The sequence below is a fragment of the Triturus cristatus genome, chromosome 6 (genome assembly GCF_964204655.1).
Source record: "Triturus cristatus chromosome 6, aTriCri1.1, whole genome shotgun sequence".
Lineage (NCBI taxonomy): Eukaryota > Metazoa > Chordata > Amphibia > Caudata > Salamandridae > Triturus > Triturus cristatus.
This window is the reverse complement of record NC_140589.1, coordinates 704,736,496-704,808,584: the sequence shown is the minus strand read 5'-3', so window position 1 is coordinate 704,808,584 and position 72,089 is coordinate 704,736,496. Positions and strand designations below refer to the sequence as shown.

Sequence of the window (72,089 nt, the reverse complement as noted above, 5' to 3'; positions counted from 1 at the left end):
ATGGCCTCAGGTGCACCATTCCAGGACTGGGGCTCTGAAGTCCGACATCTCTCGAGGTCTGTGGGGTCTGGGCTTGCTCCCCCATCACAGTAGCGCAGGAAGGTGTCACCCGGTCTGGGGAGGTCTACCAGAGGACTCTACAGCCCAGCCACGGATCCCTCTGGGCTACACGCAATCTTGAGCAGGAGGTCCTCATCGTGCTGCATGTCCTAGCTCTCTCTTAGGGGAACCTCTCCCAATGACCAAGCCTTCGCTCCCGGCCTAGCTGGAGCCCTAACATGACGCTGTGACTGTCAGGCTTGATCTTCGCCCCTGCACTGACCTAAGGGAAGGTGGCGTCTCCGGGAATCCCTGCCACAACGTCCCGACGTCTCACAGCAGGTACATAAATGCATCACTGACTATTTGACGATTAATGACTCCCCTGGTGTATCCATGACTGCACTATGGCGAGCCCTTAAACAGTAGTGAGAGGGGAACTAATAGCCATTTACGCCGCAGACAACAAGAGCCGCAAAGAGAAGAGGGAGGAGTTGGCGGCCAAAGTGGCGGAACTCGAGAGAGTACACTGTCGTACTGGGGCCCAGCGAATGTGGAGGCAGCTGAAATCGGCCAGGGCCCAACTGGCTAGCCTGGACCTTGATAGGGCAGAGTACTCCGCCTTACGACTTAAACACTCCTGCTATATTGGGGGAGATAAAACGGGGAAGCTCCTGGCGAGCAAACACCGAGCCAGGGCTCAATGCTCCAAAATTGCGGCCCTTCACACTTTGTCCGGTGAGCTGGTCGAAGGCGATGAGCAGATCGCAGACGCCCTTCGTGACTTTTACTCCACTTTGTATAGTAGGGACCCTACAGTCGACGGCTCGGGGGAGGCTTATCTCAGCCAGGTGCTACAGCGTTAGACGTGCCAATTAGAGTGGAGGAAGTCATAGGCGCGATCTCCCGCCTCAAACCGCTGAAATCACCGCGGGCCGGCTGGGTTCTCAGCGGGTTTTTACAAAGCCTTCTGCCAGCCCCTAGCCCCGATTTTGACTCGCCTGTTCAACTCCTTTGAGGGACCGGGTTCTATCCCGGCGGATATGCTGGAAGCCGATATAGTGGTCATTCCCAAACCTGGGAAGGATCCCACTCAGTGCGCAGCATACCGTCCAATCTCCCTACTTAATCTTGACCTAAAGTTATTTGAGGGTGTCTTGGCTGCCAGACTGGCCCCCCGCTTGCCGGGCATTATCGAACCCGACCAATCGGGTTTCATACCCAATAGGCAAAGCAGTGACAATACCAAGCAGTTGATGCACTTAATAGACAATGCCCACTATATGGGGCTGGACGCCTTATTACTTTCAGTCGACGCTGAGAAAGCGTTTGACAGGGTGGACTGTTTTTTTTTGGATAAGACGCTAGTGCACTTTGGCATAGGGAATCGTTTTAGGGCCTGGGTTGCGAGCTGCTATGATCGACCCACGGCGACGTGTCAATGGGATCAGTTCACAGCCGTTTGACATCAGGCGAGGCACCAGACAGGGGTGTCCTCTTTCACCTCTGCTCTTTGCGCTATACATCGAACCCCTAGCGCAACGGATTAGGGACAACCCCAACATCTCTGGTATTTCCTTCGGGGGGGAATGCCACATTGTTAATTTATATGCGGACAACATCCTGGTGACTCTTGATACTCCCAGCCGTTCTGTCCCAGCGTTTTTAAAGGAGCTGACTGACTTTGGAAAAGTATCGGGTTTTAAAGTCAACGTGGGGAAATCAATTCTGCTGCCGCTGGGCCTCAATGAAAATGCCTCTGAGAGCACCTTTCTAGGGTTCAGGGAACTGCGACCGCAATCTGAAATCCCCTACCTGGGGATAACTCTGACTCCATCCACTGACCAAACAATTGCTCGAAATTATTCCAACCTCCACTCCCAAATCTCTCAAGATCTTTGCAAATGGCAGACTCATCCCCTGTCGCTGTTGGGCCATGTGGCAGCGGTTAAAATGTCAATTTTGCCTAAAATATTATACACATTTCAGACTATCCCGGTTGGACCCCCATGCGTTATATTCACTCATTGCAACACAAGATACACCATTTTATCTGGGCAGGGAAATGCCCGAGGGTACGTAGAGATATTGCCTACCGATCCCCGGATGAAGGAGGTTTGGGGATTCCCCACCTATTGACCTACTACAGAGCGACGCAACTCTGCTATCTCGTAGAATGGAGTAGACCTGAGTCAGAGAAAAGGTGGCTGTTCCAAGACAGAGCGATGGCAGGCCTCTACTTGTGGAAGGTACCATTCCTGAAACCCTCGGATAGACCAAAGTATCTCAATAGATCTCCCATCACTCGCTCAGTAGTACAGGTGTGGGACGCGGTGGCGACCCAGCAACACCTTACCTCCTTCCCCTCACCACTCACACCCTTATTCGACAACCCAGATTTCCCTCCAGGAGTTGACACGCGGGCGTGTCCAGAATGGCAAATCTCGGCCTGTAAATCTGCAGGACACTTATTTGATATTTACGGGTTCCTCCCATATGCTGAGTTGACTAACTGGCACAGCATTAAAAACCCTAAAAGATTTCAATACTTCCAACTTCGCCATTGGTTACTTCATCCTGACAGGTGCCCCCTGGTTAGTTGACACCTTACGACCTATGAGAAGTGGCTTTTATCGAAGCACTCTGACCGCCATTTGATTTCTGAACTATACCTTCAGTTGCGTCCCCCGGCCCCCTTGGAGCATTCGGCTTGGCAGCGACGGTGGGAGACAGAGTTAGGCAGGAGCCTTTCATTAAAGGAATGGCAACAGATCTACTGCAGATCAAACCACAACGCCAGGAACACAGCAAGCAGGGAAGCAGCGGTTAAAGTTGCCCTTTACTGGTACCTGACCCCGGCCCGACTTAATAAAATTAACCCAGATCGAAGCCCCACCTGTTGGAGGGGCTGTGATGAGGAGGGCACATTGACGCACATCCTCTAGGACTGTAGGGAAGTGACCGGTTACTGGACAGCAGTCCTTAATGATTTAGGGGCATATGTATGAAAGGAAAAATTAGTCGCAAACGCTGCGAATCGCTAAAAACAGCGTTTGCGACTGATTTTCCGCAATTTCATATGTATGACACACTTCCACACAGAAAACTAATAAATCGCTAAATTAGCGATTTCTTAGGCTGCGAAACAAGTAAACTGTGATTTTCCTTGCGAATACTTAATTTACAATTTCTTAGCTTAGCGAAAATCGCTAACAAGAAATCGCAAACTAAGAAAACGCAAGCACATGTATGAAAAAGTCGCAAATTGCGATTTTACAAAATTCGCAATTTAAGAAATCGCTATTAACCACAAATGCTTGCAGGTGGTAAACTGGTGCAAGGTACTTAAACCACCCCACAATGCAACAGACCCACCCACAATGGCAGCAGTGTTTGTGATAGCCAGGAGGCTGCGTATTCGGGCCCTTGCTCAGAGGAAAATGAGACAGGAACGTATATTCAGGCTGCGCATCACTCTGTTCCAGCACACTGAAGAGGACATCTATGACAGGTACAGACTGCACCCACAGACCATAATGGACCTGATTGAGGAGCTGAAACCCTACTTGGAGCACCCTACACGCAGGACACAAACAATTCCCACACATGTGCAGGTCCTGTGCTCCCTGCACCTCCTGGCGTCAGGGAATTTTCAACGGGTAATAGCGGAGGTTGGTGGGGTGTCACAGAGTGCACTTTCGCGTTTCTTCCATGCCTTCCTAGATACAATGCTACAGAGGCTCTCACATCACATTTACTTCCCAACCACCCAACAGGCATTACAGCAAACAAAACTGGACTTCTACCAGATTTCACGTTTGCCCCACGTCATTGGCTGCATCGCCGCACCCATGTGGCCATCACACCCCCAGCAGCAACTGAATATGTCTACAGGAATCGGAAATGCTACCATTCCCTCAATATACAGATTGTGTGCAACGCAAAGTATCTCATCACAGACATCGTACCCAAATACCCCGGCAGTACACATGACTCTTTCATCTTCAGACACAGTGGAATACACAGACGTCTGAGTGCTGGAGAGTTTGGGGAGGGGTACCTGCTAGGTAAATACATGGCACACATCAATACATCCACTACATCACTTGAGGGGGGAAACATTGACTTACCTATTGTGTTTGTCCAGCAGGTGACAGTGCCTATGCAGTGCGCGACTTCATCCTGACCCCATATCTGGATCCTGCAAATGCAAGTGAGAGGAGCTACAACAGGGCAAACAGATCTACACGCTGCGTCATTGAGCGTACCTTTGGAATCCTGAAGAGCCACTTCAGGTGCCTGCATAAAAGTGGAGGCGCACTGCAATACAGCCCTGAGACCTGCTATAAAATCGTGGCAAGCTGTGCAATGCTGCATAACATGGCAATGAGGAAAGGCACGACAATTGATGTGACCGATACGGACACATCGGATGACGAGTGCCCTGCTCCCCCTGCCAGACCTGCAGCAGGAGTTGGGGCAGCTGCTGGACGCCAGAGACGGACAGAGATCACACAAAACTACTTCTAGGTGAGTAATGATGAAATGAGACAACAAAGCTTGATGATGTGTGAAGTATTTATTCACACTTCACATTAAAGAAATAGTAGCTGTCCCAAGCACATGTTGTGCACACAGTGCAGGTAAGGCACAAGTAATTGTGCAAACAGCATTTTCGGGTTCATGCACCCGTGTTGCAGTGAGTGTCCCCGCACATGTTCACCTCCTTCGGTGACGTCCAGGCTGAGTGCCCCCCATGGTGTTCCCTTGGCCTGCACCCTGTCTGGCACTGCGGCGTCTTTCCCCTGGCAAGGTGGGAGTGAGGCTGCTCCGACTTGAGGTGTCCTCACTCTCGGCAGAGGCCATGAGTGCACTGCCACCAGCATTGGCTGTCTGCAGCTGCTCCACAGCAGTGGTTACCTGCGCAAGCCCTCGGGCAATATCCTGGCAGCAGTGTGCCATCTCGACCTGCATTGTTACACTTCTGCGTGTGAGGGTGCTGGTGGTGGTGCAGAGGCGGTTTGCGGCCTTTGTGTAATTGTGTAGGCGTGCATTGGCACGTCGGCCAGCCCTGTCATTGGCGGCTTGGGTGTGCCTCAAAGTGTCACAGAGCTCATGGATCGCCCCTGCCATGGCCACGAAGCCCTCCCCCATGTTCTTCTCGTCCTTGTGTATGCGGAATAGCTGCCGATTAATTGACCGCAGTGCTTTGCTTTGCAGGCGCTGTTCCTGCAGCATGCTCTGTTCCAGGCCTGAGAACACGGACACTTCTGCTTCAGTCGCAGTGCTGCTCCTGGGCCTTGATCTGGATGTCTCCTGTGGTCTACTCCTTGGCATTTGTGTGTCATGAATGGGCATGTGTGACACACCCTGACTCCCCTCTCTCCTGTCGGTGTCATCCCCTGTGGCATGTAATTCGTCCTCAAATGGAGGCAGTGGGGGCACATGTGCGCGCTTCCTGCGCTGGATTGGCTGCTGCTCAGTGTCATCGCTGGAGTCCGCAGGGTGTGCAGGCTCCTCTCCCTCTGCGCTGTCTTCTTGTGCCCTGCCATGTGCTGTGGATGTAAAGGGGACTACATGAGTTTGTGTTATTGTCTGCATGTGGCAATCAATAAAGTTCCTACAGTTTTTTTGGCTAACCTCTGACACCGTATCATTCCCTTATCCCAACCCACATGTTGCATTTAATTTCCTTAGTCTCATGGACACACAGTCAGACACAGTACTACGAGTCCCATGATGCATTGCTGGGTGTGCTGTAAGACCTGGCCTGGATTGACATTTTGGAAGTTTACTATGCGCATTTGGGGAAGTGTGCATGGGCTGGGGAGGAGTGCAGATTGATTTTGTATGCATCTTACCTTGACTGCTGGATGCAGGGTCGGAGCTGTCTATGTCAGCCACACCACCAACGCTCTCAGGCAGGAGAGTAGACTGCACAAGCTCCTCATGGGGGGTTGGCTGCTCTGCAGTGGATGGTCCTCCTCCAGTCTGATTTGCGTCCTTCAGTCTGGCTGCCACCCTCTCCTTGGACCTCTGGCGCATGTCGTGCCACCGCTTGCGCAGCTCTTTGATGGTACGTGTGGTGACTCCCACTGCATTCACCTTATTCTGTATATCTAGCCAGATTTTCCTCTTCCTCACCTCTGGGTCACGCAGTGCCTTCTTGCCGAAGAGGAGCTCATGGCTGCAGACCATCTCCTCAATGAGGACCTCCTGCTCCTTTTCAGAGAACTTATGTTTTCTCTTCCTTTTCTCTGCATCCTTACCCTGCTGTTGTTTAGTGGAATCCATTGCTGGTTGCACTCTCCTGGGATGCCTCCTCACACTCCCCAAGCAGCCTCTGGGTGTGGCTCAGGTGAGCAGGTGCAGGAAATCACTCCAGTGTCCTGTTTGTGATGTTATCAGGCTGCACCTGGCTAGCATATTCCGGTTTTTGCGATTTCTTAATTAGCGAATTTCGCTATTAAGAAATCGCAAAACGGGTGTCTGAGAATTATTTGCTATTTTTAAGAAAACGCAATCGATTTGCGATTAATTTTTTACATCCCGTTTAGCGAATCTGAATTTGCGAATCGCTAAATATCGCAAATTAGGATTCGCTAAACGGGAGTTTGATACATATGCCCCTTAGACACTTACTTTGAAACGGAAATACCCCACTTTCCTGCCTATACTCTTTTAAGGTTGCCTAATGCAGTCACCTTCCCATTGAAATCCATCCGGGGGAAACAAATGGAGCTAGCGATGGGTGCAGCAGTACACCACATCTTATCGCTATGGGGTACGCAAACCCGCCCGAAGCTTACTGGGTGGCTACACAAGTTGTGGTACATTGTCGGGAGGGAACGAATACACACTACCCTGACCCACTCTTCAGATTCCTTCCGTACTATCTAGCGCCCCATCCTGGCGTTGTTGGCACATGAATTTAACGAAGTCACATGCCCCAAATACCTCCGCTTGCTCAGACTTACTGACGCCCCCAGTCTAAGGATACAGATTAGGGGATATTTCATCTTTGTGCTCACGTGGCGCAGCAGCACACCGGTACTGGGGTGGGAGGGGGGAGTTGGGAGAGTTGGGGTAGGGAGGGAGGGAGGGGGAAAGTGGCGGGTGGGTTTGGCCAGGGAGTGGATTTAGGTACTGCCTTTAAAGTATGAAAAAAGTTTTGGGCCTAATGTTGGACATTCCCCTTTTTCGCATGGACTTTAGTCACCAGCTTCGGATATGTAAGCTTGGGATACGCCGCCTAAAACTAGTAATGGGGTATGTAGGGCTACGATTGGGCAGTGACGGGTCTGTTTAAATGTCAGTTTGCCTGCTTGAAACCAATAAATAAAGTTATTTAAAAAAAAAAAGTGTGTTCACGTTGCGTTTTGAGTTGTTTCCTGTCACAGGCACCAGGCCTACCCACACAAGTGAGCTACCATTTTTATCGGGAGACTTAGGGTAACACTGAATTGTAGGGTAACTGTTATTACCTATTGACTTTCGATGCATTTCTGCCTTCCAAATGAAAGACAATGTGTAAAAAAGAAGTCACTTTGAAAAATGTCTTATAATTCTCATGCTTGTATGGGTACTCACAATTTCAGAAATGTGCAAAAAGCTACTGTTTCTAAACTTTATATTTTGTTACAATATCAGAAATACATAGATGTCTTTCATTCCGATTTTTCACTGTATATATTTTCTCAAATTAATTGGTATATACCGGGTACATAATAAAAAAAACATTGCAAGAAGCTGCTCAGTTATGGGCTCTGGGTTCGTCAGGTTCTTGGTGAACCTACAAGTCTTATATATCGCCACAACCAGAAAGGTTCAGCGGATGTAACTCTATATTGCTTTCAAACATCTGTCACAATTAGGAGAAGTTACAGATGAAAATGTTGGCACAAATGGCTGTTTTTTTCAACTCATTTTTAATTTTTCATATTTTCAACTGTAAGTTTCTGTAAAGAAACCTTGAAGGATTTACAAATATGACCCCTTGCTGCATTTAGAATTTTGTCTACTTTTCTAAAATGTATAGTCTTCCTGGATCGATTATTACTTGCATACCCATTTCTACCATTAACTGGAAGAAGGTTGAAAGCACAAAAAATAGCACAAATAGGCTATGTCCCAGTAAAATGCCAAAACTGTGTAAAAAATGTTGGTTCTGACAAATGTCTGTCAGTCCCTGAAAGCTGGGAAAATTGTGATTTCAGCCCCACATACTCTTTGTTGATACCATTATCAGGGGAAAAAAACAGATGCTTTCATTTGCAGCACTTTTTCCCATTTTTCCCAAAAAAAACGAAATTTAGCTATATTCATGCTAATTTCTGGGTCCCCTGCAGGGTAATCCACAAACCCTGGGTACCTTTAGAATCCCCCTGATGTTGGAAGAAAAGAAGGCAAATTTGGCGTGGATACCTTATGTGGTCTACAAGTTACAGGGGCCTAAGTGTGAACTACTCCAAATAGCCAAAAAAGGCATAGCACGGGGGTTAGGCCTGGCAGCAAAGGGGTTTAGTACAAAGGCGTCATCGCCGATTGCATTTCTATCCGCAAACTAGAGGGCGTGTAAATAAGACATCCCTGGTTTACGAATTGTAACGGTTCATGGGTCCCAAAGTCACAGCTCCCTGTCTGCATTAAACCTTAGATCCATACGAAAAGGCGCTGCCCAGGCAGGTCACTGCCCCCTATGCCATACTAATGACAGAAGTGTCTCATACAAACATCAAGTAAGACATTATAAAGACATTTTATGTTGCACAATAGGTTCATCCAGGCCCACAAAGAAGCTCCCTTTTCCCACGCAAATCTGTCTTAATTGGTCAATTGCAATAAATAATTTTGGATAGCTCGGAATCTCATTATTACTTTTTTTTTTTTAAGTAAGTGCAAACCAGAATGAGAACGGAAAATCGACCATAGCAGAAAACGTGCAGTGCAATCTCGAGTCAGGAAGCACAATGGTTTTTCAATACACGTATTAGATACAGCGCAGTGCAAGTTTTCTAATAGATGGCAATCTGTGGGAAAGAGCAGAACTAAAAATATGGTGCTTATGAATGAGAACAGAGAGGTTTTGTATTATGCAGTTCTTTTTACATTGTCCTTTTCAGTAAATTGGTTACTGAGCACACCCCTTAAAAGCCTTAGGCCTTTGACGATGACAACTGTTAGGAGAGAGTTCATTTCTGTCAGACGTTATTACAGGGTGGCGATATACCTGGATTCGAGTTCTACTGACCTCGTTCTGCACTTAAAAACATTTTCTTTAAATACAAAGTACAACATGTACTGGTGGTTAAGGGACAAGAAAGCATTGAAAAACTACTCAAATTGTGTTTTTGAATTTTTTTTTGAGTGTATCAGTGATGGTTCCTTCTTGTAATACATGTAGAATGCAACATAAAGCATTTTAATGTGAGTGTTGCTTTATCAAAAGCAGTTATATTCAGAAACAGCAATTATTAAATGTAGGAGCAGATACAAAAAAAATAGAACAAAGCTGTGCAGTAGCCAAAGTTGCATCGCTGCATTATGCTAGGATGAGAAAGCAGCACAGAGCCATAGTTAATAAATCCAGCCTGCTGCTCCTCTTTTTTCCTACAATGGTGCTCTTTAAGGCTGGCTAGTGTCACACATACACATTGTGCACCATAGTACAAAGGTGGGTGTGTGCTGTCTACAATATTGTGTTTCTGGAAGGGTCCCTTTCTAGTACACAACCCTATGACTAGACATTTTTTCTACACATTTCATGCATTTGATGTGTGCTGTAGAGTGAATCACATATGCAATGAGTGAAATGTAAGGAGGAATAAATACATTTCTCCTACTGTGCATCTGCCTCAAGGAGGAGGATTTTTATGCACAGCCTGGTCTAACAATTTTAGTATACATTGCTTTTTATCAAAACCCATGGGTGATTTGTTCTGCAGTGTCCAACTAGCACCCATGTAAAGCCCCCTTGAGGCAAAGCTGCCCACAGAGCTAATTGCATTGAAAAAAGGCACTTTCCCTCATAAAAATGTAAATGCCATATCAAGACCTTGAACTGTTTGCGTCACCTTGTTTGATTTTATGTGATTTTGCAGATACATAAAGTCTTGATAAATCTGAACCCATATATTTGCATGAGTCGTAAAAGCAAGGTACGAAAATTGTAATTCTCACATTTACATTATGTCTGGTATAGAATTTCAGCCAGAGTATGGAGTTGGTGAATATTCAGCTGCTCTCATAAAATACTATCAGTGAATGTGAAAGGTGAACACATATATGATTTCCTAATAAGGACAAGAATCTGTTTTATATAGCATTTATTACTGCATTGTTTGCCCTCACTCAGTGCTATGAATAGCACCACTTATAGTTATATTCTGGGTTGGAGATGATGGGGTTAACCCTAAAAAAAACTTAGAGATATCTGGATAGATAGAAATTGCTGGATGGAGTTTTCTGCCTTCACTGCCCTGGCTCCAAGCTGGCTGCAGTGACAATGTGGAGGTGATAAGCCCTTTGTGTGAAGGCAGAGTACAGCCTATTCCTTTGCAAGTTAGGCTGTGCTCAACTCCACCCCCCAACCTTCCAGCAGATGACACATTCAGACACACTAATCTCCCTATTGTATGACTGTCTCTGAGAAATTCTCAAGTAGACCCAGTTATGTGACATATGGGAGCCTGCATACAAAGGCTTAGAGCAGAGAAATGCCCACTTTCTAAAAGTGGCATTTTGAAAATTGCAATGAAAAATTCCGACTTTAGCATTAAAAAGTATTTGTCATTATAATTTAATAGATACATTTAGCACTTTTTAATGTAATATGTCAAACTGATGTTATCCTATGCGACAGGTAGGCCTCACAGTAGAAACAAACAAATGTAAGAGTTTTTTAATACCAGGACATGTAAAACTGTAAAATTATATGTCCAATATTTTAATTACAATGGACTATGCCCCATGGGCTTCCTTGAGCCCACCTTAGGGGTTACGTATGTGGAATAAAAGGGGAGTTTAAAGCTTGGCAAGGGGGTTATATTGCCATGTTGAATTAGCAGTATAAAACTGCAGTCAGGCTGCAGTGGCAGGTCTGGGACATGATTTAATGTGCTACTTAAGTGGGGGGCACAATAAGTGCTACAGGGCCACTAGTAGCAATTAATTTACAGGCCCTGGGGGTATGCTATACCACTGTACAAGGGACTTATAAGTACATTAAATATGCCAATGAGTTGTAAGTCAATGAAACCACGTTTAGGGGAGAGAGCACAAGTACTTTAACACTGGTTAACAGTGGTAAAGTGCATGAGTCGTAAGGCCAATAAAAACTATTCAGCATAAAAGTGGAGAGTACGGCAAAATATTTGGGGGTGTTCCTGCAGAGAGCCAGGCCCAACACTGACTTAATGGAACTTGGGTGCTTGAAGGGGGTGTGTTCTGAGTGAACAGCTCTGCTCTGGACAAAGGCTGCACATAGTAGGGAATTCACTACCTCATGTGGTCTGCATTTATGAAGGGATCAGTCGGTCCATGTGTCAAGGCTGTGTGTAGTTGGAGCTTGTGCACTTAATGGGTTTGGATGTCTGATGGTAGTGGGCTCTCTGTAAAAATGTATCCACATTGCAAAGCACGTAAGTAGGTAGGGTTTGGCCACCTAATAAGGCGTGCATGTCTAGATGCACTGGGCTACTGTGTGATTATTTCATATAAGCTCATATTCTTATGAAATGTACGCTTTACATGATTCTGTGCTGTCTAGTACTTATTTACATATTTCAAAGGCTGTACGTTAGTACAATAAACTGAACAGCAGTAAAGTAGATGATATCATCAGTGACTTTATGACCAGGGGCACACACATATTTTTCATATGTTGATTTCTTTACCTTTTTTTTTTAAACCTCAGGGACTGAGTCCCTTAGTCCTAAAATAGCTGCCAAACATCTTTGTTGATGTGGGAAGCCAAACAGATCTTCTCTTTTGATCTGCCTTAACCACATAACTACTGCATCTCCACATATACATATAGTTTGAACCTTAATTCCTTAGGAATTACTGAACCGATACACACCAAATCACAAAAGGCACATGTTCTGGGTAATGCTCTACCTTTCTGCTAAATTTGTTGTAATTCAGTCCAGCAGTTTTTGCTGTGATGCTGTTCAATTTCGCTATAGAAAATTGAATAGGTAAAACGTGTTTTGAGACCTCCCCATGCTTTTTCTCAGCCCCGCTTGGCAGATCACCCTGAAACTTTCCCGGAAGGAGCTGAGTTGGAGGAACCTTTTTTGGGAAAGTTTTGTGAAGATTCATCAAACTGCACAAAAGTTATTAGCAAACAAAAAAAATCAATGTCCAATGTAAACCGGTTCTAAAATGAACTACACAATGGCCATTGCCACTGTGTAATATATACACATATCACCTTCTGGAGATATTCTAAAATAAGTGGTGATTAACAATCCTTTACCTTCTGAGTGTAGTGGTCTTGCAGAGTCAGCCAACTCGGAGTCTACATGATCACCACTGCCACTTTATCCTGAAGCTCCTGACACTGGCTGTAGATTTCAGTATGTGAGGTGGCCAAGAGAAACAAACCCAATAACGAGAATGGGAAGGAACACAACCTGTGGTAGACACACCCTATTACTGCCTCTCTCCAGCTATTGCGTGTCTTATGGTGAAGATTTGCGAGTAGCAATGACAGCAACCCTATAGAAGGGAGTGTGAAAGTTAACTTAGTAAACATACAGTATATCTTGTGAGGTTGTTCCATCTTATCCCTACACTCACTTGGTGTCTTTAGCACCTCCCTGTCATTCCCTCTGACATCTAATTAACTTCCACACAGATCAAAGATGTCATTATTTGCCTAAATCACTAGCTTGTCCTACTCAATGTTGTGTTTCTAGCATGGAAGGTAGGCATGAGCAACATTTACATTATGCTGGTGTAATCCACATCATTTTGGAAATTACACAGTAATCTTTATTAATTGATAAAACAGGAAAAATTAGACAAACCTGTAGTGAAAATACTATGGCTTCTAAGAAAAATGTCTCAATGAAACATCACAGGTGAACAAAATTAAGGAAGGATAGAACTATTAAAACAACAATACCATCAGAAGAATGTAGGCCAGCCTCCTCCTCAGGGGATTCTATTGCAATTAAAATATTTTCCAAACCATCTGCAATAGACACCCCCATAATCGTACGTATTATGCCCTGCTTTGATGAGGAAGGTCTCAACCCAGATTCTCTGACAACGGCATGAATGTGACTGCTGTTGAAAAAACAAAACTGAAATCCCCATGATCTAACTAATTAAGACCAAGAGCTATTGTTTCTTGTAATGTTAAAGTTATACAAAAAGTAGTGATGAAACTGGAATGGGCTCGTATAGATGAAAATGTCCATCTTCTTGATTGTCATTCACGTTTCCTACACATGCCATCGAAACTGCCTTGAGAAATGTCTTATGGCAACATTTTCTTAATGGTACTATTGGGTTTATGCACACTTAACACTTATTGGGTAGGGCAAAAATAGGTAAGCTGTATGAACAGGCAAATGAATGGTTTAACCCAGTGCTTAATTCCTGATGGTGTTTGCAGGTGGTGCGCACCAGCACTCTTTTTGGGGACTTGGGCATATTTTTTTTCCAGCAGTCTTTGACTCAGAGTAAGAGAGCAGAACGCGGTAAAGGAAGAAAGAAGGAGGAAAAAATGAGCAAACAGTGGCAAAAAGAGAATCAGAGATCAATATGAACCTGTAAGCATGAGGTGAAATTGATATTAGACATACTTGGTATTTGAAAACCCGAGCATTGGGCAGTGCAGATCACAGACTCCTAGGTAAATCTTGGGCCCCTTCACTTACTTTTTGCAAATTAAATATTGATTTAACCATAATTGGCCAATGCTTCAATGAAACCAATGGTGGAAGCAAATGAAGCTGAAACTACTTTGATCTCGTGAGGTCCTGCATGGCCCATCCTTCCTCTCTTTTAATTGTATATTTAATAACAACATTTGCACTAACCATCAAAACGAGGGAGACAAAGTTGTTTTTCCATTTCCTGGAGACCATGGAAAGTACATCTCAACTCTTTAAGGGCCACTTCAAGGTTTTAAAACCTGAATCGATAACAACTGGTTGGGGTTACATGCAATTCAAACGGTATTATTGATGACTTCTGATCCTCAGGAAGCTCTTACTTAGGAAATGGACTTTTAATTGTGATTCTATCAAATTAGATGATTGCAAAATGTCATACCGGAAAAAAGTTAAGACCATTCGAAATGTTACTAGCGGGCAATGGGGTACATGTGAGAGCGTGGGATGGTGGGGCGGGGGCATGGTGAGGGGGAAGTTGACAAATGATGGAAAAAGGAAAATAGAATTTAAAAAAAGAAAACCACTTAACTTGCGCTTGCCCCGTCACCCACTTGGCAATGCAGTGAGTGCAAGGTAAGTGGTTTTAGTTTTTTGATTTATTTAATTTTCCTTATTCCATCGTCTGTAGACTTCCCACACCTCTGCGCTGTCCCACCACTCTTACCTGTACCGGCCGCGCCTGGACTAGATGCCCTGCTTATGGTACAACAATAGGTGAATAATGGTTCAAAAAAGTTCACTTAATACCTACTGATCTTGTAAAATCTGTAACCAATATTATTGGAAGGGCAAATAACTACTACAACGCTCTATTTGTGGTCTTGACAAAATGTAGTTTTATGACTTAAAAAAATGTAAAACATTGCCATCTGGTCCATGATGGTAATAAAGGACATGCAGCATAATTCTCACGTATCAGCATTTTGGTGTATAATACACCATGGACAAATGGTCCCTGATAATTAAAATAATTTCCCCCCATGTTCCTTCGAATTATCTCTTAGATTAGTAGATTTCGACTTATTTAAAATCAGTTCATTTAAAAAAAAAAAACTCTTTCCTTTGATGTGTAGAAAAGTTCCTGTAAATGAAGCCAAGATTTGGAACAAAATAATTCTTGCATAATGGAAGGAGGGATATTATTTCACCTTAAAAATAAATCAAGCAGCAGCTCATTGCTAAAATAATGGATGCAACTTGTTAAATCTCTTTCTGAGGTGGGTATCTATAGACCTCCTTTTCAAGTGTCTTCTACTTATTAGGTCTCGCCTACGCAACGCGCATGCGTTGCATAGGAGAGCCTTTAGCCATCGTTCTTCACTTTTTCAAGCACTGCACTCGTGCTTGTGGCAGCATCCACCTTGCGGGGGCGCACAGCGACACGCCACAAGCACGAGTGCAGTGCTTGAAAAAGTGAAGACTGTGCTCATGCGCGCACACGCACGCACCACTCCCGGGCTTGATAAGAAAAGGGTTTAACTTGTTTTCTCAGGTGCGTTGTAATCCTCACCCGATGTGCTGTCTCTCTATCTTAATTGAATTACTTTAAAATGAAATCGATTAATATAAATTAGCAATGACAAGCACAAGCACAAGTGCTTTAAAACAGCTGCTGCTTGTGCTCTTTTGAAAGATGGGAAATTACAAGTTTTCAGAACATGCGGATTAAAGTCTTCACTATAATTGTTTCTTTTATTTGTTCTGCATGAATTTATTTGCATATAATAATGTAGAATCCTCCGAGCATTAGGAATAGCCACAAATTGTTAAACTCTGCAAACATGTTCGGGTTTTACATTCGAACCATTGTGACAATGAAAGTTGAGCTTTAGAGTACTCATCCTAACTGCAAATGCCTTGCATTAATGGCCGACTCACTCTCACTAACTATCACATTCTCACTGACACTCTCACAGACTCTCACTCTCTCACACTCTCACTGACACTCCCACAGACTCTCACTCTCTCAAACTCTCACTGACAATCATACTCTCACTCACACTGACTCTCTTACTCACACTGACTCTCTCACTCTCACTGACTCACTGACTCTCTCACTCACACTGACTGCAACTCTCACTGACAGACTCTCCCACTCTCACTCTCTCACTGACTGACTCTCCCACTCTCTTACTCACTCACTCTCTCTCACTGACAGACTGACTCACTCACTCTCACTTACAGATTCTCACTGACTCACTCTCACTGACAGACTCTCACTGACTGACTCTCCCACTCTCTCACTAACTGAATCTCCCACTCTCTCTCACTGACTCACTGATAGATTTTCAATGACAGACACTCCCACTCTCTTTCACTCACTGACTGACTCTCCCACTCTCTCTCACTCACTCACTCACTCACTCTCACTCACTGACTCACTCACTCTCACTCACTGACTCACTCAATCTCACTGACTGACTGACTCTCACTGACTAGCTCTCACTGACAGACTCTCACTAACTCTCCCCTCTCTCACTGACTGACTCACTCTCTCTCACTACAGACTGACTGAGAGACTCTCACTGACAGACTCTCACTGACAGGCTCTCACTGACAGACTGACTCACACACTCTCGCTGACAGACTCTCACTGACTCACTCTCACTGACATACTCTCACTGACTGACTCTCTCACTAACCGACTCTCAAAACTCTCTCTCACTAACTGACTGACTGACTCACTCTCACTGACAGGCTCTCACTGATAGACTCTCACTGACAGACTCTCCCACTCACTGACTGACTCACTCAGTCTCACTGACTGACTGACTCACTCACTCTCACTGGCATACTCTCACTGACAGACTCTCACTGACACTCTCTCACTCACTCACAGAATGACTCTCTCACTGACTGACTGACTGACTCACTCTCACTGCCTGACTCACTCACTGTTGGACCCGGCCTCGTGGCGTGGTCCTGACTTCCCTGGGATTGGGCCCGTTCCCCGCCCTGGCCTCCACGGGCCACCCGTTCGAGCCGCACGAGGTCACCTACACCTCGGGGCTCCTCCATTTTGTTACCTGCCACGTGACCCTGCACACCAGCACACATGACCCCGCTCAACCCGGCCTCGGCCCCAGCAAGGCCCAGACATTGAGGCACCAGGAACTGGCCAGGGGGTATCCCGTGAACACTTCCTTGCCCTGGCGGAGGGCGGTATCGATGGGACCCCCAACCGTCCCCACACACCAAGGTGCGATCGGCCTCCATCTCTCCTGGGCCGGGCCCCTCTCCCTGCTGGGCGTCTGCCCGCTCCCAACCCGGCCTCTTCCCCCCCCAGGCGCAAGGGGCCGGACATCAGAGGACCCCAGGCCTATATCTGGGGCGACCACACAACAGACCGGCAGTTGTATCCCGGAGTCAAGAGCCCTGCTGATCAAATCGCGGCCGACCCTACGGAGAAGAACTCTTGCTTGAAACCACCACGAGCCCTGCAGACTGCGTCGCGGCTCCTTCTTGCTGAAACCTTCAAGCCACCCGGAACATCGGGGTCCTGCTGACGCTGTCGCGGCCCAACCTCGCTGAAACCTCCCTCGGAGCCCTGCTGACGACGTCGCGGCTCGAGCTGAACAGAAACCATCTTGAGGGCCCTGCTGACCTGGTCGCAGCCCTCCACGAACGGAACGCCAGAGCCCTACGGACGCCGTCGCGGCTCGACCCCTCCAAGATCCGGAGGTCCTCCAGCTTGAGGATAAGAACTGGGTCCCAGGTACCCTCGTACCAAGCTCCTGCCAAAGACTGTCCCGCTACCCCTTCCCTTCTAAAGAGACACTGAGACTTTTGTGGATCCCTTGATCCCTTTCGTGTAAATATTGATCCCGTACCCTTTAAGTGCTGATAAAGAATTGCTCGTCTTGAGACAACCTCCTTGAGTCCTGTGTGGTGGTGTTACTGTGCTAGTACCTGATAGGAGAAGGATCTCCCCGGAGGCTTCTCAGCAGCGCTCGGCTACTTCGTGCAGTGTGAGGGCCCCTCTGGGTGGTCTCTCCGACTCCCCGAGGTCCGCCTTCCAACATTTGGTGGCCAGCGACGGGATCCGAGCCGAACGCAGTATGTACAAGCCAGTAACCCACTAGCTACCCATCCAGACAAACGGAAGCCATGAGCAACCAAGAAAACAACGCGACCACGGAGTTCCAGCCCGAACGGTTGGAGGAATACACGCACAAAGAATTGAAACAGTTCTGCAAGGACAAGGGTATTGCGACCACCGGCCTAGGTACCAAAGAAGAGATGCAGAAAGCCCTGAGGACCTGCCTAGAGGCCGAGGCAGGCCCCTCCCAGGACGAAGGTCTCCTGCCCCTGACGGTGGCCACATCAACCGCACCAACTCCGGCAACCGGAGGGAGAAACAGCCTAGAAACCGGCCTCTCCGAAGAGGAGATACGAGAACGGGAGAAGGTCCGGAACCACGAACTAGAGCTCGCACGACTGCGGCTGGACGGCGAACTCCAGCTGGCGGAAAAGAAACTGGCCCTAGAGCAGCTACGGCTACAAGAGGAGATAGAAGAGAAGAGACGGCATCGAGAGTTGGAAGAAAAGAAACTGACCCTTGAACACGAGCGGAGTCTCAAAGAGCTCGAGCTCAAGGCAAAGAAAGGGGGGACCGACACCCCCAGTAACAGAGACACCCTACCGCCTGCCGAAGCCAAGGTACATATCCCTAAAGATGTCGTCAAGGAGTACTACAAAAATGACGACATCCGACAATGGTTCAAGGCGTACGAGGTGGCCATGACCTCCCATCGGGTGCCCCGAAAGGACTGGGGTGCCGGCCTGTGGGGTCGGTTCCTTAGTGAAGGTCGAGACACACTGCTCCAGCTGCCAGAAGAGGGGATGACCTCCTATGACCACATGAAGGAGGCTCTGCTCACCCGCTACGGGCTAACCGCAGAAATGTACCGCCAGCGGTTTAGAGACTGCAAGAAGATCCCTGGTACCACCTGGGTGGAATATGTGGACTTTTTCAGCCGGGCCCTAGAAGGGTGGATCAAGGGTAGCAAGGTCACCACCTACGGGCAGCTGGTCGACCTCATTGTTTGGGAACATCTCTCCAACAACTGTTGCGTGGAACTAAGGCAACACCTCCTCGACAGCAAGATGACCGACCCACGAAAACTCGCCGTCGAGGCCGATCGATGGGTCAACACCCGAGTCCCCCGAAACTCGATGGGGGAGTACCAGAGGAACCCCACCGGACCTCCCCGCCAACGCGGTGGAGGGGGAGGGCCGAACTGGAACCGGGACCCCCCCGCCCGGGCACCCCGGAGCCCACCTCGAGGGCCGCCTCAGCAACACCTCTCCCCGAGCCTAGCCCGAAGAGGAGCGACCCCCGCCAGAACCGGACCACGGCCCCCAATCATCTACTACGGCTGTCAACAAACCGGGCACTATGCCAGCGATCCGGTCTGCCCCCTGAACCGAAGAAGCGGGGCCGGCGGGCCCCCGTCCCGACAACTGGCGGCCGCCGCCCTGGGGGAAGGAGAGGAGGAGGAAGAACCCCTCGACCGAGGAACCACCGAGTGGGAGCCGGCGGCCATGTCCCTGGTCTGCCTGGGCAGCCGAGAAATGGTGCCCCGCACACCCATCCCAAGCAACACCCAGAAATACCAGCAGCAGGTCTCCATCAATGGGCGACGTGTCGAAGCCCTTCGCGACACCGGCGCCAGTGTCACCGCTGTCCGCTGCCACCTGGTGACCCCCGAACAAATCCTACCCAATGTGCTGTGTCCCGTCCGGACGGCCGACAACAGCGAAAGCCTGTGCCAGATGGCCCTGGTCCCCTTCGAGTGGGGAGGGGTGACAGGCCTACTAAAGGTGACTGTCCGCGACGACGCACCAGTGGACTGCCTCCTGGGGAACGACCTAGAGAGTTCCCCCTGGGCTCAAGTGGAGCGACGAGAGCACCTCCGAATGCTGGGACTATCTGAATGGGCCTGCGCCATCACCCGGTCCATGGCCGCCCAGGCCCCCCGCTCGTCCCTGGCCTCCGGTGCCGCCGAGCCCGCGGGGCTCGCACTACCCCCGCCTGCAGCGAGGGGGAAGCGGACACCGACGCTGGACCTACTGAACCCTCCCCCGAAGAGGTCGCTTCCCTCGGCGCCCTACCAGAACTTGCACAATGGCGCCACGAAGGGGGCCCCACCCGAGAGCAGTTCCAGCAAGAACAGCAGTCCTGTCCCTCTCTCGAAGGGGTCCGACAACAGGCGTCCGCGCAAGCCAACGGTGACCAGACCGGCACCCACTGGGTCTACTGGGCCGAGGGCCTATTGTACAGTGAACAGAAAGTGGCAGAACTCGGGGCCAGCCGCGTGTTGGTGGTCCCCCTCAGCTTCCGGGAGTTCCTTCTCAACCTGGCCCACGACGTGCCCCTCGCCGGACACCTAGGGCAAGACAAAACTTACAGCCGTCTGGTGACCCACTTCTACTGGCCCCGGATGCGGAGAGACGTGGACAACCACTGCCGGTCCTGCCAGACCTGCCAAGCCAGCGGGAAGACGGGGGGTCGGGTCAAGGCCCCCCTCCAGCCCTTCCCAGCCGTCAGCACCCCGTTCGAACGGGTCGGGATCGACATCGTGGGGCCCCTGGACCCCCGGACCGCCCTGGGCCACCGCTTCATCCTGGTCCTCGTGGACCACGCCACCCGGTACCCGGAGGCTGTCCCGCTGAGAACTGTAACGGCCCCCGTGGTGGGCCGGGCCTTAATGGGAATCTTCTCAAGAGTGGGATTTCCCCGCGAAGTGGTGAGCGACCGGGGCACAAACTTCATCTCCAAGTACATGCGGTCCCTGTGGCAACAGTGCGGGGTCACGTATAAATTCACCACCCCCTATCACCCTCAGGGGAACGGACTGGTCGAGCAATTTAACAGAACCCTAAAGGGGATGATTCAGGGCCTGGAAGAGCCCCTCCGGCGGGGATGGGATGTCCTACTGCCCTGCCTCCTGTTCGCTTATCGGGAGGTCCCGCAGAAGTCCCTGGGGTTCAGCCCGTTTGAACTGTTGTATGGGCATCCGGTCCGCGGACCCCTCAGCCTGGTCAAGGAGGGCTGGGAGACGAAGCTCCAAGGCGCCCCTCCTGACGTCTACCGATACCTCCTGACCCTACGAAACCAGACCCGCAAGTTCCGAGCCATGGCCGAAGCCAACCTCGAGGCCAGCCAGGAGGACATGAAGCGGTGGTACGATCGGAACACCTCTACAATCGAGTTCGAGCCAGGCCAGCGAGTCTGGGTCATGGCCCCTGTTGAGCCCTGCGCCCTCCAGGACAAGTGGACCGGGCCCTTCAAGGTGGTGGAGAAGAAGAGCCCTGTCACCTACCTAGTCGACCTGGAGTCTCCCCGGAACCCCCTCCGGGTTCTACACGCTAACCGGCTCAAACCCCACTTTGCCCGGACCGAACTGAGCCTGCTACTGGCGACCGACGAGGGGGGCGAGGACGACTCCGAGCCCCTACCCGACCTCTTGCAGAACAACGTCCACGACAGATCCATCAGGGGTGTCCAACTCGCCTCCTCCCTGACCCCGGAACAGCGTAACGAATGTCAACAACTGCTGCAGGACTACGCAGCCCTCTTCTCCCTCACCCCGGGGGTGACCCACTGGTGCGTCCACGACGTCGACACCGGGGACAGTCCCCCCGTGCGACACCGAGCCTACAGGGTACCCGACCGAGTACGGGCATGCATCCAGGCCAAAGTAGCGAAGATGTTGGCCCTCGGGGTCATCGAGCCCTCCGACAGCCCGTGGGCCAGCCCTGTCGTCCTGGTACCGAAGGCCGCCGCACCAGGCCACCCCCCGGAGTTACGATTTTGTGTAGACTACCGAGCCCTGAATGCTGTGACCAAGACGGACGTCCATCCTATACCCCGGGCCGACGAACTCATCGACCGCTTGGGGTCCGCCCACTACCTGAGCACGCTGGACCTCACCGCCGGGTACTGGCAGATCCAGCTCACCTCCGGCGCCCAAGAAAGATCCGCATTTTCCACCCCTGATGGGCATTACCACTTCCGGGTGATGCCCTTCGGCATGAAGAACGCCCCGGTTACCTTTCAAAGACTCGTAAACAAGGTTTTGGCCGGGCTCGAGGCCTTCAGCGCGGCCTATTTGGATGACATTGCCGTATACAGCAACCACTGGGCTGAGCACCTGGGTCACCTCAAAGCAGTCCTGGCTGCCCTCCAGAGGGCCGGGCTCACGATCAAGGCCAGCAAATGCCAGGTCGGCCAGGGATCGGTGACCTACCTGGGCCATCAGGTGGGAAGCGGTCGGGTGGCCCCCCTCCAGCCAAAAGTCGATGCCATCCAGGCATGGGAACCCCCCACTACCCAGACTGCTGTACGGGCCTTCCTGGGCCTCACCGGATACTACCGGCGATTCATCCGGGACTATGGGAGCATTGTTGGGCCGCTCACGGAGCTCACCTCGAAGAAACAGCCCAAGAAAGTGCACTGGACTCCCCGCTGCCAATCAGCTTTCGAGACTCTCAAAGCAGCAATGTGCACTGCCCCTGTGCTCCAGGCCCCTGACTACAGTAAAGAGTTTATCGTGCAAACAGACGCCTCTGAATATGGGATCGGGGCCGTCCTGTCTCAGGTTGATGAAAAGGGACTCGACCGACCAGTGGCCTTCATCAGCCGACGGCTGCTGCCCCGGGAGCAACGATGGAGCACCATCGAGCGCGAGGCCTTCGCAGTGGTGTGGGCCCTTAAAAAGCTCCGGCCCTATCTCTTCGGTACCCACTTTTGGGTCCAGACCGACCACCGGCCCTTGCGGTGGTTAATGCAAATGAGAGGCGAGAATCCCAAGCTGCTGCGGTGGTCCATTACCCTGCAAGGGATGGACTTCTCTGTTGAGCACCGGCCCGGCAATGACCACGCCAACGCTGACGGCCTATCCCGCTTCTTCCGCCTTGACGAGGAGAATCCCCAAGGAGATGGGTGACTCTCCCTGCCTTCGGCTGGGGGGGACGCCTGTTGGACCCGGCCTCGTGGCGTGGTCCTGACTTCCCTGGGATTGGGCCCGTTCCCCGCCCTGGCCTCCACGGGCCACCCGTTCGAGCCGCTCGAGGTCACCTACACCTCGGGGCTCCTCCATTTTGTTACCTGCCACGTGACCCTGCACACCAGCACACATGACCCCGCTCAACCCGGCCTCGGCCCCAGCAAGGCCCAGACATTGAGGCACCAGGAACTGGCCAGGGGGTATCCCGTGAACACTTCCTTGCCCTGGCGGAGGGCGGTATCGATGGGACCCCCAACCGTCCCCACACACCAAGGTGCGATTGGCCTCCATCTCTCCTGGGCCGGGCGCCTCCCCCTGCTGGGCGTCTGCCCGCTCCCAACCCGGCCTCTTCCCCCCGGGCGCAAGGGGCCGGACATCAGAGGACCCCAGGACTATATCTGGGGCGACCCCACAACAGACCGGCAGTTGTATCCCGGAGTCGAGAGCCCTGCTGATCAAATCGCGGCCGAGCCTACGGAGAAGAACTCTTGCTTGAAACCACCACGAGCCCTGCAGACTGCGTCGCGGCTCCTTCTTGCTGAAACCTTGAAGCCACCCGGAACATCAGGGTCCTGCTGATGCTGTCACGGCCCAACCTCGCTGAAACCTCCCTCGGAGCCCTGCTGACGACGTCGCGGCTCGAGCTGAACAGAAACCATCTTGAGGGCCCTGCTGACCTGGTCGCGGCCCTCCATGAACGGAACGCCAGAGCCCTACGGACGCCGTCGCGGCTCGACCCCTCCGAGATCCGGAGGTCCTCCAGCTTGAGGATAAGAACTGGGTCCCAGGTACCCTCGTACCAAGCTCCTGCCAAAGACTGTCCCGCTACCCCTTCCCTTCTAAAGAGACACTGAGACTTTTGTGGATCCCTTGATCCCTTTCGTGTAAATATTGATCACGTACCCTTTAAGTGCTGATAAAGAATTGCTCGTCTTGAGACAACCTCCTTGAGTCCTGTGTGGTGGTGTTACTGTGCTAGTACCTGATAGGAGAAGGATCTCCCCGGAGGCTTCTCAGCAGCGCTCGGCTACTTCGTGCTGTGTGAGGGCCCCTCTGGGTGGTCTCTCCGACTCCCCGAGGTCCGCCTTCCAACACTCACTCTCACTAACAGACTCTCACTAACACTCTCTCACTCACTCACTGAATGACTCTCTCACTGACTGACTGACTGACTCACTCTCACTGACTGACTCTCTCACTCTCACTAACAGACTCTCACTGACTGACTCACTCTCACTGACAGACTATCTCACTGACTGACTCTCTCACTGACTGACTCACTCCCTCACTCTCAATGACAGACTCTCACTGACTGACTCACGCTCACTGACAGACTCTCACTGACTGACAGACTCTCCCACTCTCTCTCAGTGACTGACTGACTCACTCACTCACTCTCAATGACTGACAGACTCTCTCTCACTGACTGACAGAATCTCTCTCACTGACCCACTCACTGACTGACAGACTCTCATTGACAGACTCTCCCACTCTGTCTCATTGATAGACTCACTCACTCTTACTGACTGACAGACTCACTCTCACTGACTCACAGACTCACTCTCACTCACTGACTGACTCACTATCACTGACAGACTCTCACTGACTCTTTCACTCTCTCTAACTGACTGACTGACCCACTCTCTCTCACTAACTGACTCACTCTCACTGACAGACTCTCACTGACAGACTATCACTGACAGACTCTCCCACTCACTCTCACTGACTGACTCTCCCACTCACTCACTCTCACTCACTGACTGACTCTCTCACTCACCCTCACTCACTGACTGACTGACTCACTCACTCACTCACTCTCACTGCCTGACAGGTTCACTCTCACTGACTGACAGACTCACTCCCACTGACTGACTCACTCTGACTCTCTCACTCTCAGTCACTGACTGACTCACTCACCCTCACTGACTGACTGACTCACTCTCACTAACAGACTCTCACTGACTGACTCACTCTCACTGGCAGACTCTCTCACTGACTCTCCCACTCTCTCACTGACTGACTCACTCACTCTCGCTGACAGACTCTCACTGACTGACAGACTCTCACTGACAGACTCTCCCACCCTCTTTCACCGATTGACTGACTCTCTCTCACAAACTGACAGAATCTCTCTCACTAACTGACTGACAGACTCTTACTGACAGACTCTCCCACTCTGTCTCACTGACTGACTCACTTACTCTCACTGACTGACAGACTCACTCTCACTGACTGACAGACTCACTCTCACTCACTGACTGACTCAATCTCACTGACTGACTGACTCACTCTCAATGACTCAGTCACTCTCACTGACAGACTCTCACTGACTCTCTCACTGACTGACTGACACATTCTCAGTGACTGACTGACTCACTCTCACTAACAGACTCTCACTGACTGAGTCACTCTCACTGACAGACTCTCTCACTGACTCACTCACTCTCACTGACAAATTCTCACTGACTCACTCACTGACTGACAGACTCTCACTGACTGACAGACTCTCACTGACAGACTCTCCCACTCTCTCTCACTGACTGACTCTCCCACTCTCTCTCACTGACTGACTCACTCACTCTCACAGACTGACTCTCCCACTCTCTCTCACTGACTGACTGACTGACTCACTCTCACTGACAGACTCTTACTGACAGACTCTCACTGACTCACTCTCTCTGACTCACTCTCTCTGACTCACTCTCCCTGACTCTCACTCTCACTGACAGACTCTCACTTACAGACTCTCACTGACTGACTCATTCACTCTCTCTGGCTCACTCTCTCTGACTCACTCTCTCTGATTCACTCTCACTGACTCTCGCTCTCACTGACAGACTCTCACTGACAGACTCTCACTGACAGACTCTCCCACTCTCTTTCACTGACTGACTCACTCTCACTGACAGACTCACTGACTCACTCTCACTGACTCACTCTTTTACTGACAGACTCTCACTGACTCTCACTCTCACTGCCAGACTCTCACTGACTCTCACTGACTGACTGACTCACTCACTCACTCTCACTGACTGACTTACTCTTACTGACTCACTCTCACTGACTCGCTCACTCTTACTGACAAACTCTCACTGACTCTCTAACTCTCTCTCACTGACTGACTGACCCACTCTCTCTCACTGACTGACTGACTGACTCACTCTCACTGACATACCCTCACTGACTGACAGACTCTCATTGACAGACTCTCCCACTCTCTCTCACTGACTGACTGACTCACTCTTACTGACTGACAGACTCACTCTCACTGCCTGACAGGTTCACTCTCACTGACTGACAGACTCACTCCCACTGACTGACTCACTCTGACTCTCTCACTCTCAGTCACTGACTGACTCACTCACCCTCACTGACTGACTGACTCACTCTCACTAACAGACTCTCACTGACTGACTCACTCTCACTGGCAGACTCTCTCACTGACTCTCCCACTCTCTCACTGACTGACTCACTCACTCTCGCTGACAGACTCTCACTGACTGACAGACTCTCACTGACAGACTCTCCCACTCTCTTTCACCGATTGACTGACTCTCTCTCACTAACTGACAGAATCTCTCTCACTAACTGACTGACAGACTCTTACTGACAGACTCTCCCACTCTGTCTCACTGACTGACTCACTTACTCTCACTGACTGACAGACTCACTCTCACTGACTGACAGACTCACTCTCACTCACTGACTGACTCAATCTCACTGACTGACTGACTCACTCTCAATGACTCAGTCACTCTCACTGACAGACTCTCACTGACTCTCTAACTGACTGACTGACACATTCTCAGTGACTGACTGACTCACTATCACTAACAGACTCTCACTGACTGAGTCACTCTCACTGACAGACTCTCTCACTGACTCACTCACTCTCACTGACAAATTCTCACTGACTCACTCACTGACAGACTCTCACTGACTGACAGACTCTCACTGACAGACTCTCCCACTCTCTCTCACTGACTGACTCTCCCACTCTCTCTCACTGACTGACTCACTCACTCTCACAGACTGACTCTCCCACTCTCTCTCACTGACTGACTGACTCACTCACTCTCACTGACAGACTCTTACTGACAGACTCTCACTGACTCACTCTCTCTGACTCACTCTCTCTGACTCACTCTCACTGACTCTCACTCTCACTGACAGACTCTCACTTACAGACTCTCACTGACTGACTCTCCCACTCTCTCTCTCTCACTGACTGACTCTCTCACTGACTGACTCACTCTGACTGACTCACTCTCACTGACAGATTCTCACTGACCAACTCTCACTGACAGACTCTCACTGACAGACTCTCTCTGACTCTCTCACTGTCTCACTCTCACTGACTCACTCTCACTGACAGACTCTCACTGACAGACTCTCACTGACAGACTCTCACTCTCACTTACTGACTGACTGACTCACTCTCTCTCACTGACTGACTGACTCTTCTACTCTCTCTCACTGAGTGACTCTCTCTCACTGACTGACTCACTCATTCTCACTGACTGACTCTTCCACTCTCTCTCACTGACTGACTCACTCATTCTCACTGACTGACTCTCCCACTCTCTCTCACTGACTGACTGACTCACTCTCACTGACTAACTGACTCCCTCTCACTGACTCACTTTCACTGACTCACTCTCACTGACAGACTCTCACTGACTGACTCTCCCACTCTCTCTCACTGACTGACTCTCTCACTGACTGACTCACTCTGACTGACTCACTCTCACTGACAGATTCTCACTGACCAACTCTCACTGACAGACTCTCACTGACAGACTCTCTCTGACTCTCTCACTGTCTCACTCTCACTGACTCACTCTCACTGACATACTCTCACTGACAGACTCTCACTGACAGACTCTCACTCTCACTTACTGACTGACTGACTCACTCTCTCTCACTGACTGACTGACTCTTCTACTCTCTCTCACTGAGTGACTCTCTCTCACTGACTGACTCACTCATTCTCACTGACTGACTCTTCCCCACTCTCTCACTGACTGACTCATTCACTCTCTCTGACTCACTCTCTCTGACTCACTCTCTCCGATTCACTCTCACTAACTCTCGCTCTCACTGACAGATTCTCACTGACAGACTCTCACTGACAGACTCTCCCACTCTCTTTCACTGACTGACTGACTCACTCTCACTGACAGACTCACTGACTCACTCTCACTGACTCACTCTCACTGACAGACTCTCACTGACTCTCACTGACTGACTGACTGACTCACTCACTCTCACTGACTGACTTACTCTTACTGACTCACTCTCACTGACTCGCTCACTCTTACTGACAAACTCTCACTGACTCTCTAACTCTCTCTCACTGACTGACTGACCCACTCTCTCTCACTGACTGACTGACTGACTGACTCACTCTCACTGACATACCCTCACTGACTGACAGACTCTCATTGACAGACTCTCCTACTCTTTCTCACTGACTGACTGACTCACTCTTACTGACTGACAGACTCACTCTCACTGCCTGACAGGCTCACTCTCACTGACTGACAGACTCACTCCCACTGACTGACTCACTCTGACTCTCTCACTCTCAGTCACTGACTGACTCACTCACCCTCACTGACTGACTGACTCACTCTCACTAACAGACTCTCACTGACTGACTCACTCTCACTGGCAGACTCTCTCACTGACTCTCCCACTCTCTCACTGACTGACTGACTCACTCTCGCTGACAGACTCTCACTGACTGACAGACTGTCACTGACAGACTCTCCAACTCTCTTTCACCGATTGACTGACTCTCTCTCACTAACTGACAGTATCTCTCTCACTAACTGACTGACAGACTCTTACTGACAGACTCTCCCACTCTGTCTCACTGACTGACTCACTTACTCTCACTGACTGACAGACTCACTCTCACTGACTGACAGACTCACTCTCACTCACTGACTGACTCAATCTCACTGACTGACTGACTCACTCTCACTGACTCAGTCACTCTCACTGACAGACTCTCACTGACTCTCTCACTGACTGACTGACACATTCTCAGTGACTGACTGACTCACTCTCACTAACAGACTATCACTGACTGAGTCACTCTCACTGACAGACTCTCTCACTGACTCACTCACTCTCACTTACAAATTCTCACTGACTCACTCACTGACTGACAGACTCTCACTGACTGACAGACTCTCACTGACAGACTCTCCCACTCTCTCTCACTGACTGACTCTCCCACTCTCTCTCACTGACTGACTGACTCACTCTCACAGACTGACTCTCCCACTCTCTCTCACTGACTGACTGACTCACTCACTCTCACTGACAGACTCTTACTGATAGACTCTCACTGACTCACTCTCTCTGACTCACTCTCTCTGACTCACTCTCACTGACTCTCACTCTCACTGACAGACTCTCACTTACAGACTCTCACTGACTGACTCTCCCACTCTCTCTCACTGACTGACTCTCTCACTGACTGACTCACTCTGACTGACTCACTCTCACTGACAGATTCTCACTGACCAACTCTCACTGACAGACTCTCACTGACAGACTCTCTCTGACTCTCTCACTGTCTCACTCTCACTGACTCACTCTCACTGACAGACTCTCACTGACAGACTCTCACTGACAGACTCTCAATGACAGACTCTCACTCTCACTTACTGACTGACTGACTCACTCTCTCTCACTGACTGACTGACTCTTCTACTCTCTCTCACTGAGTGACTCTCTCTCACTGACTGACTCACTCATTCTCACTGACTGACCCTTCCACTCTCTCTCACTGACTGACTCACTCATTCTCACTGACTGACTCTCCCACTCTCTCTCTCTCACTGACTGACTGACTCACTCTCACTGACTAACTGACTCCCTCTCACTGACTCACTTTCACTGACTCACTCTCACTGACAGACTCTCACTGACTGACTCTCCCACTCTCTCTCACTGACTGACTCACTCACTGACTGACTCACTCTGACTGACTCACTCTCACTGACAGATTCTCACTGACCAACTCTCACTGACAGACTCTCACTGACAGACTCTCTCTGACTCTCTCACTGTCTCACTCTCACTGACTCACTCTCACTGACAGACTCTCACTGACAGACTCTCACTGACAGACTCTCACTCTCATTTACTGACTGACTGACTCACTCTCTCTCACTGACTGACTGACTTTTCTACTCTCTCTCACTGACTGACTCTCCCACTCTCTCTCACTGACTGACTCACTCATTCTCACTGACTGACTCTCCCGCTCTCTCTCACTGACTGACTCACTCATTCTCACTGACTTACTCTCCCACTCTCTCTCACTGACTGACTGACTCACTCTCACTGACTAACTGACTCGCTCTCACTGACTCACTCTCACTGACTCACTCTCACTGACAGACTCTCACTGACAGACTCACCCACTCTTTCTCACTGACTAACTGACTGACTCAATCTCACTCACTGACCTACTCACTCTCACTGACTCAGTCACTCTCACTGACAGACTCTCACTGACTCTCTCACTGACTGACTGACACATTCTCAGTGACTGACTGACTCACTCTCACTAACAGACTCTCACTGACTGACTCACTCTCACTGACAGATTCTCTCACTGACTCACTCACTCTCACTGACAGATTTTCACTGACTCCCTCACTCACTGACAGACTCTCACTGACTGACAGACTCTCACTGACAGACTCTCCCACTCTCTCTCACTGACTGACTCTCCCACTCTCTCTCACTGACTGACTCACTCACTCTCACTGACAGACTCTTACTGACAGACTCTCACTGACTCACTCTCTCTGACTCACTCTCTCTGACTCACTCTCACTGACTCTCACTCTCACTGACAAACTCTCACTGACAGACTCTCCCACTCTCTCTCACTGACTGACTCTCTCACTGACTGACTCACTCTGACTGACTCACTCTCACTGACAGACTCTCACTGACCAACTCTCACTGACAGACTCTCACTGACAGACTCTCTCTGACTCTCTCACTGTCTCACTCTCACTGACTCACTCTCACTGACAGACTCTCACTGACAGACTCTCACTGACAGACTCTCACTCTCACTGACTGACTGACTGACTCACTCTCTCTCACTGACTGACTGACTCTTCTACTCTCTCTCACTGACTGACTCTCCCACTCTCTCTCACTGACTGACTCACTCATTCTCACTGACTGACTCTCCCACTCTCTCTCACTGACTGACTCACTCATTCTCACTGACTGACTCTCCCACTCTCTCTCACTGACTGACTGACTCACTCTCACTGACTAACTGACTCACTCACACTGACTCACTCTCACTGACTCACTCTCACTGACAGACTCTCACTGACAGACTCACCCACTCTTTCTCACTGACTAACTGACTGACTCACTCTCAATGACTGACTGACTAACTCATTCTCACTGACAGACTCTCACTGACAGACTCTCTCACTCTCTCACTGACTGACTGACTCACTCTCACTGACTGATTGACTCTCTCTCACTGATTGACTCTCTCTCACTGACTCTCTCTCACTGACTGACTCTCGCTAAAAGACTGACTGACTCTCGCTAAAAGTCTTAGTGACTCTCACTAAAAGACTGGCTCACTCTCACTGACTGACTATCCCACTGACTCACTCTCTTTCACTCACTGACTAACTGACTCACTCTCTCACTATCATTCACTCTCACTGACTGACTCTTACTCTCACTGACTGACTCTCTCACTCTCACTGACTGACTGACTCTCTCACTCTCACTGACTGACTGCCTCTCTCACTCTCAATGACTGACTGACTCTCTCACTCTCACTAACTGACTAACTGACTCTCTCACTGTCTCACTGACTGACTCTCTCTCACTGACTGACTCTCTCACTCACTCTGACTAACTGACTAACTGACTGACTGACTGACCTTCACCCTCCTGTTATTTATGCCCCCATAACCAAAAAAGCATTGGCATAGCCAATAGGTCTCGCCTTTGGGACCTTATAAGTGTTTAGCCATGCAACAGTTGATGCTGTTGTACCAATGATATTGTGCTGCATAACTAAATGCTTATAAGGTCCCAAAGGCGAGACCTATTAGCTATGCCAATGCTTGTTTTTCTTCTTCTGTTTCTTCTTTTTTGGTTTTGTTTTCATCATTCTCTTTCTCACTCTGGTTTCGGTTTCCGGTCTAGCCCTATTTGATGATACCCAATAGAGGCGCTTGCATTGCTAAATACTGCAGTGCCATGGAGACATTCCAGGATGGACAAAGGACAATTGAGAGGTGAGGGGATAGGTGTGGACAAAGGATAATTGAGCGGTGAGGAGATAGGTGTGTTGGGCTTAGGAGCAATGTAGGTAAAAAGAAAAAAATGAAAAACACATTGTCATAATTACTTTATGCCTGTAAGCAGAGGTACCTTTCACACCTTCATCTCTTTAGTTTCTTTTTTATTATTATTTTAATTCTTTATTATTGTACCTTTTAATTACATTTCTTTATTAGATAATATAAAATAAAATAAAAAATTGTTGGTAATTAAATCATCAGCATTCAACGCCATGGGACGTCACACTGTGTTTTTAGTTCAGCACAAACTTAATTAGATAATAGATATGATATTCATTTGTGTAATCATTTCAATTATTAAACGCTATTGCTTATCATTAGTAGTTTTTGGTTCCACTTAGGTTCAATCAATTGTAGTTTCCAATGCCATTACTGCAGTATCCTTAGTTTCAATCCCCTTCTTGCATTATATTATTATACTCTCTGCTGTAACCCAGTAGTTTCACATTTAAAGGCCATATTTCCAGAGTGGGCAGAAACGTTGTTTTCCAAATCATGGCTATGCACTATTTTCCTAAAACCAATCCTAGTGCTTATCAACTACTTAACCTGCTTCCTGTTTGTGTTGTATATGTTACTATACCCAACATGATTAGATATTTGTTGCCAGTCTATTAGTGTTGATAACTGTGCCATCGTTTCCCGATATAATTCTTGTACTTTGTCTCACTCACACCTCATGAGTATACGACTGCCTAAATGAACTTTATATTTAAGATATATTGCACACTATCTGTGGTGTCCTATATATGCTGTGTTAAATCCTATAATCTATTAATTTAAATGTTGAATTGCTCATTACAGAACTGCATATTATTTTCCATTCTTTGTCTTTTAGTTCCTCCCTTATGTCCCTCTTCTAGCTATTATGCAGCTTGCTCAGATTTAGTTCTGATGATACCATGCATGCCTTAAATATTTCAATAATTTACTTATCACCTTCTGTTAATGCTAGTAATATTTGATTAACCGAGTGAGCTACAGGTTCTCTAACACTGGCCCTATATTTTTAGCTAGTGCAGATATCTGAGCATATAACTATTAATCTCTCATTGTGTGAAAATCAGCAGTGGCCAGCACAGGTAAATTCGGTGAGGCAGTGGGGCGGGGCAGGATGGGAGGTTGGGTGGAAGTCAAAAGATGATGGAATAGGTATAATTAAATAAATTAATAAATCGTATTTCGTCATCTGTCAGCCGCCCCCTCTGCCCTGCCCTGCCCCGCCTCACCAGGCTTACCTGTGCCGGCTGCCACTGGTGAAAACATCTGCAAAATGTATGTTATAAAAGGTTTTATTAGGTGGTTGTTTAAAAAATGAGCATGTGCTAATGTACATAACTGTGCCCCAAAGTGATAAATTGGGAATGTATATATATTTATAGCCTTACAATGTTGTTGTATGTTTCCATGTCAAATGAATAGTTATTGAAAGCACAAGTAGGTTCCTGAGTATTACACTGGGACACAGTATCAGTGTATTTAAAAATTCGGGCTGTGTCAATACCGCTAAGAGCTTCGATATAGGATCTGTAACTAGATGTGTTAGCAAATGTATTCATTTTGCAATTGTGTCACTTAGCAGTAGCCTTTAAGTTCAGGAGCATTCCTCCCGCCTTTCTCCCAGGGCATGTATACTGTTTTCAGTGCCATACCTGCTTCATTTCTAACCCCCGAGTAATAGATGGAGCTGGGTGTCTATTTGCTAGAAAAATTATCAATATCATGCAGCTTGTGCCAATAAATAGAGATTGGTACATGCTGTATAATATATTTAATTTGTTACATAATTTGTTTTTGCTTAAAGCAATCTTTACCATCAATGGCTTTGACTTAAATTGTCATTAACTTCTCAGTGCTGTTTAAAGGTATATCCATATTTTCCCCATTGACCTATTACTTATTGTGGTTTATGGAAATTCCTAAGTACAGGAAGTACAAGGGGTATTTGTAGCATATCCTTATTGTTCTCTTAGGGTAATGGATAAAATATAGATGTGTTGTACCTATACAGTGAAATGCAGTTATTGGGTGACTAGGGGCATAGTCAGCCAAAACATCACACAGTGCAACAAGTTTCCTTGCTTCACAGCGTAATAGGGAAAGAGCAGGAATATGCCCTATCTAGCATTATACAGCACATTCCTGTCTTTTCCCTGCGCTGGCACAATGTGTGCACCCTAGCGCCAATACAGGCATGCGTGCACCTTGCAAAGCTGCCTGCGTTGTGAGCAGAATTGTTTTTGTGCTCCTTTATAGGAGAAATAAAGATATTTCTCCTACTTATACCTCACCTGGGGAGGTGTAGCTTTGTTCATGCATTCTCAGGTCCACCAGTAATGTTAAATCTGACAATGCTCCAAAATCCATGGATGGATATGTGTGAACACACACTCTCCACCCACGGAACGCCTCCCAGGAGCAGAGTAGCACACCGCATCGACTTGTGCGGTATTGTGCTGCTCTAGATTTATCAAGCCAAGAAAGGCCATGCAATGTGGCCTTGTGTGGTTTGATAATTCTTACTAAGTACTTGCGTTGCCCTTGCACCATATTGCGTGGTGGAAGAGCAACACAACTACTTGATAAAAATGCCCTCTAATGTATAATAAAACATTATCAGGGTTCTTGATATAATATGTGTCTCAGCACCAATTTCTACAGTATCTCCACAATGTCTGCTTCTTGCTATCTAACCCATGTGATCCAATACTAGAGCAAGTAATGGAACTTGTGGGTATTTTTTTAAATAGCTCTTTATTAGATTTTGTAAATTGGCATTCGCATTATTGACAGCACACATAGCAAACAATGTTTGACATAATGAAGCATCCCCACAAAACACCTCTGCTCAACATTAACAAAACGTATCATGTGCAAACATCATATCTTCGATCCAGGGTGATTACCTGTCATATCTCATGTGCAAAACAATAACAGTAGTATTTCAACTGAAGTTAAAAGATGACCCTATATGTATTCACAGTTATGTTTATGCCACCAGGCAAATTAAAGATATGAATGGGAACACCAGCATTAATCTTTCCTACCACACAAACCCAATAGCATATATTCCTTGATACCCGTACTTCCTCACTGATGTAACTTCCATCAATAGCACGTGGCGATGATGAGTCTAGCTGCCATGAGTATATTTTTCCTGCCAATCTTTTCTGCTTTTAGAGCCCTTTGCTGGACTATCAGTTGAAAAAACTATCCAAGTATTTTCCAATGGGTGCAGAAATTGACCCACAAGCTGACACTATTGGTCTGAAAGGAGGGTTTGTTGTATTTTTGTGTATTTTGGGCAACATATAAAATTGTGGTCCGCATGGGTATTCAGTGTATAAGTACTTCTTGGTGTTTTCATTGATCCAATTCATGTCTACTGCTCTAAGTAGTAATTGAAGAAGAATATATTGGTTATCCTTGTTTGGATCTTGCTCCAGCTTCATGTAAATGCTTGTGTCTTGAACATGTGTGAGCACGCTTCTGTCATAAAATTCAGTATCCATTATTGCCAAAGCTCCTCCTTTGAAAGCTTTTTGAAAGGTCAGATGTTCGTTATTTGCCAAAGAAGATAATATACTCCATTTTTTAGGTGAGAAATTAGAAACTAGCTTCTTGAACATCAATCTTGTTCACATTTAACTTGATGAGCCGTTCTAACGCATCAATTGACTTCTGTGAAATGGGAAAACAAAAGGAACTCTTGGCTTTAAATTCCTTGTATTCAGGTTCTTGAGAAGCATTTATGGAGGGTTCAATTGCACTGAAGAAGTATTTAAGCCTTAATGCCCTCAAAATTTGAAAATCACAATCTCAGTTTCAGCTGCATTGCTGTGATACAGTGGGACGAAAGAGGTCCCTTTGTTGAATAAGGCCATTTGTGCTTGAGTCAACTCAATTTTGGTAATATTAATCACTAAGGGACATATTATAAAGGGCTGGCGATAACATTATCGCCGCTTTAGCATCCGTTTTCGGGTGAAAAGCAGCGATAATGTTATTGCTTTATTTACAAGGACATGCTAGCGCGTGTTTCCTTGCCTTAGCGCCTGGTTTCCTATCGCCTCGCATCGCTAATGAGATGCAAGGTAGGCGTGCCCCTTACAACTACATTATAAAATATCGCTAACGGTGCTTCGCTGTATTTACAACAAAGCCCCGTTCGGTTTAGCGCTGATTTTTTTCACTCTAACTGGGCCTTAGCGCTGGAATTTAACGTCTGTTAAATTCCAGACAAAGGCATACCTAACATGGGAGGTGGATTGTGTGGCTAAGACCACAGGCCCTATCATCAAGGATATCGCTGTTTTCCATGGAACATCGCTGGAAAACCAGTGTTGTTCCATGGAAAACAGCAATATCCCCGCTATCGCTGGAATATTTATCTCCATAGCGCTAAGTTACTACAGCGCTAACATGGCGATACATTCCAGCGATAGCCGGCAATAGGAAAATGTGCGCTAAGCGCAGTCAGCGATAATTATCGCTGCCGCTTGATAATATGCCCCTAAATTGGTTTTGTTTTGCTGCGAAGGACCCTTTTCTCCCTGTAGGAGGGTGGAATCTGACTACATGGTTGCCCCCACTTTTTTCCTGGTGTTTGAATGGTTTTTGACTAGTCTGGATGGGATCCTGCTATCCAGGACCCCAGCCTATCTGCTTACTCCCTTAAATGACTGGTGTGCATATTAGATGCACTAGTGATTGGATACTGTGGTACCTTATGAGCCCCTAGTATATGGCACCTTAGGTACCTAGGGCATAGGCACTTCACAGGCCTACCAGGGACCGAAGCATGTATTATGCCACCCCTGGGAAGCCGACTCAATCTGACACCACAGGCTTGCTACTGCAGCCTGGGTGAGGTAGTGTTAGCACTCAGCCACCCCTATGGCAGGCCCTATCAATCCTGAGGGCAGGGTGCTTGGTTTACAATGTGAGGGGGTGCCTCTGCATGAGCAGGGCCCCTCTGCAGCTACCAGAGTCTATTCTCTATGGCTGTTTGTGGATGTGGTTAAACCATATACTCTTAAGTGCATTATAATGCTAACTTTGGAATTACTGCATCAAAATATGTCGTGTTTGGTGTCAAACATCTTGAAATCATACCCCCACATCAGTCCATCATGTGGGAGCGTGATCCCACCCTTCTAGAGGGCACGACATGTGCCTACTGTGGTAACACAGTAGAAATCTGAAAGAGCCCTGGCATCACAAAATGGATGCCACCACACAGACACTGGGCTGCCCTCCTGCTGCTGACTGAAACTCGCAGTGGAGGAGGCCCAACAATAGGCATCCTGTCACAGGGAGGTGTCACCCCCTTCCAGACAGGATTTAGTGTATTGGAGCTGGGTGGGTGCACTTCTAGAGTGCTTTGAAGTACTGCACTGGGGGAGCAGTAGGCTCCTCTGTGCATATGCCAGCTCAAACCGGTTCAGGGGCTACCTGTCCCTGCTCTGGCATGAAACTGGACAAAGGGATGTGGGTGTAACCACCCCCTACCCCGACCCTCCCAGAGGAGTGGTCATAGAGCTAGTCCCTCCCCTATCTTCAGTATAAGATAGCAAACTTTGCCATTGCAAAACAGATAACCCTGGACGACGCTCTACAAAGAAGAATCCTGGCCCTTCAACGTTCCACTACCTTTGGAAGACAGAAGAATCTCCCTTGGAGTCAAGGAGTGACTCCCCTGCTTGGCAGGCACCAGAAACTCTAATCAACGGTCGCAAACTTTCCCACTCCAGCCAGAGTTCGAAGTCCCTGCAGCCCTGGAAGTGGATTTCCTGACTTCTCAACGGCCATTGTGAGCCCCCAGCAAAGCTGAGGTGAGTGGACCCCACAAGTGACGAGGAACAGCAAAACATGGGTACCATGCACTATTGTCAAGTGCAACCCCTTCATGGCATTCTACGAGCTTGTGCATTGGACCATTTGTGGCCCAAGCCTCCAGCAGGTTTTGCAGTGAAAATCAGAGGCCTACCCCATCCCGAGTGACTGTGGACTCCTGTAAAGCATTTCCTCAAGAGGCAGCTTCGCGATCCCTTGCCCATTGACTTGTGGGTCCCTCGAAGACTTTCTTGTCAAACCAAAGGGCTCCCCTGGTTGCTCCAGGCCTGCCCTCATTCACCCTTGCTGGGTGAGTCCCTCAGACCTTGCTGGTCTGCAACGCTGACCTTCTTTGATTTCCACGAGACTTGCCGTTGCCAAGGCTTGTTGGCTCCAATCTGGTTGCTGACACCTCAGTAAGCTGCAGACGTTGTGAGACACTCCAAATCCAGTTGCTGGTCACTAGCAAGTGACTGTGAACACTGTCCCTTCAATTTTCAGGTCATCTGCATCTCGAATCCACCCTTGGATTCCACTGGACACTTCTTCAGTCGACGCAAGCAGCAAGTCTTCTTTGGTCTCCATAGAAAACAGCGACGCGACCCGACACCAAAAGACACCTATGCACCCGGCTTCCCTGGGTGAGGTAATTCGTGCACTCCGGTGCCCTAGTGTGTGTTGGCCATCGAATTACTTACCTTGTCAGTGGCTTGCTTGTAGACTCCCTCGAAGTACCCTAAAATGTTAAAAATAAAACCGCGACTTGCTCCATTATAATAAATAGGGAACCCGCGGCTGTGTTCACACACTGCATGCGTCTCCCGTGGGTCTGTTACTTACCTGCTTTCACTACAGTAGTGAAGCCCCAGCGATTCTACAGGCCCTAGGCCTTGTCATTTTGCAAGTCGACTTTCCTAACCCATTTTTTAGTATATGGTCTGGTACGCCCCTAGGGCCCCAGCCATATTTGTGCTTAACTTATTGTGAAACGTTGATATTTGAATGTGTTCCTGTTTTCTAATCTCATAAAGAGATTAGTAGAGTGTGTCTAGCAATAAATACATATATATTTGATATATATACCTGTGTGGTGTCCTTTCATTTGGTAATTCAAGAGATTATAAGGTAAAACAAGCTGCTTTACATTCCTCTGAGACTTAGCCTGAAGGCTGCTCTCCACAGCTACCACTAGGATAGCTTTCTTTAAAAGGTTGTCTTAAACCTATCTACCATAAGAGTCGAATTGGACTGGTGCAAGTTGGCCACTATAACTAGTTACCAGCATATGCCAGGCCAACTTCTCACACTCCATCTTTATGTCGGATTCTTAGGCTCCTCCATGTTTTTCCACTTCTTTGTTGAGTTGGTGGTTGGCAGCTGGACTGGTGGATAAAAAAGATGCATTTGATGAATTTTGACCACCCACATTGGTGGATGGTTGAGTAGACAATCAATCGTCTCTTACTAGGGGTGGTCTATATTGGGCCACATCCGCCTCAGACACCACGTTCTCTTGAGATGAACTCACATTAGGCTGTCTCTGCCATTTCCGTTGATTGTATACTTCGGCCCATGTGTAGACCTCATCAAGTTTATAGTCGATAGTGTCTCTACGAATTTTTTTAATTTTACACTGGTGAATTTCTTTAGCGTATTTACTCAATTTCTAGTAAATCTCCAACCAGATCCCCCGAGTTTTCTTCAGTTTGTTTAGATAATTCTCCTTTGATAGTTTGAATCTCCTCCTCCAGTGTCTTTAAGATATTTGATAACTCTTCTATAATAAGCAAAATCAGGTCCACAGATAAATTGTTTATAATTGAGTACCATTTCTTCATGAAGGATTTATTGGTTTTGCACAACATTGGTTTAAAAGCAACAAGTAAACCTCGAGGAATTCTTTTAGCTTTATGATACTGTATGAGAGTTGTCACGTTGAGTCTCTGATTAGCGCAGCTGTTAAAGCAATTAGAGTTCTTAAGCAAGAAAGAAATTATTCATAGACTCCACGCGACAACTCTCATACAATATCATGAAGCTAAAAGAATTCCTCAAAGCTTACGTATTGCTTTGAAAGGAACAAAAGATCTCTGACAAAGAGCCCCTTCACGGGTGCCCGTTGGGTATTGCAGCGCCGACCCAACGAGGAGCAGGTCCAGATGATGAAGCATGACACCTAGCTTGCTGGGTGTGTGAGGACCCTAGTTCCGCAAGAGTGGGATCACCATATCCCTTTTTCTCCCAGTATTACCCCTCCACCACCACCTACCTGTTGGCGGTTGGTCCACTTACCTAAGTTAACTAGGCACCACCAGTAGAGGAACAGCATCCATTTTTGCTTAAACAAACTAGAACATGATCATATTCTTCTGAATAAAACATGACAAGAACACTTGGTTGTATACAAAAGATACATAGATGATATACTCATAATTTGGAAAGGTGACTTGATGAGCTTACAAGATAACATCTTAGAGCTAACATCTTAGAGCTTAATCAAATTCATGACCATATCAAATTCACCCATCAGATTGACAAAAAACAAATTGCATTTCTTGATGTTCTGGCTCAAATCGACGCACAGGGCAGTAAGACAAATGTATTCACTAAGGAAACTGATAGAAACAACTCCCTTCACTTCAACTGTTTCCATCAATACACAATGAAGCGACATCTACCTTATTCTCAATTTATAAGGCTAAAAAGAATCACATCAGATCCAGCAGAAGCATGAGAAACCATAAACAGATTTACAACGAAATTCACACAACGTGCATACCCGAAGAAAATAATTGAAGACTCGATTAAAAAAGTATCCACATTGGAGAGACAGTCATTGTTACAGAAAACTCAATCCAAAAAACCCAATCCTATCATCTGTGCATTAAAACATTCCACCAAATCACACCCAGTTAAGTCTATCATCATGAAGCACTGGTCAATCATTCAAACTGAACCGGATTTTCAACATCTTTTTAATCAGACACCCACCTTTGCGTTTCAACATTCAAACAATTTAAAAGAACTTTTAACTAAAAAGAAAAAAAACTGACAGAGTGTTCAAAGGGATGCAAAGGTGCATGAATTGTGTACATTGCAATAATGCAATGACCGGCAATCAGTTTATCCATCCCACAAAAGGTGTTATTATGAATTTACAACATTCAAGCACGTGTGACACCTCCAACGTCATTTATGTCTTAAAATATCCCTGTGGGAAAATTTATGTGGGGAGAACAGAATGCAAAATTAAAATTCGAGTTGCTGAGCATAAGAGCAACATCAGGGACCAGAATATGAAGTCTACAGTAGCCATGCATTGGAGGAAAGCAAGACACAATATCTCGCAATTGCGTTTCACCATTCTAGCAGCTCTCAAACCTAAACCTGATGCTGATCACCAGAAACTGTTAGCCAGACCCAAATTTTTTGGGATCAAAAAATTGAGCGCCATGCACACACATGGGATGAATCACAGGCTGCAATTCAAATGTTTTTTGTAATTGATTAGGATGTTGTTTTACAACTGATCATGAAGTATATTTTCATTAATTACTTAACTCACTTCATGACCTCTGGGTAATTGTATGTTGCAGTCCCGGTTGTTTTTTTATGTTTCTATTCGGTTTAACTTTATTCCTTTTGCGTGTTAACAATATGCACCTTGGGTGATGGCTGTCCCTTTAAGCACATTCCTTGCACGTCTCAGTCATTTAAATAATAGAAGGAACGCTTGTTCGAAAGCGTTTCCAGTGGAGTGAGAACTTTGTTCATGCCGGCTCTGTAAGCACTGAATTTTTCTTTTTCTTCTAAACCATGGGAGTCACTTTTTGCACGCTATGCATGTCACGATCTTTTAAGTAATGGGAGGAACGCTTGCCCGATAGCAGTTCGAGTTTCCGGAATGAGAACCTTGTTTACGCCGGTTCGGTAAGCATTGAAGCTTTCCTTTAAAGTATGCGAATCACTTTTTACACATTACGGTTGTTTTAACAATTGACAATGAAGCCCGCCTGATAGCGTTTTCAGTCTTAAAGGAATAAATATACTTTTCATGTCTGCACAGAAGTTGTTTTTTACAGTATGCGAGTCACTGTTCATGGTTCATTTGTCCTTGTAAGATTGTGGTATACACACCATTCACTCTCTTGATTTCGAGTGAACGCGCAAGTATTTTTCACCACTCACAGGGGATTTCAGTGTCATGGCCCGCTCCACAGGGACATGGATTAGAAATGTAATACGTTTGTCTAGAGCCATGATTTAACATTTAACATTACACTCTTAATCATGCTATAAGCTCAGCAATTTGAACATCGTTTGGATAGTTGGGGGTGCACATATTGTCTTGTGTCTAGTTTGAGTTCCTTAATGAAATTAGTAATATGATTAGTTTCTGTATATATCTGAAACTTGAAGACTGGATTGAGGAGTCTCTTTTTTCATTTTATGTTTTCAGAATGTCATGATGAGACTCCTGAGGAAGGGTTTTCAATGATTCAAAATGCATTGGGTTTAAAGAGAATTTGTGTTTAATGGGTAACTACTACCAAGAAGTAATTGGTACATCATAATTTTCCAAATAAAAAATTAAAAGGAAAAGCATAAACCCTCGATGACTGGGTATTAATTTGCAAACAGCGTCTTTAAACTTTTGGAATTTTGTTTCCCATCAGCCAGGCAGCGGTTCTCCAAGCCTGGCATACCTGCAGTCATGCTCTGTTCTCTACCACACATGCACACATCACAGACTTGTGGAGAAGTGGTTAGAGCGGCAGACCTCGATGCAGAGCACTGGTACGGGACCAGGGTTCGATTCCCGTCGCGGCAGGGTCTCGGGCTATAAATTCCGCGGACTGGATATTCTCTCGCCTCAGTGCCTATTCTAATCATGGGTCCCACGCTGCAACTCTGAGCAATAGCTTGCTTAATCTCCACAACGGCCCCAACAGCGCTGGGAGGCCTGGCCTCACCATGGGGTTGCCCAGGAGTGGACACCTCACATGGAAAGCCAGGAAGGGTTCCTTCAGCGGTATGAGTACAGCGCTGAGATACCCGTAGTGGTGATCGGCGCTATATAAATACATTTACATTTACTTGTCCTTTTTCCCCTAAACAGAAGGAAGCAGCCTCACCACTTCATAGAGGACTGCATAACTCAAAACTATGCAATAAGTCCTTCATATCCAATACAATTTCATCTGCCATGACAGGAATACTTTCTGTAGTACTCCCCATGGCTGCTGCTCTCACATTGGATAACTAACTCCTCATGAGCTGAGCAGGGAAGGATAATGCATCATTCATGTTGAAGGTATAAGCCCAAAAGGAACTGCCTGATGCCTTCTCTAAGTCAAGACGGAAGGGTGTTGGTAATATCAGCCTTCTATGGACCAAAATGACACTCAAGTAATGTCCCCAATGTCTTTGACATTTGGTTGCAGACAGAGTGTACTCCTTGCTGCCTAACATACAGCTTCACTCTTGATGCTGAGCATTAATGCAGCCAACCTTATTCAACGGCTTCCCCGGACCAATCAGCCTGTGATCAACTCTGAGAACTCATCCAGTGACTCTCCATCGTCACCAAGACATTCTTTGGATCCTGCTTATAGTTTGCCCTGTCATTTACCTTTTGACAACCATTTTTCCCCAGACAACTTTCTAAGTCTGAAGGTAAACTTTCCACAGGGACGAGCCTAGCATTTGACCCCGGCTAGTTCAATTTGAGTACCAGCTGGCGCTTAGCCCTCTTTAGGTCGAGCATTGGAGATCTGTTGTAACTTCTCCTGTTGGCTTAAAGTCATCCCCTGCTTTATATTTGTTTGGTTTAGTGTCCTTTAAAAATCCTTGCTTGCTAGTGGTCAGTCCTGCCTCGTTGTCCCTCCTTATTCTCTTTCATTCCTCCCAGGCAGCAGGGACTAAGTACGGAATTATTACGCTTTGATTATATGTATGGTCTTTGGGGGACTCATTTGTTCTTGGGTTCCTGCTATGCACCAGCGCTGCTTGCATTCTATGATCTTGTCAGTGCTCCGAGCTCTGATTTTCTATAAACAGGCATGAACAGGCTTCCTGGTCCCTCAGCCCTTCCCCATGCCTCTCAATTTTGAGCACGATGAAAAACAGGCCTTTTATTTACTCAGCAGGAATATGTAAAGCAGTTCAACAGCACAATTTGACATATCACCAGCAGGAAATTCAAGCGTTTTTTCCTCTACAAGAACATGTTCACTCAGCCAATCACCATTTGGAGCTGCCCTGGAGTGTGTGGCTGTGACTAGACTGTCCAAACCTATATTTGGAGGAAGATAATACGCGTGCTATTATCCACATTCAGCAGCACAGTATGTCTCTCTTTGAATGTTAACAATATAAGCAATTAAAAAACAAAGAAATTGTGCCTTTAGTCAAAGGAAAGCAGGAGTTTAGCAGAAAATGTCTCCCTCCTCCTCCCTGCCGTGGCAAATCCCACGGCCAGCCCTCTTCAGCTCTTCTTGGGCTCAGAAAGTGGCAGGTAGCTAGACAGGGCAGGGAGACTGTTTGGCTTTCTTGGCCAATCTGTCACTTCTTCATGTCAGATGATTGTTTAGCGTCCTACAAGTGGGGCTGACAGTCCTTCACTGCGAGTTATCTTCATAGCAGGGAAACATATTGCAACTTTAAAATTTGTTTAGATTTATTTTGGCAACAAAGTGTTGCTTACATTATTCATTTGGCAGGTAGTGGATACAAATATGTCCTGTGTGTTTCTTGATTTAACCCAGATGACCTCCCCTCTTTCAGTGCCCCGCCCCCACCATCTTTAATAACTTGTGTGTGAACTGTCGAGCAGGAATGTTACTGTCATCACGTGCCTTGTTGCTCGGAGTGCACACGATCGCATTCTATATTTATTTACTTCTTTCTTTTTGTGTGCCTGTTAGGCATGGAACTGAAGTTTGGGAGATCAGGGAAAGGGGTTAATGAGGGGGTGCTGAGAGAGAAGGCCCCGATTCCTTTGAAAACACTTTACCTTCAGAAGCACTGCTAATTCTTAAAGCAGCTTTGCGTTGAAATTATTTTTGAAAGTAAAAGCATTGGCTCCCATGTAGGCTTTAGTATTACCACTCCTGTCATTTTGTGGATACTTTAATATCCCAGGTTAAAGGATGCCAAATGTATGTGCAATAATACTAGCAGCGCATAGTTTTATATCTCCAAAATGAAGCCAGAAAATTTCAGATAAAATGTATAGTCCATGCTGTACAGTCCTGAAACAGACATTCCATTTTGATCAGTAATTTACTTTACGTGCATCATGTACGTTACTGTCCTGTCGTGTTTTTAGACACGTATGTGCTAAGACCAGATCCATTAAAGGTTTTGACTCATGTTTTTTTTTTAAACTGATATTGGCATTTACATTTATTTTTGTGAAAGCTCTCATCTTGAAAAACTGGCAAGTGGCTTAAATTAGACATGGTTGGTTCACTGAAATGCGAAAATACTGTTCCTCAAACATGATACTTCATCTATTTACTATTATTTTAATAATTCGTTTTCACAACCCTCAATGTTTTCACGGGAAACTCAGTAACTGATTGCTGCTTATCTGAAGATAATTTATGTCTGGATCGACTTTTCATTTTTATGCTTCTGATCAGGTTCAAAGGCCATCTTTGCATTAGAAAAACGCAGGATTGGCTCAGAACAGGCAGTCTGCATTAACAGTATGCTGCACTTACTTTGCTGCATGCACTTTGTGTAGATGCATGGTATCTGCTTACTGCCTCAGTCTGGACAGGTCATCCCTATTTTCAGCAAGAATTCCAGCCCAGTCCATTTGGAAGCTCCTTCAGCAGAAGCATCATTAATAAAGGGGCCTGGCTTCACATAGTGTTGTATACTCTCTTGACACTGTGGGAGAACAGCAAGGTACGATGGATTTGTAATAAGGTTGTCCAGGGCCTTTTTTGTACAATTTGTCATTCTTAGACATCTAGGCAGTGCTATAGCTGCTTCTCTGGTCCCAGCTGTGATTCCTCCTTCTAAGTCCTCCAGACAGTGCTGCAGCTGCTTCTCTGGTCCTAGTGGTAATTCCTCCTTCTGAGTCCTTGAGACAGTGCTGCAGCTGCTTCTCTGGTCCCAGTGGAAATTCCTCATTCTTAGTCCTCTAGGCAGTGCTGCAGCTGCTTCTCTGGTCCCATCGGTACTTCCTCATTCTAAGTTGTCTAGGCAGTGCTGCCGCTGTTTCTCTGGTCCCGGTTGTAATTCCTCCCTCTTAGTCCTCTAGGCAGTGCTGTAGCTGCTTCTCTGGTCCCAATGGTAGTTTAACATTCTTAGTCCTCTAGGCCATGCTGCAGCTGCTTCTCTGGTCCCATTGGTACTTCCTCATTCTAAGTCGTCTAGGTAGTGCTGCTAGCTCCTTCTCTGGTCCCAGTGGTAATTTCTCATTCTTAGTCCTCCTGACAGTGCTGCAGCTGCTTCTCTGGTCCCGGTTGTAATTCCTCTCTCTTAGTCCTCTAGGCAGTGCTGTAGCTTCTTCGCTGGTCCCAATGGTAGTTTAACATTCTTAGTCCTCTAGGCCATGCTGCAGCTGCTTCTCTGGTCCCATTGGTACTTCCTCATTCTAAGTCGTCTAGGTAGTGCTGCTAGCTCCTTCTCTGGTCCCAGTGGTAATTTCTCATTCTTAGTCCTCCTGACAGTGCTGCAGCTGCTTCTCTGGTCCCAGTGGTAATTCCTCCTTCTTAGTCCTCTAGGCAGTGCTGTAGCTGCTTCTCTGGTCCCAGTGGTAATTCCTCATTCTTAGTCCTATAGGCAGTGTTGCAGCTGCTTCTCTGATCTCATCGGTACTTCATCATTCTATGTCGTCTAGGCAGTGATGCTAGCTGCTTCTCTGGTCCCGCAGTAATCCCTCATTCTAAGTCCTCTATAGAGTACTACTAGCTGCTTCTCTGATCTCATTGGTAATTCCTCATTGTTTTCCCTTTAGACAATGCAACAGCTGTTTTTCTGGTTCCATCAGTAATTCCCACATTTTAAGTCCTCTAAACAGTGCAGCTACCCGCTTATCTGGTCTAATCAGTAATTCCTCATTCTAAGTCCTTGAGGCAGTGCTGCAGCTGCTTCTCTGGTCCCAGTGGTAATTCTCCATTCTAAGTCCTTGAGGCAGTGCTGCAGCTGTGTCTGTTACTAGTGGTAATTCATTATTCTTAGTCCTCTAGACAATGCTGCTAGCGGTTTCTCTGTTCCCATCAGTAACTCCCCATTTTAAGTCTTCTATGCAGTGCTGCAGCTGTGTCTCTGCTCCCAACAGTAATTCCCCATTCTTAGCCCTCTAGCCAGTTCTGCAGCTGCTTCTCTGGTCCCAGTGGTAATTCTTCATTCTAAGTCCTCCAGGCAGTGCTGCAGCGGCTTCTATAGTCCTATCAGTTATTCCTCATTCTAAGTTGTCCATGCAGTGCTGCAGCTGCTTCTCTGGTCCTAGTGGTAATTCATCATTCTAAGCCCTTTAGACAATACTGCAGCTGCTTCTCTGGTCCCATCGGTACTTCCTCATTATAAGTCATCTAGGCAGTACTGCTCGCTCCTTCTCTGGTCCAGTCAGTAATTCCGCATTCTAAGTCCTCTATACAGTACGGCTAGCTGCTTCTCTGGTCTCATCAGCAATTCCTCATTCTATGCCCTCAAGACAGTGCTGCAGCTGCTTTCCTGGTCCCGTCTGTAATACCCACATTATTTAAGTCCTCTAAACAGTGCAGCTACCTGCTTATCTGGTCTCATCGATAATTTCTCATTCTAAATCCTCTAGACAGTACTGCAGCGGCTTCTCTGGTCCCAGAGTTAATTCCTCATTCTAAGTCCTCGAGGCAGTGCTGCAGCTGTGTCTGTTCCCAGTGGTAATTCATCATTCTAAGTCCTCTAGACAATGTTGCTAGCTGCTTCTCTGATCCCATCAGTAACTCCCCATGTTAAGTATTATAGGCAGTGCTGCAGCTGTGTCTCTGCTCCCAACAGTAATTCCCCATTCTTATGCCTCTAGACAGTGCTGCAGCTGCTTCCCTGGTCCCAGTGGTAATTCTTCATTCTAATTCCTCTAGGCTGTGCTGCAGCTGCTTCTCTGGACCCAGTGATAATTCCTCATTCTAAGTCTTCAAAGCAGTTCTACAACTGTGTCCGTTCCCAGTGGAAATTCATCATTCTTAGTCCTCTAGACAATGCTGGTAGCTGCTTCTCTGGTCCCATCAGTAACTCCCTATTCTAAATCTTCTAGGCAGTACTGCAGCTGCTTCTCTGGTCCTATCGGTACTTTCTCATTCTAAGTTGTCTAGGCAGTGCTGCAGCTGCTTCTCTGGTCCCAGTGGTAATTCTTCATTCTTAGCCCTCTAGACAATGCTGCAGCTGCTTCTCTGGTCCCGTCAGTAACTCCCCATTCTAAGTCTACTAGGCAGTGCTGCAGCTGCTTCTCTGGTATCATCAGTACTTCCTCATTATAGGTCTTCTGGGCAGTGCTGCTAGCTCCTTCTCTGGTCCCAGTGGTAATTTCTCATTTTTAGTCCTCTAGACAGTGATGCTAGCTGCTTCTCTGGTCCAGTCGGTAGTTCCTCATTCTAAGTCCTCTATACAGTACTGCTAGCTGCTTCTCTGGTCTCATCAGTAATTCCTCATTTTATGCCTTCAAGACAGTGCTGCAGCTGCCTTTTTGGTCCCTTCTGTAATTCCCACATTTTAAGTCCTCTTAACAGTGCAGCTACCTGCTTATCTGGTCTCATCGATAATTCCCCATTCTAAGTCCTCTAGACAATGCTGCAGCAGCTTCTCTTGTCCCAGTGGTAATTCCTCATTCTACGTCCTCAAGGCAGTGCTGCAGCAGTGTCTGTTCCCAGTGGTAATTCATCATTCTAAGTCCTCTAGACAATGCTGCTAGCTGCTCCTCTGGTCCCGTCAGTAACTCCCCATACTAAGGGGCATATTATCAAGGATGGTGTTAAAATTATCGCTAGTTTAGAGGCAGAAAACTGCCGCTAAAGCGGCGATAATGGCCTTGATAATATGCCGTTGAGAATTCCAATAGAAGCCCAGGTTCACACCAGAACATGGACTTCTATTGGAATTCTCCAGGGCATATTATCAAGCCCATTATCGCTGCTTTAGCTGCAGTTTTCTGCCACTAAACCAGCGATCATTTTTTACGCCGTCCTTGATAATATGCCCCACAGTCTTTTAGGCAGTGCTGCAGCTGCATCTCTGCTCCCAACAGTAATTCCTCATTTTTAGCTCTCTAGACAGTGCTGCAGGTGCTTATTAGGTCCCAGTGGTAATTCCTCATTCTAAGTCCTCTACACAGTGCTGCTAGCTGCTTCTCTGGTCTCATCAGTAATTCCTCATTCTATGACTGCTATGCAGTGCTGAAGCTATGTCTCTATTGCCAGTGATAATTCCTCATTCCCAGCCCTCTAAGCAGTGCTGCTGCTGCTTCTCTGCTCCCATAGGTACTTCATCTTTCTAAGTCGCCTAGGCAGTGCTGCTAGCTGCTTCTCTGGTCCCAGTGGTAATTCTTCATTCTTAGTACTCTAGGCATTGATGCTAGCTGCTTCTCTGGTCCCGTCGGTAATTCCTCATGTCCTCTATACAACACTAATAGCTGCTTCTCTGGTCTCAACAGTAATTCCTCATTCTATACCCTCTAGTCATTGCTGTAGCTGCTGTTCTGGTCCCGTCGGTAATTCCCACATGATAAGTCCTCTAAACAGTGCAGCTACCTGCTTGTTCGGTCTCATCAATAATTCCTCATTCTAAGTCCTCAAGACAGTGCTGCAGATGCTTCTCCCGTCCCATCCGTAGTTCCTCATTCTTAGTCCTCGGGACAGTGCTGCAGCTCAGCCACTGTTCATACATCAACTACACTCGAAACCAAAACACTTGGGTAAAACACATTGTTATTTACAACACCATTAGCTCTAACTCTAAAAAATGTGAGATATATTGCATTGAAAATGCTTGCTGACACTATTTTTACCTCAAAATATAAAAACTCATACCTCTGGTTCTACTTATGTTTTTTTTATCCTTTTGGTGTAATTTTATTAATTAAAATAGTCTCTATTTTTCTAAATTAATTTTGCTGTGTTTGCACTTCTTTACTGTTTGAGTACTAGATCAATACTTCACACATTGCCTCTAAGTAAAGCCTGGCTGCTCTGTGCCATAGTTACCAAGGGGCTAGGCACAGGTTTATTTAGTGACTTTTGTGATTCATCTGGACAAGGATTGTGATTATTATTTGAGATGGGCTCTCACACACTCCCAAATAATATTGTTATTTCTTACAGTCGCAAGGAGATTATGGGCAGACCTCGGTTTAATCCATCATTGTTCTTTAGCTCACTTCACCACCGCAGTTCAGACCCAGCCATATGCAAATCAGTCTTGGCCCTGTTCTTCGTGGGAACAGTCCAGCCCTAACTGCCAAGCCAGGCCTTTGCCTGGACCAGAAACAAGGATTCTGGGACCGGTTTGGGGGTTGCTAAGTGAGCTAAAGAACGATGATGGATTCAACCCAGATCTGTGACTGGGGGTAGTGTCTGAAAAGTTTCAGCTCTCTGTCCATCGTCTCCTTGTGTTTAATTTCTTACAGTATTTCTGATTGTTGCCAGTACAGGAGGCCTCAGTTGTTTAGAGTGAAAAGCCATTGATAACATTGGGAGACAATGAAAAGTAGATCTCATTTGATTATTATGAAAATGTATAACACATGCATTAACCTTCACATATTTAGAGAATGATTTTGGTTCTGGTGTTGATTGCCGCCTCTGACAAATGCTATGGAGAGAAGATTTGTACTTTAATAGTTCTGTCCAGAATTTCTTCTTAGCTGTCGGACAGAATATTGCAATTAAGCAAATCACTAAGTAATACATACTTCCATGTATCTGAATTGATAGCAATAGGGATATGAAGAGGGTGTTGACTTGACCCTGTCTACAGGGTCATCCCCTGACCTTTTGCCTTCATTCTCCTTTTTTCTGAACCCATTTTTGGTCTCTTTTAGGACTCTGCACTCTCTGCACTTTGCCACTGCTAACAAGTGCTAAAGTGCTTCTGCTCTCTACTTTAAACATGGTAACATTGACTTACACCCAAATGGCATTTTTAATTTACTTGAAATTCCCTAGTAAAGTGGCAATACATGTATCCAGGGCCTGTGAATTAATTGCTACTAGCGGGCCTGCAGCACTGATTGTGCCACCCACTTAAGTAGCTGTTAAAACATTCTCAGGTCTGCCATTGCAGCCTGTGTGTGCAGTTTTTTTTGCTGTTTTGACCTGGCAAAACAAACCTTTGTCCAGGTCCAAACCTTTCTATTTAATACATAAAAGTCAACCCCAGGGTGGGTCCCACACAGCTCAGAGGGCTGGGTGCAAAGCATTTAAAAAGTTAGACATGTACTTTTAAGTTTTACACTTCCTGGTAGTGAAGAACTCCTGAATCCACTTTTCACTCACGTGAGGCCTGCCTCCCCCATAGGATGACATCAGGTTACTTTATTACATTTAACAAGAGAGAGTTAACTTTCATTTGGAAATTGGTAAACAGACCAAGCTTGGTGTCTAAAGAATTGCAACTTAAAGCCCTCTTTAAATGTAAAGTAGGATGTTAAATCACATTTATGAAAATGTCACTTTAAGAAATTTGACATTTTCTTGTCCTAACCATTTGATGCCTGCAGCCTGGTACTGGGTGACATGACTAGGTATAGTTGGCTATTGGCCTTTGTATATTGCTTCCAGACAGTGAAATAAAGGGAAGATAGGTATTGACAGGGTGAGTCACTCATACTTAACGAGGGGACAGAGCTGTCACCTACCACACTTGCACATCACAATGGCCCTGCCTGAGCACACTTACAAAGGGTTTGCTACCAGTTGTTTGAGTCCCCAGACAAGCTAGGGCCAGGGCAGAGCAGAAAGGGATGCCTGACACCTCAGGGGGGGTGGAAGCCTCTCAAAACTTCTCATACGTCAAAGGGGGCATCAGGTATAAATATTGCACCATCAGACCCAACTCTTAAGTACACACCTGGACCTGTGGTGACTCAGAAGAAGGTTTGTTGAGCTGATTTACTACAAGAAGTACTACTACTCTGTTGCCCTTATGCCACAATGACAAGGATTAGACTTGTATCTTGAACCCAGGACCATCAAAATGACTCCAAGGGTTAGTTGGCTGGCATCCTGCTCAGAAGCCACAGGGACAGAACAGGCTTCTTTCATCTTGAAAGCAGCACCTGAACACTACCAGCTGTGAGTCCTGCTCATTTGGGTGGTGCCACCCCAGTCCTGGACCCTTGGATATGGGCCTGAAGGTTCTCTGCCAACCCAAAAAGTTTTCCCAGCAGAACCAACACATCATGATGATTCACTTCCCAGAAGCTCCGCATTGGAGCAGCTGCATGACGCATTGGCACACCAAACTCAGCATCGGATCACTGCTTGACACATCCCCAGTGCAGGAATTTGCATTGCTGCCTGCAGCCTCCCCAGGAACTGCCACTATGTGACACATCCTTGCATTGCAAATACCGCGTCGGCAGCATCCTCGATGAGAACTCCGCATTGCAAGCTCCGCAGGTTCTTTAAAACCATCCGGTGCGCAACGCATCTTTGTTGAAGGACTTTGCATTGCAAGCACAAGACCCTCATCTAATGCAGCCTCGATGATGATGCAGGGCCTTGCATCGCAACATCGCAGCTCCTAGGTACCACCATTATGAAACACATTTACGACAAGGGGCTCCGCCTTGCAACCAGGATTTAAGGTATTATGTTCAGCGGCCTATATGGGCTCATGTAGGTGGCCCACGCTCTATCGCAGTGGGCTTGAGCTTGTGACTTTGCCCTGCTGTGACATGACCAGATAACCACAGTTGGCACTTTGTGCTTCTAGGTACTATTTTCACTTACATCTTTCAAATTAAATATCTCCGCTTCTACTGATTGGATTTTTGTTGTTTTGGTTTCAAACACTTTATTATAGTTTACTCTATTTTTTAATTGGTTTAGGATATTCCTGTGCTGTGTTTTTACTTTATCACTGTTTGAAGTACTGCATAAATATTTTTCACATTGCCAGTGCCAAGCCACTAGAGGGTTAAGCACAGGTTAATTTGCGGTTTGCTTGTGTTTCATCCTGACAAAGATTGTGGTTGCTTCTTGATTAGGGTTTTACCACCTCAACCAGTAACCCAATTTTAATAGATTACTTTTGGGTCAGCTGTGTTATGTCATTGTCTGTTCAAGTGCCATTTACACTCTTTTTCCACCCATGATAACCAGCTGCATAGGGTAATGGTTCAATTTGCATAAATCATTGGTTTTCTTTCCCTCTAAATGACAGCATTTTCTGATGATGTGTGTAAATTCATTTAAAATGAGTTCGCTTCAGTGTCAGGGTTGGTCGGCTGGTCCTTTAGCTCTGAATTTTCTACTATAATAGTTACTTTTTTATTTATTTGCTTCTCATCTTTTCTCTTTATTGATTCTTAAGAAGATGTTACAGCTTTCTAGGCAGAGCTAAGGGGTCTCTTGCTTGCCACTCATTTCAGCTGCAGTTCACCACATCTCATGTGGCCACTTTGTCTCAATCAGGAAAGCATTATGGAATGCTGTTGTTTATGGTGTATCATTGTTTTACCATTCCAAGATGGCCAACACATTGGTTTTAAATGAGGCATCCAGGCTTTAACTATTCACAATTGTCTAATTACAATATCTTTGCAAGATGGACACCCGTTGCCAAGTTTAGTTTTGCTATTTCAAGCATATGCCTGCTGTGTTAGCACAGCAACCGGTTTCCATTTTTCTGCCTGTATTCTATTAATTTATCTAGTAAATGTTGTTGAGTTTATTCTGATTGTGTAAGAGGGTGAATGCAATAATGCATTAGGAGATTAATAAATAAATGTATGAATTCAAAGAAAAGCAACAGAGTGCATGTATGATGACTCATGGAGTGCCTAAACCGATCATTGAAACAAAAGGCACTTCTTTTCATAGGCGAGACCTCCTGGCATTGCCAATGCTTGTTGTCTGACTGGATATTGCTGTTTATTGTAACTAAACACACTGCGGCACTCCTGTCTACCTCCTAGTGCATGTACTCCAACCCCTGTAAGAGGCAATATTGCCTAATCCCCAACTGACATATTTAATTTTCCATTAAGCCTATGGTATATGGTGGAGGAAATTACCTCAATGGAATTGAAAAGTGAAATGCCACCTATAGACTGTAGCACATTATGCTACCCACTTGACGGACAAAGAAAATATGGCTGCTGGTCCACATGTGCAGCCTGACTCCTGCAACTTTTAAATCTGCTTTTAAACCTGTCAAAATAACCATTTTAGACAAGAAAGAACCATGCTTTTAAATATTGATTAAGTTACCCCTAAATATGGCTTCAATCAGACTTCTGCCCGTGCTTCAATACTGAATCCGTTTTGTTGGAAGTGGCTCAGTTCATTAAATTGAACTTCAAACAGGATCATGCAGCAAGGGTGGTTTTGTTAGATTTGTCAGCAGCATTTGATACTTTCTCCCATTCCATCCTGTCTGGTGGTTGTATAACAATGGAATCAATGGTCTGGCCAATTCTTGGCTTCCATCTTTTATATTAAACAGAGTCCAAGAGGTCTATTTATCACCATTTGCCTCCAAACCTTTATGATGCAATGTCCTGCAAAGCTCTGCTTTGAGTCCCACTTTATTCACTATTTATATGGCTTCCATGGCCAAGATTGTGGTGTCGTGGGGTCTCAAATTACAGTCATATGCTGACAATACCAAGTCGCTGCTCTCCTTCCAACAACTCAATGGAGACACTGTTAATTCATTCAAAGTATTCCTAGTCACTTTGTCCAACTGGATGACAGGCAATTGCTAAAAATTCAACTCTGATAAATCAGAAGTGCTGTTTTTTGGGGCAACGATTTTCTCTATTCTCGCAGCTGGTTGACCTCTGAATTGGGTCAACCCCCATCCCGACCTCCACAGCTAGAAACCTGGGGTTTAAAATTGACATGAATTCAGCTTCCTGCCATAAATTTGCATACTTCACTAGAAGGACAATTATGCATATCTTGGTAACATCTAGACCGGACTATGCCAATGCCCTCTATTTGAACCTGCCAGCTTATTTGCTGCACAGACTACAGACAGTGTAAAATGTAGCGGCCAGGCTGTTATTAAAAAAACCTGCTAGATACACCATTGGTCCTTATCTGAAGGACCTACACTGGTTGCCAGTAATTTAATTGATTTATTTCAAAGCCCTGGTTGTCATCCACAGGGCCTTTCATCAAAATGGCCCTCTATCTGCGAAAGGGGATGACTCAATATCTTTCCTACAGAATTTACTGCACTGCCGACCTCCTTCTATTGCACATGCCAAAACTTTACAAAATCAGTAGAGGTTGAAGCTCTCTCTTTGTGTTAGCAGCCAGAGTCTGGAATATTTCTTGCACTATACTCAGGAAATTCCCTTCAGAAGACGTTTTTTAAAAAAAGTTAAAAGCCATCTTTTCAGTAATTAATTCCTTTTTGAGTTGTATCTTACCAAAGCACCAGGATGCCTCTTCAGGGGCAGCTGTAGTGCTATATACATTTTTTTCCATTCATTAATTCAAGGTATATTGTCTGGTGTTTAAAAGTGGTACATGCAATAATTAAGTGCTAGCATGTACCTATAGAGACTGGCCAGCAAAAACTATTTTTGCTGGCCAGAAAATAAAAAGATTCAGCTATCTTTGATTTAGGACATGCAAAAAGAATTATTCAATCACTAATTTTAATATTTATTCAAATTCAATTCACTAGTTAAGTCTGATTTTTAATAAACATAAAAAAAAAGTTATGAAAGTTATTTTTTATAAAGTGACACTTTGCCTGAATCTTGGGTTGGCTAATTAGCATTAGTCTGCCAGAAGCTAGGCTCTGACAGTGCTTCCCCTTAATGAGGTATGAAAACTGTCCCCAAAGCAGAAAGAAAGGCTTATGCTGTTCGGTAGGAAGACCTACGCTTGAGGTAAATGACTCCTATCAGTTCAGAGAGGACAGTTGGTGAGGGTTCAGGAAATTATTAACATGATACTGACTAGGGTGAAGCCAGCCAATTCATGGATAATTATGAAAGGAGAGCAGTGGAAAAGAAGCCTTTATTCCCTGGGCCTCTATAGCAGCTTGGCATCAGCCCCTTGGGAGAGACAACTGGTCCCAAAACCAGTTTTGTGAAGTTGAGGAGGATCGGACTGCCCATTTCCAATCAACACATCACTGAATGGCACACCAAGTGCCTTCAAGGGCAGAAGGGTGCTGCCATATTCCATTTGCCTCAGAAGAGTGCACTGAAATTTTGCAGTAAGTTAAACAGGATATGCTGCAAAAGTGGGAAAGATTGCCACTGTCAGCTTCTTCCTCTTTATTTAAGGAGTGTCCACTGACAAGCGAATCCTACAAAAGTGGCATCCACAGCTAAAGAATAGATGGAGAGGACTGGACTTTCTATCTGTGAAATATGTGGAGACCTGAAGAGCTGAACCTCTTTTTGATTGTTACCGGGATTGAGAAGTAAACTCCAAAGGGTAGTTGGCTGACCTCTTATGTGGCAACAGTGACACAACAAGCTATATTAGGCCTTTTTCCTGAATTGCCTAGTTGGCCATTAGCAAATGGACCTGGCCTTGTCCCTACTGATGGCCTCTTCGGAGTGAGTCCAGTCCCCTACGTACTGTTTCTGAGTTGCTGGGATCCTTCGAAGAATCTAATAGGGTCTGCTTCAGAAAGTCTGAAAAGTAGGAGCTTAGAACATGTTTAGGCTTCTAAGTCTGAAGGCTTAGAACAACCAGGTTTCAACAATTTTTGAAACTCCACCAATGATGAGCAGCTATGAATTTTCCAGGGAAGAGAGTTCCATAAAGTTGGGCCCAGAACAGAAAAAGACCTGCCACTCTGTCTAATGCGTTGATAGCAGGGTACAGTGGCATGGCGCTGATATCCCAAACGAAGATTATACCGAAGGGGAGTAGTGATGAACCACCCTCTTAAGATATAGTAGCACAAACCCATGTACCCACATATCCATGTAAAGCCTTTGGCATAAAGCATTTTGGGCTTCTCCTCCATCAGCCATTGTAGGGACTGAAGGGGGGAGAGGACCGACGACTGCCAAGGCACATGGCAGAGCAAACGGGCTGCAGAAATTTGCACCAATTTAAGCATTTTTAGAGTTTTTATGGGACTGCCCAAATAAAGCATTTTACAGCATTTGAGTTCTAGGATCCTTCGCCTCTCAGTGCTGCTATGGTATCCTAAATGGCGGTTTATATATTGAGGAAATTTAAATTAGGGAGCTGACTTACCTCCTTTGCAGCTGAGTCGGAGCAATACCATGCTGAATTTCTGTCCCACTGGTTCTTCTTGCAAGATATACTGATGCTGATCAACCTAACGTAGCTGCATCACAGAAAAGCAGTAGTAAGCCACAAATTAGCACTATAGGCTGATGGTGGCATAGAATTAGTATAGGAGACTTAAGGCCATTTACATGCAGTGACCCTGGGGTACAATGGGCGCATGCATCTGTTTTAAGTGCTGTGGTGCACTATAGTATTACAGATAGGGCCGTAGACACTTGCACAGCCCCTTCTGTAACACAAAGAGTGCCATGGCTAACTTTCACAGGCATTCCCTCATTTGCATGGAGGTGTAGCCCCATGCTAGTAAGGGAAACATTATTATACATGTGGGTGCTGAGGCAATAAGGCTGTCAGGATACACACTGACTGTTCCCCACAAAAAGGTGGTACACAGTCAATGTGGCCCTTGAGGGCACCCTTTGATAGGGGAAAAGAGTATCCAATAAAACTCCCCACCCATACCCCTGCTGGTGGTGCAGTCACTCACTGGAATCACTTGCAGGGGATCTCTGTCCACTCTTTGAAGTCCAGGGGCAGTATTATGAAAGGATTTGCTGGCTTAGCCATGAGCAAAGCTCCTGTTTTTTTGCACTTATAGTGTGGAAAGTGAATTTATTCAAAATCTGATTTAGTGCTTTATTTTCAGACAGTACAGCTCAGAAGCAAAGAGCATGATTTACCTTTTTCTGTTGTATGAAAAAAAACACTAACTTGCTAAAATATCAGATTAAAGAAACTTACTTTACACACTGAGACAGAAACGCCCATCATGATACTGTCCCAAGTTGGCCACCACCTGCCCTACGAAAGAAGGAGTAGCTGACTTTAAACAGCTGCTCAGCCTTTTACTTGTACAGCTGCCTTGGGCGCAAAGCTGCCTCTGTTTGAGCCCGGAGTACCTCGTTGATGGTGCACTGCTGCACAAACAGGGTCAGTGTGCCTTAAGTATAATACAGACTGTTGGACCTGTCAGCCCTAGGGTGGTCTCCCCTCCTATTTTTGTATCGTGCCTCATTTTTTCCACCCTCATTTTTATGTTGGACTAGGTCTCCGGGCGCCTTTTCATTGCCAATCAGTGTTAAGGTGCAGGTGCTCCCTTCTCCCAAGATGGCTGCCACAGGCCCCTGCTACTGCAGAGTGGTCTTTCATAGTAGCACCCTAGCTGCCAGGAGCTGGCTGGAACCCCACAACAATGTTGCGACTCCAGCCCGCCTTTTTGTCCCATAGGTAGAGTGGGGAAGCTCCTGGAATGTGCTGGAACCTTCTAGAAGGGAGGTGTGGTTTTTCTTTTGCCGCCTTGGCCAGAGGTCACCTGACCTAGGGCTTCTTAAGAGAGGGAGGGAAACTTTTGTGGTGAGTTGGCCATTGGGGTGAAGCAGAGCTGGAAGAATCCACCAGGAGTGTAGGCGGTAGGGCCTAGCCAGGGACTTATGCCTCTGAGAGTGACAGGATTTAGGTGCTGCCTTTTAAGTGAGTGAGGGACCCCGTGAAACCCACTGATCTTGCCCAGCAGTAGGAGGACCCAGAGACTCTCTGCCCAGCCTGACTAGGAAGGATCTAGTCGCCCTCTCCATTCCTACCCCCTATAACAGAACCCCTTAAGGGCGCCAGATACATCTGCGCCAATAAGACTTCATCTAACAGCTGAAGACTTATTCACCAAGCACTGAGACTGCGTGTCCAGACTGAACTCTAAAACCTATTCACCAAGCACTGAGACTGCGTGTCCAGACTGACCCCTGAACCCAGATGCAAAGCTGACTGGAGAACCACCGGGGATCGACCAGGTATTAGCGCTGTGACCCCTGCGCTCCCTGCCCTGGTCTGGGACCCCCGGCAGCGTGCTCCGCTGAGCATAGAACCCATCCTTAATTTGAGCCCCCCCCCCTGGTGAAAACGAGGCCAGCGCGCGCACCGCCGTGGCCTGGAGGCCTGGAGAAGTGCCCTGCCGTGTCACGAGGCCGGCGGAGAAGCCCGGGGCCCCGTCGCTGCCGTCGCAGCTGCGTGAGGAGGTGTGCGAGGCCGGGGCCGAGTTCCCCCATCATCATGGGAGCGGATGCCTGCTGACGCCGAGATCGAGGTAAGCCCGGAGGCTGAGATCGTCCCCGGTGCGCCCCCTGCGGGTTGGGAGCCACACCGCACCCTTAGCCGGGTTTCCTCTCCGTGGGATCCCCCCCCCTGTCTTCGCGACGGAAGAGACCCCGCTGAGGGATCCTTTCCGTGTGCCCCCTCGAGCGGTACTGAAGCGTGGTGCCCGACGAACTGCACCGGAACCCAGAGACTTGCTCCTCAGGTCCCGTGGCGCTCCCCGCTGGAAGCTCCGCTCCAAAGTACTGAGAGTCATTGATTACGAGTGGCGCCTTATGTTATATGCTCCGTTCCAAAGTGCTGAGAGTCATTGATTACGAGTGGCGCTTTATGTTATATGCTCCGCTCCAAAGTGCTGAGAGTCATTGATTACGAGTGGCGCTTTATGTTATATGCTCCGTCCCAAAGTACTGAGAGTCATTGATTACGAGTGGCGCCTTATGTTATACGCTCCGCTCCAAAGTACTGAGAGTCATCGATTACGAGTGGCGCTTTGTTTTTACATGCCCTGCTTTAGAGTCTTACGGGCGATTGATTCCGAATAGCGCACTGTGATTCCTATGCCATGTTGAAGTGTTTCGTGCTATCAAGTCCGAGTAGCACGCTGTTATTCATGTGCCAGGTTGAAGTGTTACGTGCTATCAAGTCCGAGTAGCGTGCTATTATTCATGTGCCATATTGAAGTGTTAAACGCTATTGATTACGAGTAGCGCTCTGTTATTTATATTCCCTATTACAGTGCTATGTGCCAGAGATCACGAGTAGCTCTCCATGCTAGGTGCCCCGTTCTGAGGTCATCACCGGTTAGCACGCCCAACGCGCGTGTGCAGCTACGTGAGTGGTAGTTGTGCCCCAGGCAGTACTGTTATTTCATGAATTGCATATGTGGTAGAAACAGCCTTTATAGCTCCTGACTGATATGTACATCGCAAGCTATTGTATTATCAGCATATGAAATGTACTGCTCTCTCATGAACTGCATTTAACGTGATCTACTTGGATAAACTTGAGTATTTACCTAACTCCTACAGTGTGGCGTCACTTATTGTGTGTGTTCCTCGTCGCATGTGAGGTGCGTGTTGTATGGTTGCTTTACACACAGACCTTTGGTGGCCCGACCGCTCGTGTCACGTTACCGCCCCATAGGGCCTGGAGACCCCAGGTCTTACACAGACTCTGTGCTTTCAGACAGGTTTTGGCCTCGGACAGAAGAGTGCTTGTGCAGTGAAATGATGTGGAGCAATGAAGTACAGAATGGCACTGTGAAATGTTATCAGAACATTGGAGGTTTAAGAAGACAGGGTGAGAGTTTGAGGAGGAGTGAAAAGTTGTCGGTGTGTGCTTTATTTTTTATTTTATTTTTTATTTTTTTAGTCTATGGAGCGCAGTGTCACCAACTGGTATCCTGGTGCTGGTCATATCAGCTGGGGAAGATAAGAAGATGGAACAATATCCTTAGAAAGAAACCTATAGTAACATAGCTTCAGTTTTATGTTACAGATGTCCCATTGCCCTACAAGGATCTTCCCAGAGAAGCACAGGAATTGCGGAGCTGCAAAAGTGAACTGTGGTTGAGGGGCAACTCAGCCTATGTTATTCCTCATTACCTAAGTAAAGGGCATCTCCTACACAATGCTGATCATGACTTCAGAGTATTTAGAGTAATTTAGTGGAGGACTTGCGTGACAATGCCGTAATCAGCCCAATTATGTGAGCAATAATTGCTTTCACCTTCAATCGCTTATGTTATGATTCTTCCTGTTTTTCGCATATTATTAATAACTTTGTATGCAGTAAGCCATGTCTCATTCTACAAAGTAGAAAAGGCGTATGAGTAGATTCTATTTAATTTCTTCTTCTTCATCTTTCTGCTTATGCTGAAAAACCCACAAATTATCACCAACACATGGGGTGTGTGGAGAAAATGTTGTTCTTTGAAAAAAGATAATATTTGTTTTGTGGGTTTATCCATGTATATTTTCCATTGTGATGTGTTATCATTATTGTTAATACACAATTAACCTTTAAAAGACTTCTACTGTTTTTCCTTTATCACTCTTGAAGTGCAAGTTAAAAGATTTCACAAACAAGCTATTGATGTCTATGAGAAAAATTTGGTAGCTCGAAAAATGAAGAAATTCAGTATACTTGGAATATTAAATCCGTGTGCATGAGAGCAGAAGCCCATGTCTATTGCATGCTAGGCATGGCAGAAAACATAATGCCCCTCTTCAAAATTGCATTAAGTAGAGAAACCTTTTGTATTAATTTTATTGCGATTAGCCATCACACTAGCCTCTTCTCTAGTCTTCAAGTTTGAGGTCTTAATTTTTCTAACCACTGTTGCTGTTGGTCATTAATTTGTTTAATTGTGTTAAATAGTGAATATATATTTTTGTTTTGGTTACTTTTTAATGGATATTTACTACTTTCCTTTTTCTCTTTAGTGATTATTGGTAATATACACCCAAGTGGCATCACATACAGTATGAATGCCATAAGACAGCAGCAGTGTGGAAAGAAAAGCTGAAACCTGTGCAGCAACTGAAAAGCATGATTCAGAGCAATTTGGTTTTGTAGGACTAGCGTGAGTATTATCGTGAACAGTGTATTGTCCTACAAGTACTCACAGCGAAGTATGGGGGTGTTACATTTTATTTTTTTGGAGGTCCACCCTTGAACAAGCGAAGCTGAGCATGGGCAGCACGTTCAACTCTGACATTATGCTTGGCGGCCATCTTAAAGGAAGAGACTCAGCCTCGAGTAAGCGCAATCAAGTGTGTTTATGACACTAGACGCTAACTTTACGCTTGATGGCAATCTTATTGGAGGAAAAAAAATGACAGGGAGTAGAGTAAACAAGTGAGTGGTGACACTCCCATCTGTGGCAGGAGTAATTTAGGCCAATGCCATAGCAACTCAGGCACACAAACCTGATTCCCATAATGCTCATAAATGAAGAAACATGAGTGTGCAATGATACCTGATACCAGTGCGTTATCAAACATCTGTCTGCAAGTATTCAGAGTGTTGGTGATGCACACACCTTGATGTGCACGCCACCTTATATCAGTGCATTAACCTTATAAATATTCCACAATGTTTGTTTAACATTCTTGTATGCTAAATCAGAAAGCTGCATACGCTTGTTTTTTTTTAAAAAAGTAAACATATACTGTAGTTGGTACGAGACATTTGGCAAAAAGAAAATATAAATAATATATACAAACATTAGAAAAGAAAGCTTCAGAAAGTTCACACAGGAAAGCTTCTCATATTTCAGCATGTCATGTTTCAGTTATTCCACCACTATGTTTTTAATACAAGCTGGCACTCCACCAATTCCTTGGGACGATTGGATTCTAATTTTTTAATAATTACTTAGAGGCTCTGGATGGGCAAGAATTTTGCCCTACACAAAAAAAGCATTGTTGCTAAGCACTTTAGGAAAAGACAGTCAGCGCATTTTTAGATACTTACGGCAAGCCCTTGAGCATAATGAACAACCTATTCAAGACACATTTAAAGAGGCCAGACGCCAATTGGAGATTAGATATTCTAAGGAAGAGAATCTGGTCATGGCAAGATATAAATTTCACAACATTAGAAAGTAGAAGAGTCCATTGATGAGTTTGTAGCCAGACTAATAGAGCTGTTGACCAAATGTCAGTTTCTATGAATGACAGATGAACTCATCTGGGACCTTGCATAGAATTGCAGAAGTAGGTCCAATCTGCACAAAGAGAAGTGTTAATTTTTTGAAGAGCATATTGAATACTTGGGGTATACTCCATCAGCAAAAGGGGTAAAACCTAAAGAGAATCTGTTGAAGGTAATTGAGCTGGCCCTGGAACCTCAGAAAACGATGCAGTTAATATCCCTAATGGTCTCATAGAATAATATGCAAAGTTTGAGGAAAGGTTTGCGGACAAAACTGAGTGTTTGAGGTCATTTCTCAGGAAAGGTCAGAATTTTGCTGGTGCTCAGGAACAAGAAGAATGTTTGACTAAAATAAAAAAGAGATTTGTGAGGCGGGATCTTGGTACCATGTGACATTAAGCTCAAGTCCATCATAACTGTTGATGTGAGTGAAACAGGTGTGGATGCCATTCTCTCCCAAAAACATGGTAACATTGAGAAAAACGTAGCATTTGCATTAAGTACTCTTATGAATTCTGAAACAAATTATTCTGGTATTGAGGGAGAGGTGATGGCAGCTGGCTGGAATATGGAGTATTATCTGACATATGTGGGGTACACAGTTTATCTTGAGATCAGATCACAAGGCACTTTTTCCCTGGAGGAACTGGTAAAGGCTAAGCAAGGTTGGCAAGACTGGCCAGAGACGTTTTAATGCATGGGCAAAGTGGGCTCTGGCCCAGGGCCCCAGCCTTTCAGGGGGCCCCCTGACAGTCAGCTCCATTCTCCAGAGTTTTGCCCTAATGACCTTGAATATTTCCTAAACAGTTTGTTTTAAATTCTGTTTTCCTTTCATTTATTTCTTATGTACCTGATGTGTGAGAGTCTAGTACAGCCATTTTGCAGAGAAATTTAGTGTTTATGTTTCATGCAATATACATAAAAAACGTTTATTTTAGATCAAAACAAGGCCTAACATATAAGAAATGGGAGGGCGTCACAGAGATTATTTGCAGTAATATTGGTGAGCTGCTGCTGTGTTAAAATATTGAAAACACACATAACTATCCCTGAATATTAGATGTAAACACATTCAGGGCCTTATTTATGAGAAGTGATGCATCGCTGTGTGAAAACAGGGATGCGTCACTTCCTAGTGCGCCCTCGTTGCGACATGATGGATTTGTCATATTTACTGTATGACGCATCATGTCGCAAGGAGTTACAGATATGTCAGTATTTCTGACGAATCTGTATGCACAAAAGTGATGCATTGCTGCGGTGTGTCTGAAAATAGACACAACTCCAGCAATGTGTCCTTTCACATGGGGCAAGCCCCATGTGAAAGGGCCTGCATCAGTCTTATGCCTGCTGTGTGGCAGGTGTAAGATATTGACGCAATGGCGTCCTAGAAGTGGCGCACTGAGTTCTCATAGATTTCAATGCACCACTTCTACGAGGCATTTTGCGGGGCAACACCCACCCTGCATACATTATGCCTGGCGCAGGTATAATGCGGTGCAGGGGTTTACAAAGTGAAGCATCTGCCTAGATGCGTCACTTTGTAAATAGGGCATAACATTGCACATATTTTATGCTGCCGGTACGTCACAAAAAGTGACGCACCAGCGGCATAAAAGTGAAGAAAAGCCTCATAAATATGGCGCTTAGAATTTGGACGAGTGTCCCTTTGCACTGTCAGGGACCTAATGAAATGAAATTGTGTATTTAATAAAGCGCGCAGCTACTCAGACTAGAGTGACCTGGCGCATGACAGTGGGAGGAAAACATGCGTAAAAGACCCATCAGTTATCAAAAAGCCAGGTTTTTAAGTTCTTTCATGAAAGAGAGTAGGTCTGTGGTCAGTCTCAGAGACTCAGGGAGGCTATTCCACAATTTTGGGCCTAGAAAGCCATGGGATCTGCCTCCAATGCGGGCACTGCATATTTTAGGCATGATGGCCAAGTTGGCATTGGAAGAATTTAGGGGTCTAGCTGTTGTGTAGCGATTAACGCACTTATTTATGCAGCCGGCTCCTAAGCCATGGAAAGCTTTAAAGAAGATGGTCATCGCTTTGAAGCCGATCCGTTCTTTTATGCGGAGTGACTTAAGAATAGGGGTCAAACTAGATCTGGGTTTAGGTCTCAGGATGGCTCTGGCCGCCGCGTATTGTACCACTTGTAGGCGCTGGATAAGGGATTTGGGAAGACAGAGGTACAAGCTGTTGACATAGTCAAGCTTTGATGTCACCAGAGTCTGCACCACAATCTTTCTGCTCTCAAGCGGTAACAGTGGCAGGAGTTTTTTTTAGCATCCAGAGTATGCCAAAGCAAGTGCCATTTAGATTTTGAATTTGAAAGCACATGGAGAGTGTCTTGTCTATGACAATTCCTACGTTTTTGACTTTCTCCTTTTCAGCGGGCGGGGGCGGCAGATCTTTTGGCCACCAAGCGCTCCAGTCAGGCGTTTATGGATTACCAAAGAAAAAAACTTCAGTTTTGTTAGGATTGCACTCCAGCTGATTGATCTTAAGCCAGTTAAAAACCTTTGTGAGGCAAGACCTAATCATTGCCCCGTCAAAGTCGGTTCCTTTTTCACACGTAAAAATCAGCTGAGTGTCATCAGCATTGGAAACAATTTTGGCGCCCTCTTCCTCTACCAGACATGCAAGGGGGATAGATATGTATTAAAAAGGGTAGGACTGAGAATGGAGCCCTGAGGGACACCTACATTCATGGCCGGAACTGGGCAGAGCGGACTCCATACTGTAGTTAGCCCTAAAACCGGATTGGGACTCATGAAGAAGCTTCCCATCTTCAATGTGTTTTTGGAGGCCTTCTTTACATGCTTCTCTAGTACTCTGGAGAGGGTCGGAAGAAGGGAGATTGGCCTGTAGTTGGCAGGGTCCGTCAGTTTGGCGTTAGCATTTTTTATCAGTTGAAGAATCTTAGCATTCTTCCATAATTTCTGCATGTTGCCTGAGAAGAGAGAAGCATTAAAGAGCTGGTTTACTGTGTGGTTATGGTGGGAGCTAATAGGTTCAAGATATTCCCTGGACATGGGTCAGTAGGAGAGCCAGACTTAATGCTTTAGAGAGGGGTCAGTGACTCTTCAAGCTGAAACTCAGGGAAAGCTAGTAAAGATGGAGGATCCAAGAGGTGAAATTTGCTATTAGAACTAAGGTAGAAGGTCAGTTCTTCCTCTGAGATGTTAGTGAAGGCTTGTTGGATCATGGAGATCTTTTTGTGGAAGAATTCAACTATTTACTTAGACCATTCTTCAGTGCATGGCCCTTCCTTTGTGCTGGCTCTCAGGGCAGTAAAGGATTTAACTATGCTAAAGATTTCCTTACTCTTATTTTGGGCATTTTCTATCTTGGTTTGAAAGAGGTTTTTCTTGGATGCCTTCACGAGAATGTAATGAGCTTTTAAGGTGTCTTTATACACCTTCCTGTCCTCAGGTAGATAGGATTAACGCCATTTCCGTTCAATTGTTCCACAATTTCTGTTGCGAGATCTAAGGGAATCGTTAAACCATGGAGCTGGTGGGGATAACCTCTTTGAGGAGCAGCAAACAACCAGTACCACTGCATCAATGTTGGTTCGGAGCCATGAATCTATTGAGAGGGCGTCCGAGTCGGGGCAGCCAGACAGCTCTGGTGAGGAACGACCGAGGGCGTCTGCTAACATCGGGATGGATATTTTATGGAACGTCCTGTAATTAGAGACCCTCTGCCCTGTGTTAGCTCAAGGGGCTGTGGCAGAGTTGGGAATGACGAATTTTAATAGGAGGTGGTCAGACCAGGTAATGGGAAGAGGTAGGTTTACTGATATGTCAAAGTTGTGAACGATTTGGTCTAGGGTATGGCCCTTCTCATGGGTGGCCAAAGAAACAGATGGAAACATGTTGCAGGCCTGCAGCGCCTCCAACAAGGAAATTGTTTGAGGATCTTTTCCATTGTCCATATGTATATGGAAATATCCCAGAATGAGGCAGTTGTTGTATTTTAAGGCCAGGTAGGTGGTGGCTGTATTAAGCGTATTAATAACATTTCCAATAGCACTGGGAGGTCTGTAAATCAGAAATCCAGTTATGCTATGATGGGGGGATAAGGTACAGCAGAAGCCTAAGCAGTCTAGTTTTTTATTGGAAATTATGGCAACACCTCCCTCCTTCCCATTCGATTGGTCCCTCCTAAGAATGTTATAACCCGTAGGGATGGCCGAGGTGATAGTAGGGTTGGAGGCTTCAGACAGCCAGGTCTCAGTGAGAAATAAAAGATCAGACTGTTAGTCTAAAAGTAGGCCATAAATGTATGGTTCATGCTTTTGTATAGAGCGACAATTTAAAAGGATGGCCTTTAAGTCCTCTGTTTTCTTATTGTTTTTACACTTATTGTTGCGTGGGAGGATATTGGGTGAGAGTTTCCTGGGCTGGAGGAGAGTCCAGTTGCACTTATTGCATCGAAAGTCTACCTCCAACCTCGGATCAGCGGCTGTACAGTGACATAATGGTAGCCACCTAAGGCTAAGCAGTTTTTCCCTATTGCAATATAGTGGAAGAAACTCACCGGAGGGGAACTGGGCAGCTTGGCCGGCGACGAACGCCTCCGGGCGCAGACAGGCTTACCTTCGGCGCCAGCGGCGCGCCCGCTGTGCACGTCCACTTAGCGCATCCGTTTGCATCGGGAATATATAGGCTAATGCCTATGATGCAAACTGGATCACCAACGCAGCTGAGGAAGCGGAAACTGCATAGGCATAAGTGAGGAGCCCGATAGTAGCCCCAGCCCTCCGCACAATCGGCGTATCAGCCGCGGCGGACCAGGACTGGAGGAAAAGCGAGATGCGAATCGAAGCAGCTAAGGAGGTGTAGGCAAGCAGAATCAAGTAAAGTGCAAGTGCGCATAGGGAGGAGGAATTGTTAAAAAGCACAGAGTAATTCAGCCAGACATATACAATTTAAAACGTATTAAAAACGTAGTAGCAGGGCAGGAAACACTAAATCCTACAGCTATCAGCTTCGCGCATACGTTTGCATCGGGAATAAATAGGCCGACACCTATGATACAAACTGGATCGCTAGCACAGCTGAGGAAGTGGAAACTGCGTGGGCGGAAGTGAGTAGCCAGATAGTAGCCCCAGCCCTCCACACAATCGGCATATCAGCAGCAGCGGACCAGGACTGGAGGAAAACCAAAATGCAAATCGGAGCAGCTAAGGAGGTGTTGCCAAGCAGAATCAAGTAAAGTGCAAGAGCGCATAGGTAGGAGAAATTGTTAAAAAGCACAGAGTAATTCAGCCACACATATACAATTTAAAAAGTATTAAAAACGTAGTAGCAGGGCAGGAAACCCTGAATCCTACACCTGTAAGCTGCACATGTCCATTTACATCGGGAATATATAGGCTAATGCCTATGATGCAAACTGGATCGCTAGCGCAGCTGAGGAAGCGGAAACTGCGTGGGAAACAGGGGCTCCAATTAGATCATAAATTCAAAGGTGTCCTGAACAGGGGCCCCCAAAATATGTTTGGCCCAGAGCCCCCCAAATCCTTAAGATGTCCCTGAGACTGGCTGCTAGACTCCAGGAATATCGTTACACCATTGAACATATTCAGGGCTGAAAAAACACTCAAGCTGATTGTTTGTCTAGAATGCCAGTTTATTGGAAGTTGGTAGATAGTCCTGCTGTGTGGGCTGGTGAAAATGAAAGTGCGTAGCTTCAGTGCAAGATGCATGGAGTAAGGTGCTGGTGCATTTACAGTTGATGAGTGGTATCGTGAGATGGATGTCGATGAGATTCTCATAGAAGTCATACACCTAGCGATTTGTGGAATGAGAAAAGAGAGTAGTGTGTCGATATCGGTACAGCCTTATGTCAAAGTTTTAGATTAAATGTCCATGTGTGGAGAAGTATTGCTGATGAGGGCTGATAGATATATACCACCGTTTAATTTGAGAACTAAACACATAGCTATGGCTCATGAGGGCCATTTGGGAAAGAGTTTGACTCAGCACTGTCTTAAAGCTCAGTTTTGGTGGCCAGGTATGGATGACCAAGCCACCTTGTGTATTGAAAGGTGTACTGTTTGTAAAGAAGGTGAGAAAAGGCTTAAAGTGGGAACACAGTCAGACATGGGACAAAATATGAATCCTGGTCAATCTTGGCATAGTGTGTGTGTGTGGATTTTATTAGTCCAATGTCCAAATTGTGTAGTGAGTGCAGATTTGCATTGGTGGGTGTTGATGTTTTTCAAAGTAGTTGTGTGTGAATTTTATCAGGGATATTACCACAGGAATCACCATTTGCAATCTGAGGAAGATGTTTATAGAAAAAGTTGTTCCCTCAGTACTTATAAATAATATTGGCACTCAATGGGTCTCTCATGAGATGAAGGAGTTTTCGGTGGAACATGGTATCACAAACCTTTGATCTTCTCTTTATATTCCACAGGGAAATGGCACAGTGGAAAGCGCAAATCAATTCCTGAAAAGTATTATCTAAATGGCTGATGTGTCCGGACAGGATGTACTTATTCTTTTAGAATGTGAATGGTGAAAATGCTGCAGAGTTGCATTGTATCAGAAAGGAGAAGATTGCCCAGTGAGGGAAGTTGAAAAATGTGGCGGCTACAATGATGTTGACTTTGGAAGAGAAAGAAGTGGGACAAATTCATTGACTGAAAGGGTGGTGAAACTAAGGGATACCTTGCCATCATTGCCAACTTCCAGAGATGGGAGAAGTATAAGAGTTTTGTCGACTTCCAGAGAAGGGAGAAGTATAATAGACTGGCCGCCACCAGAGTATGTAAAAGACTATGTTTATTAGGTTATTAGTCCTTGCTTTCATTATTTTGTTGTTTATACAAATGCTTTTAGAAGAATCAACCAAATGTTTTTGCAACACAAAACATTTTTTAACAGTGTTTTTTTTTACCTGATATTGTATTTAATGTTTCTCTCTCTTTCAGTGTTGAAAGTTTAGTTTATAATATATTTTACAGTACTGTGTAATTTATTTCTGGTGGCACCCTAAGTGCCATCCACTAATAGGTCACATTGTATTTAGGTTGTTTTTTGTATAGAAGGGAAGGGGCTGTGTTGTATTGGGCTTTAATAAACTGTGTCTTGCACAGTTTGCGTAGTCCAGTCTCACTGCTGTGAGATTCCATGTTCTTATTTGAAAGGAAAACATTCTTTAGTGGTCAATTTGACTCTGGCCAGTAAAGGAGTGTACACTTTATGCTATTGCCTAAGAATAAATGTACGTCATCCTTAGCAACAACCTGATTTTCACATGATTGCCACAATTGCTATTCCAGCCTACGCACCCTTTACAAATTCCACACAGCGCTGCCAGTGTTCCTACTCACTAGCCTATGGTGAGGCTGTCTGCAATGTAAAATGTTCAGAAGGTACAAAAATTACATTAAAATGTTGAAAATTACATAGCCAAGGACATTCAGATCCATGAAATGCAACTTTTTTTGTATAATTTCTCTTAAGCAAGATACTTCCAGTTGCTAGGTGACAAGTTTGCTTTTGTACTTGTCCTTCTTAACTTAGAATAAACAGTTCAGTACTGTGGAGAAAATTTGCAGATGAGAGCAAAGATAAAAAAAATATACTGTGTTTTTAACCTCTAAAACACAATAATGGGTTGGACAGACCAAGGTCTTCTTGCATTGTGCAATATAAGGTGAAGCAAAAGTGGTGGGGTTTTTTTGCAAGCAAAAGTCTTAGTCTTTTTTTACCAATATGTTTGTATTTTCAAATTCAAAATGAACTTTATTCGATGTTAGTAATTTAAAATCACAAAAGCATACAAATTCATAAAAACAGATAAAAACATTTGATAAATACTTTAAAATTAAAAAGTACATTAAGTTCCACAAAGTGCATAAAGTGCATTCAAGAAAAGGCAGTTAACCTACAAGGTTAATACAGTCCTGTCAATGTTAAAAATAGGTTTATTCATTTACACTTTTCCTAACTCTCAATATATTTTTCAGAAATCCAGACATGGCACATACAGTTAAAATACTGTCTAAAAATTGTAGATATAAAAAGACTGGCCTGCATTGTCGCCATCCCCTCTGCTTTAACAATGGGAGGATCCATCTAACTCTTTTCTTTAAATAGAATTTACAAAACAACGTCATGTGGATAGTAGATTGTGGTGACACATTGTCGCAAGGCCAAGGGTAGAGTTCTCTGGAACAATCGTTAATCCCCGGATAACTAATCAATCGATGGAAGCTATTGAACCTAAATCGAGTTAAAAGGTATCTGTCATATCCCTCAGTACAACTTAAAAGATACAGTTGGATATCATACGTGAACAAAGTCAATTGATGTTGGGCTACCATCCCTTTGTTCATCTCCAGGGCAGCTCTAAGTGACTCTAAATGGGTCAAGCAGGTTAATTTAAACTCCTTCCTGGAGATATAATTCAATTTCTATGGGGAAGTATAATAATCTGGATGCCCTATATCAATCATACATTTTTTGACATAATTCAGCCATGCAATCTTACTGGCATGATCCAGAATCATTGAATCCTTGATTATCTCTCTGTTTAATCCTGTACTACTCGATGTCCAGATTCTATGCCAGAGCAGTGCAGGTTGCATTTTAATAACACCAGAGATGTAGGAGATACCCAACTCGCTGTCACAGTTAAAAACTGGGGAACTAGCTGGGACTGCTAAGATAAACCTTAAAAATGCATTTTCG

At 46.0% G+C, this 72,089-nt stretch overlaps 1 long non-coding RNA gene across 1 annotated transcript; it reads left to right on the top strand.

Annotated features, from left to right (window-relative positions):
• Positions 1-41,933: 41,933 nt before the first annotated feature.
• On the top strand, positions 41,934-70,253 carry LOC146817740 (uncharacterized). The gene is made up of 3 exons (XR_014962580.1): positions 41,934-42,099; positions 62,159-62,298; positions 69,808-70,253. It is a non-coding gene; the product is annotated as an uncharacterized LOC146817740 (long non-coding RNA).
• The last annotated feature ends 1,836 nt before the right edge of the window (positions 70,254-72,089 follow it).